General features: G+C 36.3%; 1 protein-coding gene across 1 annotated transcript; it reads left to right on the forward strand.

Moving 5' to 3' along the window:
- The first annotated feature begins 29,681 nt into the window (after positions 1-29,681).
- LOC141547565 (glycine N-acyltransferase-like protein 2) lies at positions 29,682-59,475 on the forward strand. The gene is made up of 6 exons (XM_074275951.1): positions 29,682-29,711; positions 46,658-46,711; positions 54,638-54,745; positions 56,210-56,336; positions 57,921-58,080; positions 59,064-59,475. The coding sequence occupies exons 1-6, from the start codon at positions 29,682-29,684 to the stop codon at positions 59,473-59,475; spliced, it is 891 nt and encodes a 296-aa protein (XP_074132052.1).
- Positions 59,476-70,175: the final 10,700 nt, after the last annotated feature.

Below are 70,175 nucleotides of genomic sequence, written 5' to 3' on the forward strand. Positions count from 1 at the left end.
TTCTTTAGCTTATGGCATGCAACTCTAGGGTTTCAGTCAAGCATCAAAAGAGATTCAAAACCCAGTACAAATACTGGCTTTCCTTGTCACCTCCATGAGACTATATAGTGTCACCATACAGATAATAAGATAAAACAATGTAGAACACAGGATAACAATTTTGCAATCTGATTGTTTGATCACTTAAATGGCAGGACTTTCCTTGAATCCGCAACAGAATGGTAGAACTTGGAATTTTTTCAGAAAAGGCAAAGGTGACCTGCTAAAAATTTGCTCAAGGCAGATGCTGCTAGAGAGAGCCAGGCTACATCTTAATCTAGGTTGTCTACATTAATATAACTGAATAAACTAGATATGAGTTCTTAGGCCATATATTACATGCAACCATGTCATAGTCAACTGCTGAAATGCATTCATTAGGCTGGAAAACATTAGATTTTTGCATTAGGAATACAGGATTCTGGCAGAGATAGGAATCTTAGGGAACATCCTGTCCATCCCTTTATTTACAGAAGAAATGGATCCAAAGAGTACAATGTCTCAGGCAAAGCACCTAAATTCAAAAGTGAAAAAGCCAGGATACAAATCTCTTAGTCTTTTAACTATAACAGAGGAGCTTTCATCAATATAAGATACTTTTTCAACATTAAAAAATGTTCCCCTTTGTTTTAAACAATAATAGTAGAAAATAATTTCCATTCTGAACCACAAAATGACCCTTTATGAAAGCATTCTAGCGAATCCTTCTAGTTAAGTGCAAGAAGGAAGTTTGTCTTTCCTTATGCAAACTTGCGGTTTTCTCTTCACATAAATTATGAACTATATACTCAGAGCTGCTCTGAATTTTATCTTAATTGCCAGCATATTCAGAACTACATTCAATTCCCAATGACAGTAATGGACTCTTCTCAAATCCTAAGTAACAAATATTTCTCTGGCTTTAATTGATTATATTCTGTTTATTTACATGTATACTCTTTTATTTAAGTTTGTGATTCATCTTTGTCGAGTTGCTTTATAATATCTCACTCTGTTTTTTATAAAACTTATTTTATGCAGTTTTTCATAATTATCATTTCATTTAATGCTATGCATGAGATACAGCAAAGCCTTCATTCTAAACTCTGCTAATATATTGTAGTGTCTGTCTAAGAGATATTCATGAGATGTAGAAATTTTAAAAAATAAGTTTTGTTTGAATTTCAAAAACAAATCAATCACCTTTTAATCACCGATCATTTGTCTTTTTACTTATGGACAAATAAAATATATTAATGCTTGGCATTTGGAGGGTTTTGTTTTTTTATTTTTTCACCTAATATTCATTCATCGCATTATAACAAGGACCATGATATCTAGTCACTCAAAACAGATTTTTTTGATTGGGACCAATATTTCAATTTTCCAATAGTTTCTCACTCTCTACTGGTGAGTTGGTTCAAGATTTCTTTCCTCAATAGCTCAGTAAGATCACCCTTGCAGAATTTGAGCATTGGAAGGGTTCTCAAACACAATCTAGTTCAATGGATAGTGAAACAATAATCCTTCCTAAACCAGATGCAGCAACTAATCATCCATACTTAGCTTGACAAATCTAATGCGAAATATATGACTTCCCAAAACAACCTATCTTTCCTTTGCACAGCTCAGTTTTGAGGAAGACTTTCTTTATATCAAGCCTATGTCTGCTAGTCTGAAACTTGAGTCAGTCATTCCTGGTTCTGCCTTCTATCCTACTATGGGACATCCTTCCCATTATTTGAAGAATGCCATCTTGGATCCTTTTAGTTCAATTCTATCAACCCATGCGGGAGTTTACACCACATCTTTATGTTCACTTTCTGTTGTATCATTGCCAGCTCCTTAATATACTTCCTAAAATATGTTGCCCAGACCTCAATGCTCCAAAAAGTTTGGCCAGAGTAGAGGATGGTGGCTTCTAATTGTCTGGTTCAGAATATCACTCCTTTCTTTGTCTGCTATATCAGTTTTGACTCTTACTGAGATGAAAATTTTCTTAAAACCCACTGGTCTTATTCACAAGAAGTTCTGCCTTGATCATAGTTGCCAAACCCACTGCTAGCAAGTCTCATGCTGCCTCAATATATTCAATTGTACCCTGAAAGAGATTAAAATGTAAGTGAGAAATATTTAACAAAATAAATAATAAGAAAACGAAGCACTAAAAGCACTATTCATACAAAAGATATTCATATATAGCACATGATAAAGATGACCATGCTTAGAGGCTTTATACAGCGTCAATGCAACTCATACAATCTGCTGTTGTGTATGTATAACTCAAATACCATCTTCACACCTTGCACATGTTATTTTAGTCCTGTCAAAAATTAAGGAGTTCCACTTCTGGGAATTGTTGTCACGTTTAATTGTTCTGTTTCTGCATTTTTTTTTTGCTGAGGCTATTGGGGTTAAGTGACTTGCCCAGGGTCACACGGCTAGGAAGTGTTAAGTGTCTGAGGCCAGATTTGAACTCAGGTCCTCCTCACTTCAGAGCTGGTGCTCTATCCACTGCACCACCTAGCTGCCCGTGTTTCTGTATTTTCTATAAGGAATATCTTAGGGTACATTGACTGACAGGAAACATCCATGTATAATTAGAGATTAACTTTTTTTTTTGTCCCCAACTAATTTTTATCTCCATGAGATCTTCAGTAGATAATTAGCAGCCAGAAAGTTGAATGCCTCCAGATTTAACTTTTCTTAAATCTGTTCAACTTCCTTCTTGATCCCCGTGCTAAAGAATTCCTATAACCTGGATGGCTTTGTACATTACTTCCTAGTGTCTTTAGATTCAGTGCATTTTTGAACCTTGACCAAAGTCATTTCACATTGATTTTCCCCTTGAAGATCTCTTCTTGGATTGGAGATTTTAGATGCCCAATTCCTTGCCTCCATTCCTCTTCACTTGATAATTCAACTACTTCCCTCACAAGCAGCAAATAATTGCAATGTATCCTCTGTCCACCACTTCATACGTCCAGCAGATTTCCTAGTCGTTCAGTTCCCTTCTGTGGTTTGCTATTTATTTGATCAACAATTCTTGCTATTATTACCAAGAATATAACTGGAACCTATATCCCGTCAAGATTTTCTAGCAGTGAAGATGAATTTGTGGATGTTATTTGTTCTGATCTATTTTTTCCAAAGATCTCTCAACTTCTCTCATTCTATGAAATTTCCATTCTATGAAATTTCAAGTCACAGTGTAATGGGAAGCGAATGGTTTTCTCACATATTATCAAATATGCTTTAGATTAACAATCTAATGAATATTAATTCACCAATAATACAAAATTTTAAAAATGAATTACATCAATTCATAGGCTTCTAATAATAATATTACAAGATTGCTAATATTCCTATTTTATAGAAAAAATGAGATTCTGAGAGGTTGTGAGTTGCTTAGATAATCGTTATCAAGTTTCTGAGTCATGATATAACTTTATCAACTTTATAAATAAGGGAAGAAGGAGACATGCTTAACATAGCAATAGTTCTGAAAGAGAATCAAAATGTTGGTATTCTAGGATCTCTGTATGTCAACATTGTGATATGGTAGCACCAAATACTGCAATAACTTGGCTACATTAAGAGAGGTAGAGATTTTAGGAAGGAGGCTGGGTGGTACAGAGGTGCATTCACTTTGTACTTCCATTGTACTTTCATTGTACTTCAGTACTCTCATTGTACTTTCCCCTGTCTTTATCAGACCACATTTGGAGTCTTGTGTTGAGTTCTGGGCATCAGGACCTCAAAGAATTGATAAGCTACTGAGTATCCAGAGGAGAGCAGCCTGCATAGTGAAGAGACTTGAGTCTATGATATCTCAGGATCAGTTGAAGGAACTGGGGAGACAACCTGGAAAACAGAAGACAGCGGGGGTAAGGAAGAGGTGCAATAGTCTTCAGATATTTGAAGAATTTATCATGTGGAAGAAGGATAAGGATTCTTCCATTTGATTTTTTTCATCTAGGAAAGTTTTGAAAGTAGAAAGCATTGAGTCTACTTTACATTTCTATTAAGAATACTTTTTGTATAATCTCAAAAAAATGGAGGTGAATGTAATAGATAATTAGTGAATGATCAGATAACTATTTTAGAACTGAAGTAATAGGTAGAGTTTCTAGAATTTTGACCCTTAGATTTTTCCTATCTTACCTTCCAACTGTAAAATTTTCACTAGCTTGAAAACTGCTCCATTGTTCCCCATCTTCTGCTAAGGCATGAAAACTCTCCCTCTAACCCTACCTTGCTTGCTAATGAGTCTGCCAATTTCTTCTCTCGTCTTATTTTCTCTTTTGTCCTGACCTGTCCTATCTTTTCTTCTCCATTTTTCTTCTTTTCTTTTCCTTTCACTTCATCCCATTCTCTTAGCTTTTTTTTCTCTGCTCTCATTTCTTAGAACATTTAAAAATAAAGTATCCTTGAACCATGTATCATATATGACTATATCTTAGTTAAGTAAAGAAATGAAATCACTATGTTGAAAAATTTCACATTTTTGTAGTTAGAAATAATGGATTCTAGGGGTTTTAATTTTATATATGATTGATTTTATTCTGTTTTTATCTTCATGATGTTACATTTAGTATTATTATAAGACACTTAAAAACCTTATACAACTCTTTATTATTTATAATGTCAAATATTGTTAAGTATGCATATCAATGATATATATGATATGGATAAATGATATATATGATACAATATATATAATATTGAAATTTAAATGATAAATAATTTTATCCTAATTTCAGTAATAAATCATAATCACCACATAGTTACTAAACACTTGCCTTATTCATATGGAAAAATGAAATGTTTCATTTTTATTTTATTCTTTCAGCTAATATTCATTCATGATATTGCAGCAAAGAACATCATAGCTACTTGCTTTTAAAAAGTTTTATCGTTGGGTCCAATATTTCAGTTTGCTACTAGTGGCTCATCTCCACTATCAAGTTGGTTCATGATTTCTTCTATCAATATCTCTTTAAGATCACACTTCCAGAGTCTGAGCATTGAAAGGATTCTCAGAGATCATCTTGCTTAATGGCTGGCTAAGTAAGAATTCTCTCAAAAAAATAGATTTAGTAATTAATCCTACAACCTCTGCTTATCAATTCTAATGAGAAATATCTTACCTCCCAAGACAGTCTAATTCTCTTTTACACAGTTCAATTGTAAAGAAGGTTTTCTTTATGTCAAGCCTAAGCCTACCACTTTGGAACTTAGGTCTATTTTTTTGTTTGTTTGTTTTTGTTTTTTGTTTTTGTTTTTGTTTTTTTTTTGGTTCTATCCTCTGTCACTTTGGAACAAGAGAGATACATGTAATTCTTCAAAATGATATCCTTCCCATTATTGGAAGGATGAATTCATGACTCTTTTTAGCCTTCATTTCCAAGGACAATCTCTTTTCAATTCCTTCAATCCATGCAAAGGTTTTATCACCAATTCATTGTGTTTATTTTCCATTGGACCCTTCCCAGTTCATTGAAAAAACTTCCTACAATGGGTTGCCCAAAACTAAGCACAATGCTTCAGTCTGGCTAGAAGAGAAAGCAGTGGGCCTTCACCTCTCTGGTAAAAAATAGTATTCCTTTCTTGACCTGCTACCAATTTTAACTCTTCTTGAGGCAACAGTCCATGTAAAATCCCTGGTATTCTTCACAAAAAGTATTGTCTAGATCAGAACTATCAAACACTCTTCTAGGATGCTGCCAAAACATTCAAATGTATCCTGGAACAGATTAAAATGTAACTCAGAAATATTTAATAAAAGAAATAAAATATAAATCACATCACATTTTAAAACTTTCAACATAGGGAATCTTATCTATAATTTAGAGGCCACCATTTTTATTTGAGTGTGATACTACTGGCAGAGACCATTTTATATTAGTAAAGCAGAATATGTCTTATATGTAGTATGTTAAATATGCCTTTTTTCTACATCATTAATTTTAAATAAGTAAAACTAAATCAGTACGGGCCAAGGACTGATAAAATGTCCTTTACAATTGACCTGGAATCAGAATTTGATGACTTATGTTTATATCCTGTTACAATTCTTTCCTCATTGTCAGCCTTCTAGAATTAATATTTCCTTCTCTGGGCAAATGAGGGTTTTGGACACAATGATCTACAAAAGCATTTCTAGCTCTAACATTCTTAATAATATTGAACAATAAACAAGAAAAGTTCATGAACAACTAGGAGCCAGTTGTATTTTCATTCACATATAGTTTCCATCTCCCTGAGATTTCTAGTGGGTGAGTAGCAAAAAATTTGAATGCCTCCAGATTTGACTTAACAATTAAAAGTCTGCTAAATTTCCTCTTTGACGCTAATGTCAAATAATGCTTATTGGTAGGGCAAAAATGGATGACATACTCTATTATCTGCCAGTGTTCTCACAACAATCCTGATCCAAAGCACTTTCACAGTGATTATTACCTGAAAATCTCTTCATAGATACTTATCACAGATGGAAATGTTTTATGATGCCTTGGCTTTTCATTCTTTCAATCCTCTTCATTTGATAATCCATGTATTTCTCTCACAGGCATGAAGAAATTGCAAAATATCTATCTAAGACATTTGCCACTATGTACTACTCTCTCATAGACAAGTAGATTTCCTGGCTTTTCAGTTCCCTGATGTGGTTTTCTACTTGATCAACCAATAACATTTTCTTTAATATAATTTAATTCTCCACCTTTATTATATACTTTTACTTATGCATTAAAACCCTGTGCCTATCAAGGGATTGCTCAGACGCTAATGATCTCTTTATAAGTCTGAGAATGGGATCAACATATTCTATTTTCATTAACTGGAATTGTGCCTGGACTCCTCAATGGCCATAAAGCCAAGTTTCACTTCTGGCCTTTGTCTTGGAATATTTTCAAAGCCATGCCCACTTAATTAACCATACATGTTTGTTCTAAAGAAACATATTTACATATTTACAAGGACTTATTTTTGGCTTAGAAATGAACATACATATTATATGTATTCAACTACAAACACTTGAATCAACAGAGAAATTTTTATCTCGGCTACACACAAGCATACCAAAAAATCCACTCAGTGGATTCACCATGAGATGATGGGAAGGAGAAGAGGGTGAACATCATGAAGAACTCCCATCACATTGTAACCGCCTTTACTTGAGTCTTTTTGAAATATTGATGATTACTGTGAATGTAGAAATTTGTCATGTGTCATGCACTGGGCTAGATGCCATGGGAGATACAAAGCTAAAGATCAGACTACCTTCATTATGATGAAATCGTTATGTGGAGGAGCTGGGGTATGTATGTACTCAAGGAAAGAACCCCCAAGTTAAAAATAAATTATTAAGAAAAGTGAGGTGAAGATTAGTTCCAAGTGTAGGGACAAAAAGATGCTTTCTTAAGGAGTGTCATTGAAATGGGTTTTGAAGGATGGAGAGGCTATCAACAGATGGAGGCAGCTAGGAGGTTATCAATTTAGGGAATATGAAGAGCATGGGACATTCCATCTAGCCCAGTGCATGACACTCTTACTGAGATGAAATCCTCTTGAAACCCTTGTTGTCTTCTTCAAAAAAAGTATTGTCTAGACTAGAGCTGCCAAACATACTGCTAACAGGTCTCATGCTGCCACAAGATATTCAGTTGTACCCTGAAACCGATTAAAATGGAATTAGAGAATATTTAACAAAATAAATAGTAAGAAAATGAAACATAAATCACATTACATTAAAAAAAACTCCATATGAAGTTCACAGGAAGTTTTAGCTAAGATTTATTGGTCACCAGTTCTACCTGAGTGTGGCAGAACTGGCATTGATATATATATATATATATTTTAATTAGTGAAGCTGATTAAATATGACATATATGCTTTTATCCATATCACTGATTTAAAATAAGCAAAGCTATATGTCTGCAGGCTAAGGACTGCTAAGATTTCCTTTACAGTTGACTTGGACTCAGAATAAGTTGACATGTATTTGCATCCTGTAACGGCTCTTTTCTCATTTTATAATTTCTGTGAAGACAATTTCCTTCTTTGGGTTACTGAGAGTTTTGCACACAGTGATTTACAAATTCTTGTCTAGCTCTAACATTCTACAATACTGTGGAACAATGTACAATTGTTCTTTGGGTCTGACCATTAGATAGTTTTCCAAGATAAAATTGTACTATTGTTTAAGTAACATTTCTATATGTGATCCGTGAGAATAAATTCAAATATTCTGCCAAATGATTTACAAAATAATCTAAACGCTTTAAAACTCTATTATTGTTGGGGCAGCTAGATGACACAGTGGACAGAGCACCAGCACCAGCACTGAAGTCAGGAGGACTTGAGTTCAAATGTGGCCTCAAACACTTAACACTTCCTAGCTGTGTGACCCTGGGCAAGTCACTGAACCCCAATTACCTCAACAACAAAAATCACTTCTATTATATTTGTTTACTAATTTTCTATGATTTGTTCTCAATGAAATTATGATATCTTTAGAACTGTTTCCTTTTTTAGATAATTGTTAATCATTCTTTTTGTGATATTCTAGAATTTTTTATAGAATTGTCAATTTCTTTTATCAATTTTATGTAGACCCTATTCTTTTCTCTTTTTTTTCAAAAAATAGAATTTTTGAAAAAATTATTATTAATAAATGCTTCTTTCTAGTTCTATCACTATTATTTGCTTCTCTGCAATTTTTTCAAAGGCCATTGCTGATATAGTAAGCATCATCTTTCATAAATTTTCATATTTCATATGAAAAATCTTCTTTCATAAAAGATTTGTTAGTATATAAACTAAACTCAGGACTTTGTTTTTTATTTATAAATTTTTTGACAATATATATGCATGAATAATTCTTTTTTGATATAACATTATCCCTTGTATTCATTTTTCCACATTATCCCCTCCCTCCCTCCATTCCCTCCCCCCGATGACAGGCAATCCCATACATTTTACATGTGTTACAATATAACCCAGATACAATATATGTGTGTAAATACCATTTTCTTGTTGCACGTTAAGTATTAGATTCCGAAGGTATAAGCAACCCAGATAGATAGACAGTAATGCTAACAATTTACATTCATTTCCCAGTTAAACTCAGGACTTTGGAAAGGTTTATCCAAAAGTTTATCATGAGAAATTTCAGCCCATGTACTTCCCTCACAGGCATGAAGAAATTGCAATATATCATCTGTCCAAGACATCTTCCACTTCATATTATTTATTTATAGACAAGTAGATTTCCTAACCTTTTAGTTCCCTGATCAATACTTGCTATTATTGCCAAGAGTAGAACAGAACTTTCTGTCCTATCTGAAGTTTCTGGCAGTGAACATGTATATTGAAGTATTGTTTATTCTGATCTCTTTTTTCAAAAATTTCTTAATTACTCTTACTTCTCTGACAAACTCATTTACAACAGTTATTCCACCATTCTATGGCATTTTAAGTCATGTTCTAATGTAGAATTCATTTTTCTCATGTCATAAAATATGATTTAGGTTAAAATAGTTTTCAATAATATAAACTAAGTTTTGCAAATACTTAAAATATTTTAATTCATGTGATTCTAACAACAACTCAGGATGTTTCTGTTTTATAAAATAAAAAAAACAAGATTCTGAGAAAATGTGAGTTGCTTGGGGTAATACAGCTAGTCTATTTCTGAAGTATTATTTAAACCAAGATTTTCTTGACTAGAGTGTGAAAGTACAGGAGTATTCTACCCGATATTCCACACCATATCTCAAAACTTGTGATGAATCTAAGACTTATATGAGAAATGCCATGTAGTGCCTGTACCTTTATTATATACTCTTATTTAAACATTAAAAGCCCATGGATACTAAAGAATTGTTCAGGCTCTGATGATCTCTTTACAGTTCTGAGAATAGGGCCAACATGTACTTTATTTCCATTAGCTGGAATTCTGCCTGAACTTCCCATCTGCCATGAAACCAAGGATTTTGGCTTCTGCTGATCTTTGTCTTGGATCATTTGCAAAACCATACCCACTAACTTAACTATACATATTAATTTAAAAGTAAGAGTTATTTAATATAGCATACAAGGATTTTTTTAGCTCAGTAATGAACATGACCATGTTACATGTAATAATCTGTAAGCATTTGAACCAGTAAGGAAAACTTTATCTCAGTTATCAGCAAATTCAAAGTGAAATTAATGTAGCTCTTTATCTGCAGTGAGAGCTGCTAAGAACAGCCTCCAATGTAAATATATGACTTAGCATTCCCCAGTATAAAAATGAGGCCATGTCTATATTATTAGAATTTTGAACACTATATCCTGAGTATGCAAAGACCACAAATATTTCTATTAAAAGGATTTCAATGCATGGCAATCCACATCTGCCCTGAATCCTGTAGGAGTGTCTGGAGTCAAGGTGAGAAGTGGTTACCTTCTGAATTCCTCAAAGAATCATCTGGATGGCCTCTCATGCAATCTTACTGAGTGAGGGGCTCCAGAGAGTCAATAGCATGGTTTTATTTACCCTTTATAGAATCTTTTACTTGTTTTAGAATGTAAGATCCTTTTGAGTTGAATTATTTCCTTCAGTAGGACTATATTTCCAGTGCTCAACACTAGTCTTGCTACAGAGTAAATGCTAAATAAATGACTATTGTTTGATCGAGGCTACATAATACCCTACTGACTCATACGTTGCAAAATGGACAGCAATGACTTGACAAAGGGCTGAGACATTCCTACCCTTGCTTTTCTTTGACAAAAATCTAATAATATTTGTATCTTGAACTTCTCTGACCAGACAGCCCTTAGTGGAGATTATAAAAAGAATTAAACCAACTTGTTGAATGCTTGAAAGGATTCTAGGTCTGGAGTCAGATGAACTAGATTTAAATTTGGGGTAAGTCATTTACTGAGTAGAGGATTTGAGGTAAGTTAATTTACTTTTCTGGATAATAGTTCCTCTTTTGTAAAAAGAAGAGTCAAGAAAACACAACATATATTTATTAGTTTATATGTCTGCCATAGACACTTCCACTGACAATGATAAAAGCTGATGTAACAGGCTACTTGATTATTCTGGGTGTGGTATCCCATCAAATTAATTGTATTCAATTCATCATTTTTTTATTTTAAAAAGAGCCAACTATACAAAAGGCAATAAATGCAGCAATAAAAAATAATCTGTCCCCACTTTCAAGAAACTTTTCCTTGTGAGAGATAGCATATTCAAAAATTTTGAGAAGGAAATGGAAGAAAAGAGAAACATAGCGATAGATAGTGAAATAGAGAATATTTAGGAGAGATAAAGAGAAGGGAAGGCCCAATGCACAATCCAGAGAGAGGGGACACAGAGAGCTCACCCTGAAATATTTATAAATTTTATGAGAAACTCAGAAAATTTAAGTGGAATCTCAACTGGGATTGGTTTTTTTAAAAGTATTGTTTTAAGAAGAAAATAACAAAATTGCTTTGAGAAATTGCTTTGAATTCTGCCCTCTTGGCCCAAATAGAATAATCATAAATGTGGTTTCCTGAGCTATCAAAGCCTATCCTTCAAGGATAATTTATATTTCATTCAAATATGAAGAAGTTTGGTTCTGAAAGGAGCAAACAATACTTTGGGGCAACTAAAAAGAATGAAACTCAGATATTACCTTCTTTGTTCGTGAATAGGGTATCAGAATGAAGTTTTTTTTAAAACTCTGACTTAGCAAAACCTATCAATCTATATATATTCAGATATTCTATGAGCCATTTGGTTAAAAGTGGACAGAAAATAAACTGTGTAATAAATATAATAGTTTAAATCTTTGTAACTTCTTTGCTAATGTAAACTGTTTAATGATTTGAAGGCAATTGATATTTATTAAAATTTTTATTTATTAAAAACAAATAAAAATATGAACACAGAGAAACAAAACATTAGAAACTTATCAGAAAAATAATTTCTCTTTGAAAACTATCACAGAATTAATGTGTATTGTGGTCCCTCAACTCATTTCCATGTAATTATTTTAAGAGTTAAGATTCAAAAAAAATGAAAATGTCCATATAAACTTAGGAATTATATAAGAATTTTTGGCTTCATAATGGACATTTGGTGCATTTTGATTGTTAAGTAAAAGACAAGACTTTGAGTGCCAGACAACTCTTATTTAATCTTTTAATTGAATGAGTTAAGGGTGAAGACAGTTTGAAGAAGTCTGACTAGTGTGGAACAAGAGAGTGAAGAATGAGTACTAGGGAGAAAAAACAGTTCTCGCAAAGCTATGTATAGAAACTAATAATAGAAGCAGTTAGTTAATGAGAACTAAAAAAAACCAGTTATTCCTCTTCAGCATCATCTCTAATTTGAGACCTCTCAGAAGAGTAAGGCTCTCTATAGCACTCTCTGACTTGCAGAGGAAAAGCAGAAAGATTAAGAGTTTTTACCATATTATCACTCCTTGCAGATGATGTGATGGTATACTTAGAAAACCCTAGAGAATCAACTGAAAAACTACATGAGAAATTAAAAACTTTAGCGAAGTTACAGGAAACAAATAAATTACATAAATAATTGGCATTTCTTTATATTACCAACAAAGCTCAGAGATAGTGAGAGAAATTCCATTTAAAATAAAATAAAATACTTGGGAATCTATTTCAATTGAGAAATTCAAGAATGATATGAGCACAATTATGAAACAAGAAGTCAAGTCTGATCTAAAGAATTGAAAAGAAATATTGACTGCTTGTGCATAGGCAGAGTAATATAAATAAAAATGGCAATTATGTTTAAATTAATTCACTTATTCAAGACCATACCAATTAAATTACCAAAAAACATTTTATAAAGCTAGAAAAAAGAACAACAAAATTCATCTAGAAGAACAAAAGTTCAAGTATATCAAGGAAATTAATGAATAAAATACAAAAAAAGTAATCTAACAGTAGCATAACTCAAACAATATATTATAAAGTGATAATCAGCAAGACAGTATAGTACTAGATAAGAAATAGAGTGAAGGATCAATGGAATAGGTTACTTATAGAAGACACATTTGTAGATGACCATAATAACCTAGTGTTTGATAAACCCAAAGACCCAGACCTCTTGGATAGCAAATAACTATTTCACAAAAAAAAACTATTTGGAAACATGTAAAATAATATGGCAGAAATAAGGTATAGACAAACATGTCACAGCATATCCCAAGATAAAATAAAAATGGGTATATGATTTAGAAATAAAGGGTGATAACATAAGTAAAATAGAAGAGCAAGATCACTTAGCCTGTTAGATCTATGGAAAAGGAAAGAATTTGTGATAAAGAGTACTACAGACTATAAAATAGACAATTTTGAGTAAAATAAACTAAAAAAGATTTGGCTTCAATAAAACCAGCGCATCCATAATTAGAAGGAAAACAGAAAGTTAGAAAACAATATTTAGAGCAAATTTCTCTGATAAAGGCCTGATTTCTCAATATGCAGAGAATTAAGTCAAATTTAAAAGAATATAAACCTTTGGTCAATTGATAAGTGGTCAAAGGATATGAACAGAAAGATTTCAGATGAATAAATCAGCTATCTAACTATATCAGGAAATGCTCCCAATTACTTTTGATTAGAGAAACCAATGTTAAAATATTTCTGAATTAAAGTTAAAATATTTATCCTATTCACACCTATAAATAGGCTATTATGACAGGGGGGGAAAAAAGCATGAATAATGTTGGAGTGGATATGGAGAAATTGGGACACTAGTAAACTGTGGAATTTTGAGCTCATCTCTCCATCTGGAGGCTAATTTGGGACTGTGCTTAAAGGGCAACCATACCTTGCATATCCTTTAAGCCAGCAATACCATAAGTAGGTCTATATCCCCAGCAGCTTTTTTTGGATTTCTACAAATTTCTACCAATGGATTTTGATAAACGATGAACTAATAAGCAAAAAGAAGGGATATAGTTGCAAGGAAGTTGCTATCACCAGTGACAGATTTTGCAAATTGTGACTAGAACATTACAAAGACTCAATTAGCAATCATTTATTAAACATTTACTCTATACCAGGAATGGTATTGAACAGAGAGTACAAGCAAAAAGATTGAAACAAACTCGATTAACAATGATCTTATATTCAAACATATAAGATTCTATGGAAGGTAAGATTGTGAATAACTCTGATTGGATGAAGGATTTCTCAGTATTGAGTTATATGATCCCTGTTCCCAGAACTGGGACCCTGGAGAAATCATTTAATCTCTGGAGGGATGAACTTTGAATCCTGAGATACAGGAAGTTGTAGGAAGTGACGTGACCTGTGGGAGGCAGCCAACATTGGTGACCATTGGTCAAGGATGGTTATGTCCTTTTAGTCTATCCAATGAGAAGACTAAGGTCTTTTGCTTTTAAACCCTGGACAAACCGGAAACTGTCCAAGTTCCAGTAGCACACAGTAGAGTTGGGATGGCTCCCAGGTGTGTCTGGACCTTTCCCTGCAGAGTTTAAATAAATGCTTTCTCTTTGTACCTGATGATGTCTCTGATTAGTTCATTGGGAACGGGGTCTCGCCCTCGATCTGTCCCACACAGTTTGTGGGGGCTCAGCCTGAGATCTGGCTTCCTAGAGAGATGGCTGAGATTCTGATACAAGGTAGGTGCCAGGTTGGGTTTTCCCACCCACCTTGAGATCAGACTCTCAGCCTCCCTCTCTGTGAAGAATGAGCCTAGGGAGAGGAGACACTCAGATACAAACAGAAGGCACACAAGTCTTGGAAGATGAAAGCACCCAGGTGAGAGAGAGCCAGGTAACTTATACATGAGTGATCCTAGAGGCATTGTCTGTTAATGTGCCCTTGAACTATCCTTGTGGGCCCTGGGATCATCAAGCCTTGGGTGATCCAGATTAAGGGGTTCTGTTAACGGCACAGGATTGGGGCATTCTATGGTTGGCTATGAAGGTGGGCAACTCCTTCCAACCCTGATCTGACAAGCTACCCTGGAGGGGTCGCTGTGCCTTTGCTGGAGATCAGTGGGGTGAGATTGGATGCCCTGAGGGGGGTCCAACTCAAATTTTCGGAGTAAGAAGGGAAAAAAAAGGTATTTCTGTTGTATATGGGGAAGGGATGGTCTCTTCCATGTAATTTTTGTCTGTGTTTGTCTTTGTGCAGAATGTCTGTGTCATGTTTGTTCTGTGAGCTAGAATCTGTTAGAAAGGTCTGACTTTCTAGTAGGCTCCAATTCTGGCCAAAGTTGGAGCTTTCGGAGCAGTCCATCGGCAAAAATGGTTGGGGAATTTGGCAGTTGGTCATTTCAAAATTCCAAGACAATTCAATAAATTGGGGAGGATTGTGCAGAGAGTGAAGATGGTAGTTTGTTTTTATTATTATTATTATTATACATATGCAGTTTATTTATGGGTCAGCTAAGTGCCACAGAAGATAGAGCTCTAGGACTAGACTCCAGGGCTAAAATCCAGATGGCTCACTTTCCTAAGTTCAAATCTGGGCTCAGATATTTATTTATTTATTTTTGTATACATTTTTTAATTATAGATTTTTATTTATAAGATATATGCATGGGTGATTTTTCAGCATTGACCCTTGCAAAACTTTCTATTCCAACTTTTCCCCTCCTTCCCTCCACCCCCTCCCCCAGATGGCAAGTAGTCCCATACATGTTAAATATGTTATAGTATTATTAAATACAATATATGTATACATGTCCATACAGTTATTTTGCTGCACAAGAAAAATCAGACTTAGAAATAAGGTAAAAATAACTAGAGAAGGAAATCAAAAATGTAAGCGCACAAAAACAGAGGGATTGGAAACGCTATGTTGTGGTCCACACTCATTTCCCATAGTTCTTTCATTGGGTGTCACTGGTTCTCTTCATTATTGAACAAATGGAACTGATTTGGTTCATCTCATTGTTGGAGAGGGCCACGTCCATCAGAACTGATCATCATACAGTATTGTTTTTGAAGTGTAGTGATCTCCTGGTCCTGCTCATTTCACTCACTGTCAGTTCATGTCAGTCTCTCCAGACTTCTTTGAAATCACCCTGCTGGTCATTTCTTACAGAACAATAATATTCCATATCATTCATATACCACAACTTATTCAGCCATTCTCCAATTGATGGGCATCCACTCAGCTTCCAGTTTCTGGCCACTACAAAAAGGGCTGCCACAAACATTCTTGCCCATATAGGTCCCTTTCCCTTATTTAATATTTCTTTGGAGTATAAGCCCACTAGTAACACTGCTGGATCAAAGGGTATGCACAGTTTGATAACTTTTTGAGCATAGTTCCAAATCGCTCTTCAGAATGGTTGGATGCATTCACAATTCTACCAACAATGTATCAGTGTCCCAGTTTTCCCACATCCCCTCCAACATTCAGCATTAGAAGATGGTAGTTTCTTTTCCTTCCTTGTTCCTGACTGCAGCTGGGACTTGTGGGGCCAGAGGGAGAGAAAGAAACTATGCTATTTAGTGAAATTCATTTTTTGAAATATGATACAATGCCAGAGAAACTGAGCAAGACAGAGATTAGAGAGCTTTCAATACAGAATTTATTAAATGGAGAGATTTACTGGGACTAATGAATCCATGGTTGGTCCCAAGGCTGAATGAGACTATTGTCCCAAAGAAGCCAGCATCAATGTCAGCTACACAAGATTCTTTATAAGGTAACAAGAACAATGACCTAATGGGGGAAGGCACCTAGGATGACATAATGGGAGATACTGGAGAGGCTCCCCATATTCTAATGATATCTGAAATGGATAAAGACCTTTATCCCATCAAACATTAAGAGGCAGAGTAACTGAATAGGACAATTAGGGAAACTGGGTCAGGACATTAAAAGAGAACTGTGGCACAACAATGATAGCAAAAGCAATTTTATATTATTGGGAATTTAAATCTGTATTTGATTGGATTTTTAAGTTAAAATATAGGTTATTAAAATGAAACGCCAATAGCTTACCTTAGAGGAGGTCATGGTTGTATCTCCCTACTTAGCTGGTATGTTGCTTTCTAGAAGTATTGAGTAATTTGTAAACTATGAGCTATGCCTTAAAATTTTGTCAGCTCTGTTGGGTATATGTATAAGTTTTATGAAATTTGGTTCAGAGTTCTTTGCGAATCTTGAAGTTTAAAGTTTAAAAAAAAGTGATTTAAAGACAAGAGACAAAAGAGCTTGATTTGCAAAAGCAATTAGTAGTTTAAATGGAGCATCTAGTTAGAAGGGTTATTGGTTTGGGAGTGTTTAAAGTATGTCAGAGAAGGTTTGAGCAAGTAGGAATTGGGAGGAGAGAGATAGAGATGGGACCAGAAGAGAAGGTGTGAGAGTGATGAGAATTAAGAAAGGAGGAACTCCTTTTGGTTCAGCGCAAGGATAGTCCTGTGACAGCACAGAGTCCCCTGTAAATGAATTTACAGGCCTGAAAACCTAGATTGATAAAAAGATTTATTGTGGGGATTTGGACGTAAAGTTTAGTTAGTAAAGTTGAGGGTAGAGATAAAAGGACACCGGATTAGGTCTGGTGGGCAGAAACCCTTGGCATGACTGACATAAGGATGCCATGCTTAGGGCTTCTGCAAATCATAGACTCCAAAGAAGCCCCTTTTATAATGGGGGCTCCTGGTGATCTTGAAGGTGTGTGGAGTCCCAGGTTCCTGGAGGGCTTTCAGCCAGGGTCAGCATTGAATAGAATTCAATGGGTTTAAACTGTGGGGTTGGGAAAACCCAAATTAGTTCAGATCCAGTGGGGGCTGGGAAAATCCAAGTAAGCTCAGATCCGGTGGGGACTGGGGAAAGCCTGGATATCATTGGAATTCAAAGGGGTGCTTTTTGACTAGGATTTGTGAATCAAAATATCCTATCAGCCAGGGTGGAGTTTGGAAATCAGAAAGGAATCTTAAAGGGACCTCAACCCCCATCAAGAGGAGGAGGAAGAGAAAGGAAAATGGTTTGCCAGAAATAAGGGACAAAAAGGCATAAACCCCTAGTGGATTTGCCATTTGCCATGGGAAAGGCCCCATGAGGTTGGGGCCTGTCTTGAACTGGCAGATTGGATCCTGGGGGAAATAGCACCCTAAAAAGGTTAGCTGTGAGAAGTTAGGGTCAGTAAGCATGGCGGAGTGGGGGAAGGGCAATCACGTGGAAAGGGGCCTTGTCAGGTGATAATCTAATCCCCCTAATCTCCCTCTCCCCTTAAATAAGTGTCTTTTTTTTTTTTTTTTAAACAAACTGCAGCTCCTTGCTGGTTCAAACATTAATTGCTTCTACTGTTTAAAGGAGCAACCTACATTTACATGATGTTAATAACTGAATGTTTTTATTTTTCAAGTTTATTGCTGCTCTAAGAGGTTTGTTGGAACTGTAAGTTTTTTTTTTTTTACTAAAGTATCCTGTTTTCAGCAGATTATTTAATGTTTATTTAAGTGCATAATGGTCTCCTTGTTTAAGGAATATGATTTAAAAAAAAACCTATAGCAAAATTTTAACCTGACCCGATAATTTGATAGGGTTATTTTCAAAAGTTTAATATTTTTTTAAGAATGAAGAGAGTATTAATGTTAAATCTGAAAGGTTCTTTTATGTGGAAATAGAGTATGTAATAGTTTTTGCTTTTGTCCCTTTGAAAATGTTTCTGTTGTGGACAATATGCATTTTAGAATTTTTCTATATATTGGGTATTTTCAAAGCAAAGTGTAATGTTGAACTTAGAACCGTCTACTTAGATATGAAAGATAAGCTGTATAAACTGTGAACTTTCTAGGATGAATCTCTTACTGGGATCCTTGAGCTAGATTCATCTGAAGCTTTGATTAATGATAATTCCTGTAGGAGATAAAATCTTTTGGGACTGCAGCTAATATTTATTTGGAGTTTTGAATTCAGGTATGATTGTCTAGATAGATTGTCAAGCTTGTGCTCCAACATCTGAAAGGAGTATGTCACAAGCTACTCAGAAGAACCTGTTACAGGTGGAAGGTAATATTTGGGAACGAATTAGAAGGATCATCCTTGGGGTCTCTGGAACCCCAGTCTAGACCCCTTATTTATCAAAGATCTATACTGTCTTCAAATGCATTTTTCATGTTTTGCATGATCATGGGGGGCTATATGAAAAGAGAATTTCTCACCCAAATAATTCCCCATTAAGTAGGCAGAGAAAATTATTATTGCCAGCTATCCTTGGACCTGTTGTTTCTTAAATGAAGGGGAATTCACTCCAGGTGAAGGGAAGCAGGCTTACTGATCAGCTGCCTATGTTGCTGATCCTTTGCCCCTGACTATGGCAATTTTAATTCCCCAACTCCTGCATTTCAAACTGCTTTGTTTTGATAACACCTGTACTAATTGGGTAAAAGCCTTTCCTTGTAAGACTCTAGTGTTTTTGTGGGAGAGGTCATACTCACTGAAGGGCACATGTTTTACCCATGGCACCTTCTTTGAGGAAGTAAAAGCAAGAATTTGGAAAAACATTCTTTGGTATTTATCCTAGGAAAGCTGCTGGGATGAGAGGCATTTTTGATAGCCTCATTCCCCCCCCCCCCCCCAGCCCTTTTCTGGGTGGGGTTCCTGGTTACAGTCTCTAGTAACCTCTATATTAATTCTACCTTTGTTTATTCTTTCTTTTTTACTCATATTTAGTTCTTGTATTTAATCTATTTGTGAGGTTTGCTTCTTTCAGATTCTGAGCCATGAAATTCCAACCACTTGGTCAACCCAAAATCACCTGAGACCTGATTCTGACATTCAATATCAGATGCTGCTGCTGCTGCTGCTGCTGCTGCTGCTGCTGCTGCTGCTGCTGCTGCTGCTGCTGCTGCTGCTGCTGCTTCGAGCACCCTGCCTACAGCTCACTTTTCAGTCCAGACCCCACTGGGTATGCCAGCTCCACACCCCTTGTCAGCCTGAAACAGCTCTAGAAGATGAGACCTTCGTCCCTTTGTCCCAAATGAGTCTGGATCTGGACTGCTTGTGGTGGGATGTATATATTGGGGTGAGAAATCTTCAAACTGATGAAAAAGAGGGGGGACTGAATGGGACTGATTGGATGAAGTATTTCTCAGTATTGAGTCACATGAGCCCTGTTCCCAGAACTGGGACCCTGGAGAGATCATTTGATCTCTGGAGGGATGAACTTTGAACCCTGAGATATAGGAAGTTGCAGGAAATGACCTGTGGGAGACAGCCAACATTGGGGACCATTGGTCAAGAATGGTTACCTCTTTTTAGTCTATCCAATGAAAAGGCTCAGGTCTTTTGCTTTTAAACCCTGGATAAGGCCAGACCTGGTCAGGTTCCAGGAGTACATGGGAGAGTTGGAATGGCCCCCAGGTGTTTCTGGACCTCTCCCAGCAGGGTTTAAATAAATGCTTTCTCTTTGTACCTGATGAGATCTCTGATTAGTTAATTAGGAACAGGGGTCTTGCACCAGACCTGTATCAATCACAAGCCATGAGAAGCCACCAAGATGAATCTCGACATTTTGGGGTGTAAAATATTAGAGCTGGTGCAAATGATTTGGCAGACCCTGAGTGGCCGTTGCCATATCTGAAGAGTTTAAGACATATCAGAAATGTCCAAAATTCTACTTCATTTGATTTAATAGACATTAATTGTGAGCCTCCTAATGTGCCATGTACTGGAAAGGGAGGAAAGGATACAGTGATAAAAAAAATACTCCTTGACCTCAAGTTGTTTACAGAATATTTGGGGCATGGAAAAAGGAAGCCCTTTCAACTCAAGCTCATTATCTGGGCAGTACCAACAGTAGCAAAGTTTCCCAACAAATGCACCAAAAATACCCTTGTGTAGTGTTCTTTGCATTGTCCCAGTCACAAATGACATCTGGGAATAATGACAGTGTGATAAAAGAACCTGAACGTATTTACTGTCCTTCCTCATACAAGAATATTTCTCAGTAGGGCATGGATTGAAGAAATGGCTTCTTACCAGGGATATCAGAGAAAAATCTCTTGATTCAATACTGTGAATCCTGCCCAGACAGATAGACCACCATTCATTTAATGAGAACCAGATTCCCTTTCTTCCAAATTGATTTTTTTTTGTAAGAAATGTTCCAAGGCATTAAATCACTTCTACATCTAACTCATTACAGAGCTACCTATATTACATATATACTATATGTACACACATATTCTGTAACATATGTGTGTATGTATATATATATCTCTATGACTAACTTTGGAAATATACATGGATCGGGGCAGCTAGGTGGTGCAGTGGATAGAGCACCAGCCTTGAATTCAGGAGGGCCCGAGTTCAAATCCAGTCTCAGACACTTAACACTTCCTAGCTGTGTGACCCTGGGCAAGTCACTTAACCCCAGCCTAAAAAAAAGAAAAAGAAATATACATGGATGCACATACATTTATTTTATACACACACACACACACACACACACACACACACAATGACATATACATATGTATATATAATTCATTAAGTTCTTACTACGTATCAGACACTATGAAAGTACGGATACAAAGAAATAAAAAGAGAGACACTATTTGGCCTTCAGAATTCATAGTTCTTCAGTCCTCTAGTTTTAAGGCACAGACCAACAACTTATCTTGAAGCAAGGATAATCATTCTCCTGGAAAAACCAATATGTCAATTCGAGCTGTGAGAAGAAGATTGCCTCTGAGAAAGGAGTTGATTTCTCTGTGTATGTTTCTCTGTATCTCTTTCTCTGTCTCTGTCTCTGTGTATATGTATGTGTCTCTTACTCTACTTCTATTTATTGCAAATATATGTGTGTATATGTATGTATTTGTGCATACACACAAAGAATATCTTGTGCGTTCTCAGGAAACCAATCATTTAAAAATTATTAGCTTTGCTTTTCTTTGGCTTTCAGACTCAAATAGAACAGACAATTTTGTCATGTTTTCACTGTATGAATAAGTCCAACATTAACAGCAAGATTATTCAGTGAACAATTATGAACGACTTGTTTCTTCTCAGTGATTCAGTGATCCAAGGCAATCCCAATAAACTTTGGATAGAAAATATGATCTGCATACAGAAAGACAGCTATAGAGACTGAATGCAAATCAACACACGCCATTTTCACTTTTTTCCCCTCTTTTCTGTTTTTCCCCTTTGATTCTGATTTTTCTCTCCCAACATGATGCATAAAGAAATGTGTATTTAAAAAGTTACTACACATGGATAATCAGTAAATAAATACATGTTTAAAAAGAAAATTTTAAAGCATTTTGAAACAACGTTTCTTCATATCACAATAATATTCCATTGTAATCATCTACCACTACTTGTTCTGCCATCACCCAATTCATGAGTGGATTCTCAATTTTCAATTCTTAAGCACAGAAAAAAAGAACTGCCAAATATATAGAGGTTACTTTTTTTAATCATGGAAATCTTGATCTTCCATACAGGAAATGATGGATGACAAGGATTATTACATAAATACCTATAACATCTTCTCCAAAGATCTTCAGAAGTTACCAGAGATTCTAGAATCTGATAATATCATCAACTGGAGACAGTCTCACAATCCAAGGTAATAGGTTGGGGTGAAAGGAAAATGATTTCATTTGAGCCTCACTCAATATAGTGAGTAACGTTCTCCTAGGATTGTGAAGAAGGCTAAAGGTGAGATTAAGTGACTTTGCCCAGTACTACCCAAATAATGACCTTCAAAAGCAGGATTTGAGGCAAAATCATTCTGGTCCAAGGCTAGTCTTCTATACTTTGTTTCGCACTTCCATTGTGCTTACTCTCTATATGGTACCATATTAAGTTTGGATGCATGTTAGGATTACTAAGTGAGAACTCAGGTTGTCTGGATAGTGACAAGGTGAGAATTCAGGTTGGACAATTACAAGGTGAGAACTCAGGTTGACTTGATGGAAGGAGCAGGCTCATTGGCTGAGGTGGTTCTTCCCAGAAGCCCTTGCATTATCCCACGCCCATTCTCTGGGAGAATAAAAGAGAGGACTCCCAGAGATAAAAAAAAGAGACTCTGCATTGCATCAGGCTTGACGGGGCTCTCTGCAGGAAGGGATCTGCTGTGTCTTCTACTCAAATCTCTCCGACAGATTCTTCTTCCTGTAACGAACCGTTGTCTCCAGGCAGTTGCTGTTAACTCTTGTCCAGAGAAGTGACTTCCCTTCCTATCTTGTGTGAGGCTTAACTACCAATCAACTACAACCTCTATATGACATTTTAAGGGGAGACAGTGCTTTAAATTCACCACGCCAGCTTACAAAAGAAGCACAAAAGGCTTTGAGAGAAGTTGAACTGGCTTTATCCAATGTGGTTGAAAGAGTCACTCAAAAACCCTTGGAAATATCAGTTTTTGCTACAAAAGAGGCACCCACAGCAGTCCTTCATCAAGGAGACAGTGTGATTGAGTGGGTGAACCTCCCAGCACAACCAGAACAAAGCCTTATTCCTTACCCAGTGCTTGTGGCTAGGATTTTATTAAAGGCTATTAAGAGAGTAACACAATTATCTGGGATAAGTCCTGAAAAAATATACACATTCTATACTAACGCACAGATTAATGTATGCTGTGAGACCATCCCAGAATGGCAAATTTTATTGGCCACCGCTCCAAATTTTGCACATGGATCTGCATTAAAGATTACCTGGCTACTACATAATTGGCGATGGATTTTTGAAGAAAAGGTTTCTAAGGTTCCTCTTAAAGGACCAACAATCTTTACAGATGCCTCCAAAGAAAATATTTGTGCCATATACTCTCATGATTTAACCATAAAGAGAGTAATCAGGACTCCTTTTCAATCCACTCAACAGAATGAATTATTTGCTATTATGCTAGCTCTCACTTATTACCCAGGAGACGTAAATATAATTACTGATTCAGCCTATTCAGTAGGTGTAGTACAAAGAATTGCCACAGCCCAAATAAAATTTGCAGCCTCCAATATTTATCAGCTCTTTAAGGAACTTCAAGAGCAAGTGAGAAAACATCCAGGCAAGATTTATATCTTGCATGTCCACTCACATAGTGGACTTCCAGGTCCCATTTTTGATGGAAATTCAAAGGCAGATAGCCTTCTAACCATGTTAGCCAGTAGTCCTTTATTTCAGGAAGCACAAGAATCTCATTCTAAATATCATCAGGCTGCTCGAGCTTTACGTTTACAATTTGGAATCACAAGAGAGGAAACTAGGAGCATAGTAAAAAGCTGTACAGCTTGTCTTCCTTTCCACGCTCCTACACTCCCTCCAGGGAAGAATCCTCGTGGTTTGAGACCCAATGAAATCTGGCAAATGGATGTGACCCATTATAAATCTTTTGGTCGTCTATCTTTTATTCATGTCGTGGTAGACACCTTTTCAGGATTCACATTTGCAATGCCAGCAGCAAAAGAGACAGCCCGAGTGGTCACTGAATTCCTTATACAAGCTTTTGCAATTATGGGTGTGCCACAAGCAATAAAAACAGACAATGGACCTGCATATACATCCAAACATTTTACACACTTTTGTGCACAGTATAAGATTTTACATACCACGGGCATACCCTTTAATCCTCAAGGGCAGGCAATAGTAGAGAGAAGAAACAGAGATATTAAGACACTCCTCCAAAAACAAAAGAAAGGGGGAGCCACAGGTAGCCCTAGGGAACTTCTAAATTTAGTTCTCTATACCATTAATTTTTTAATTTTTGACAAAGATGCACTGGCTCCAGCAGACAGGTTTTATAACCCACCAGAAGGGCAGTGTCCAGTGAGAGCATCTCCACTGTCCTTAGATAATCGCCAGGTGATGTGGAGAGATCCAGAAAGTGGTGAATGGAAGGGACCAGATAGGTTAACTGCCTGGGGGAGAGGGTTTGCTTGTATTTCTTCAGCAGGAGAAGGAATCAGATGGGTGCCAATGAGTCATATTCGCCTTGTCCATCAGAGAGAGACAGAAAAAGAGAAAGACCTCAAAATAAAGGAGAAGATCTAAGAAACATCTGACACTGAAAGAGCATGGATAATAAGAAGACTGTTAAAGAACTTTAAAAACCAGCAGGAATCATTGGACTTCCTAACACAAGATGAGACTAATGGACAATGGACTTATGGACATTTATAAATTTTCAATTTATGATTATGTTATATACTTCTAGCATGTGTTACGTTACTATGTTACTATGTGCTTATGTAATTTATGTAATTATCTGTAATACTTCCCATATTGATGGATTTATGTTTCAAGGTCATTTATGTAATTATCTGTAATACTTCCCATATTGATGGATTTATGTTTCAAGGTCATGACTGTCCTATGTTCTAAATCAAAAGAAAGGGGGAGATGTTAGGATTACTAAGTGAGAACTCGGGTTGTCTGGATAGTGACAAGGTGAGAATTCAGGTTGGACAATTACAAGGTGAGAACTCAGGTTGACTTGATGGAAGGAGCAGGCTCATTTGCTGAGGTGGTTCTTCCCAGAAGCCCTTGCATTATCCCACGCCCATTCTCTGGGAGGATAAAAGAGACAGCATTGGGCCCAGAGAGCAGATCGGCCTGGAGAAGGATAAGAGCTGGAGGAGATTCAGAGCCAGGATTCAAGAAGAAGACTCTGCATTACATCAGGCCTGACGGGGCTCTCTGCAGGAAGGGAAGTCACTTCTCTGGACAAGAGTTAACAACAACTGCCTGGAGACAACGGTTCGTTACAGGAAGAAGAATCTGTCGGAGAGATTTGAGTAGAAGACACAGCAGATGCACAATAGATATAATATGATTTGCCCTCCGAGAGAATTTACACTGCCGTGAAGATGACAGAAGTATATACATCAAGTCTGTTGTATGAATGTAAGCATGATAATGGTGATGGAGAGTTAAAATGTTATAGTCAATTTGAGATAGGGAAACCGTGGCTGAGAAAAGATAAAGTGACCTGGCCAAGACCACACAACTTAGGAGACACAGAGTAGGATTTGAACTTGGACCTCTGGACTCCAGGTCCATCATGTTTTCACATATAGCACTTCTATCTTTTTTAGGTATACTTTATTTTTATTAAAAAAATATTTTTATTTTTATTAAAATTTATAAAAATTTTATTAATTAATTAATTTTTGTTTTAATAAATTTTTTTTAATTTTAATTATAATTTTTGACAGTACATATGCATGGGTAATTTTTTACAACATTATCCCTTGGACTCACTTCTGTTCCAAATTTTCCCTCCTTCTCTCCACCCCCTCCCCTAGATGGCAGGCATGCTAAATATATTATAGCATATCCTAGATACAATATATGTGTGTGCAGAACCAAATTTCTTGTTGCACAGGAAGAATTGGATTCAGAAGGTAAAGATAACCTGGGACAAAAAACCAAAATGCAAACAGTTTATACTCATTTCCCAGTGTTCCTTCTCTGGGTGTAGCTGATTCTGTCCATCATTCATCAATTGGAACTAAATTAGATCTTCTCTTTGTCGAAGATATCCACTTATATCAGAATACATCCTCATACAGTATTGTTGTTGAAGTGTTCAGTGATCTTCTGGTTCTGCTCATTTCACTCAGCATCAGTTCATGTAAGTCTCTCCAAGCCTCTCTGTATTCCTCCTGCTGGTCATTTCTTACAGAACAATAATATTCCATAACCTTCATATACCACAATTTACCCAACCATTCTCCAATGGATGGACATCCATTCATCTTCCAGTTTCTAGCCACTATGAAAAGGGCTGCCACAAACATTTTGGCACATACAGGCCCCTTTCCCCTCTTTAGTATTTCCGTGGGATATAAGCCCAGTAGTAGCACTGCTGGGTCAAAGGCTATACACAGTTTGATAACTTTTTGGACATAATTCCAGATCAGCACTTCTATCTTTAAAAAAAAAATTAAAGGTTTTTAATTTTCAAAACATGTACATGGATAATTTTCAACATTCACTTTTGCAAAACCTTGTGTTCCAAATTTTTCCCTCTTTACCCCTCACTCCTCCCCTAGATGGAAAGTAATCCAATATATGTTAAACATGTGCAATTTTTCTATATATTTCCATATTTATTGTGCTGCACAAGAAAAATCAGATCAAAAAGAAAATAAAAACAATGAGAAGGAAACAAAATGCAAGCAAACAACAGCAAAAAAGAGTGAAAATACTATGTTGTGATCCACACTCAGCTCCCAATCTTCTCTCTGGGTGCAGATGGCTCTCTCCATCATAAGACCATTGAGACTGACTTGAATCACTTCAATGTTTAAGAGACTCTCATCCATCAAATTGATCATGGTACAATCATGTTGTTGTCATGTACAATGATCGTCTGGTTCTGCTCATTTCACTCAGCATCAGTTCATGTAAGTCTCTCCAGGTCTCTATGAAATCATCCCGCTCCTAGTTTCTTGTAGAACAATAATATTCCCCGAGACTCATATAGCATAACTTATTCAGCTATTGCCCAACTGATGGGCAGCCACTCAGTTTCCAGTTTCTGCCACTACAAAAAGGAGTATCAGAAACTTTTTTGCACATGTGGGTCCCTTTTCCTCCTTTATGATCTCTCTGGGATATAAGGCCAATAGAAACACTTCTGGATCCAAGGGTATTCACAGTTTGATAGTCCTTTGGCCATAGTTCCAAATTACTTTTTTCAAAATGGTTGAATCAGTTCACAACTGCACAATGTTTCAATGTCCCAGTTTTCCCACATCCCCTCCAACATTCATCATTATCTTTTTCTGTCATCCTAGCCAATCTGACAGGTGTGTCATCATATCTTAGAGTTGTGTTAATTTGCACTTCTCTGACCAATAGTGATTTAGAGCACCTTTTAATATGATTAGAAATGGTTTCAATTTCTTCATCTGAAAATTGTCTGTTCATATCCTTTTACCATTTATCAAGTCGAGAATGACAGCACTTCTGTCTTAAGAAGGTCCTGATGTGTAAATGACATTGTGTTGTAGGAAGAACCCCAGACCCAGAAAAGAATGAATAAGTTTCCATCCAGGCACTATTTCTTCTTTATGTGTGACTTTGGGATAATTCAATTCTTTCTCCTGAAGATGAAGGGATTAACATGTATGATCTCTCAGATCCCTCCCACCCAATTTTGCTCCTATTCTCCTTGCTTAAGACAGATACAAATGAAATTCTTAGGGAAGTTGAAGAGAGATTTAGTTTTTGACTAAAGAAAGGGTTGGAGATGACCAAATATTCCCTGAATCAGGACTGGGCCCTGAAGACTGAGTCAACAGAGAGAAAACATTTCTGAAACTAATTTTGTCCCTTGTCTCTCATCTGCCTCTGCTCAGTCAGAAGTGGGTAAAGGCAGCGAGATGCTGGAGGATCATTGCGCTTTTTCAGGAAACAGGGAGTACCATCTGGTGAGTAGAGTACTGGATATGAATTTAGGAAAGCCAAGGCTCACATACTGTTTCAGGCACTGACTACATCATATAGTCATCATACTATACATACTATATACATATATATATATATAATGTATGTGTGTATGTATATATATACATGTATATATATATTTATATATATAGTATGTATGTGTGTATGTGTGTGTATATATATATATATATATATATATATATATATATATATATATATATATATATATATATATATATATAGTCATACTTTTTTCCTCTTGTGCTCAATTTTCTCATCTGCACAACTACAGATTTTGGAATCTCAGTTTTAAATCTTTGAGCTACTGCTGGAGCTAGGTGCCACAGTACATAGACTTTGTGTCAGAAAAACTTGAGTTTGATTCCTGACTCAGACACTACTGGATGGTTGACTCTAAGTAAATCACTTAGCTTCTCTGGGCCTCAGTTTCTCCCTGTGTAAAATGAGGGGATTCACTTAATAGTCTCTAAAGTCTGTTCCAACTTTAAATAAATGACTCAATAATCCTCAGTGGAGACAGTTAAGCCATATGAATACTGTTTTCCTTTTTCCAGGTTGCCAAAATGGTTTAAATGAAAAGATAAGAGATGTTGTGACTTCCAAGTCAATACAGATGGCTTATTCCAAGAGGTTTCTCTATGTAACAGATGTTCTGAAATCTAATACCTCTAAGGAAAGCAAGCTGATAGATCACATGAAGCATCCAGTACAGAAAATAAGAAGTTCAGAAGGTAGGAAATTATTAATCGATAATAACAACCAACAAGCATTCAGGAAGTACCCATTATATGGCAAGTTTTGTTCTAAGAGCTGGATATATAAACACAAAGTCAGTCAGTTTCTTTGCTCAAGAAACTTTTACTGTATAATGGAGTTAACATACATTCACATCTCAATTCAGTGTATGCATACACACACATTATATATGATTAAAAAAACAATTGAGATATTAGGAGATCGGGTAGCAATGGAGGGTACAATACAAGGGACTCAGGAGAGGTTTTATATAGAAAGCCATTCTTTAACTTAATTTTTAAGATTACTAGGGATTGTAAGAAGCAATGATGACTATATTTTGCTATGCTCTATTTTAAGTGACTGCTCAGAGAACTTTGTAAGGAAACTAGGATATTTTAGAATGGTTAACTATGAAGTCATTAAAATGACATGTGCTTTTTAATAATGTCATTAAAAAAAAAGAAGAACCCAAAGTGACCAGGAAGTCCACAGCAGACATGAGGGACCATCATTACAAAGACACGAAGGTATGAAATGAAGAAACATGGAGGAGGAAGAGGAAGAAGTCTAGACTATAGCATGCATAAAGAAGAATAGTGTATAATTAAACCGGAAGAGGAAGCTAGAGTTGTAAAGGGTGTTAAATGAGAAAGAATGAAGTTTGAATTTGTTCCTTGGTGGAATAGAGAGCCACTGGGATATCTTGAGTTGAGGAGTCAGGTCTATATTTTACAAAAATAACTTTTACAGTTTTGGAATCTCAGTTTTAAATCTTTGAGCTCCTGCTGGAGCTAGGTGCCACAGTACATAGACTTTGTGTCAGAAAAACTTGAGTTTGATTCCTGACTCAGACACTACTGGATGGTTGACTCTAAGTAAATCACTTAGCTTCTCTGGGCCTCAGTTTCTCCCTGTGTAAAATGAGTATGACTATGGAGTAGAGTGAGAAGCCAATGGAGTTAGGAAGAACAAATAGGAATCTGCTGCAGTGAGAGGAGAAGAGAATTTTTGTCAGGATCGTATGGGTAGGGAGAAAAAGCCACATGCAAAAAGCCAAGGACTTACTTTTCTAATATGAGCCTCGTGATAAACAAGAGAGAGCTGCCAGAAATAGCCACCCATGACTTTAATGATGAAGTCCTCAGATCCTACATAAAAAATATCCGAGATCACTTTAATGCTTGCAGAGAGACTTACACATGTTATCTCCATTGATCCTCACAATTCTAGGGATTAGGTGTAATGTTCTTGGTTCGGTTTTCTGGAGTTCTCTGGAGTTTCTTCTGGAGTTCTGGAGTTCTGGAGTTCTTCGTTTCAGTTCAGTAATCACCATAAGGACAGCCAAGTCCAAATCCTTTATTATCTCTTTCAAAGTCTTGTCTCCTTTCCTGGGGCCCAGTTAGCTTTCTTCAAGGCCTTCCAGAATCTTGGTTTTTCAGTGGAGAAGTGAAGGAGGAGAGCCTGCCACCAAGTAGTGTGGGATGGGATGAATGAATCTGAGTCCAAGGGCTTGTGCTTCAGCCTCCAGTCCACATGAGTTAGAGAAGCTCTCTCTCTGAGCCTCTCAGTCCCTCAGGAAAGCCACCAAGAGCCTGACTGAAGATCCAACGAATCTCTCTCCTGGGCTCTGAGAGTGTGAGCGCCCGCCTGTCTTCTCTGCCCTCTGAATGAATCTAACTGAGGCTCCCAGCCTATATGCGCTACACTGAGTATAAACCAATCATTATGTCACTAGGAAACCATTATTTGTTGTAAGATTAAATCAATCATACTGAATTTAGAGAGCTATTAAGCACCATGCTAAACTAGATAACCATTGTATCATCAATTCAAGTTCAGAGTTCTGGTCCATAACAATTAGGTATTATTATTAGAGAGGAAACTGGGGTAGCCACAAGTTAAATTTAACCTGTGGCTAAATGACTTGCTCAGGGTTACATGGCTAGTACATACCTGAGGCCAGATTTGAATTTAGGTCTTCCTGACTCCAGACCTAATACTCTATCCACTGAGCAACAGACAGAAAAACATGTTCTATAAGAAAATATGAGTCCCCTATAAAAAGACAGGAACTCAATTGATCAGTAATGAACAGAACCAGCTACACCCAGCTAAAAAAAACACTGGGAAATGAGTGTGGACACAACACAGCATTTGCGCTCTCTCTGTTATTGTTTGCCGGAATTTTTGTTTTTGATCCCAGGTTATTTTTACCTTCTTTCTAAATCTGATTTTTCTTGTACAGCAAGAATCGAGAATGTTCTATACCCTGCCTGAATATCGAGACAGGGGCATTGCAAAGCAGCTGCTGACTGCTTTTATACAACATCTTTGGCAGAATAATATGCCATGTTATTGCCATGTGGAGGAGATAAAGGGGCTTGGCCACAAAATACTTAAATCATTTGGTTTGCATGTGGCTAATTGTGGTTGGCATGAATGGAAATGTGTACCAGCTGTCACATTTCAAACCCAATTAAACTAATTTCTAAACTCTCTTCCCAATTCTTGTGATAGTCATAAGAGACATCATCCATCACTGTCATCTACCAATTACTTAGAGTCCACAACTTATTTTCTTTCAACATATCTCAACTATATGAAGATTACAAGGAAAATATAAATCTTAGAATCAGAAAGGCCTGAGTTCAAGTTTCACTTAAGAGTTACAAATATTTTGGTAACTATATTACTATTTAACTGGTTCTTTTATAATTCTGTTTTTATTTTTCATTTGTGTATTTAAACATATTGATTCTGAGAAAGATTCCTTAGATTTCACCAGATAGTTGTCCTAAGGGATGTTTATTCAAAAAGGTTAAGAACAGCTGGCCTATACGCAAACTGGCCCTCAGTCCACATGTGTTTGTTCTCTGATCTTTTAAGAAGCTCATCACAATAGGCTTATAATAAAATCTCATCCTGATACCTTTGAGGCGCTAAGCCAAAATAAAGATACTGTTTCTTTGGGTACAGTTATAGTTGACTGTTCTAATTATAATTCCTTGCATTAACAAAAATCACTACTGCCTCCTCATCTATTCTGTTTGTAATTGAAAATACACACTCAATAACAATCAAGAACAATTATATTTGTCTAGAGAAAGTGAGTTTTAAAACAATACAGAAAATAGCAACTTATCCAGCTTAAAATCAACTTAAGACGTAGACATTTCCTCAGTCACCTGTTCTAAGCCAGGAAAAGATCACTATTAATCAGTGCTCTTACATTCTAGTCATTGTTGTCCTTTGCATCCCAGTGATAAATAAAATAATTAGTAGCACTTGTGGACCATGGTCTAACTCAAACTCGTTCTCCCCATTCTTCCCATCTCTACCTCTGTCATTTCCTTCCCCTGTGTCTCTCACGGAGTTGGGAGCTTGGCTCTTAACACATGTCTGCATTGCCTCCCAGGGATCTTATAATTGGTCTTATATTTGAAGGCTGACCAAAATCATCTTTACATTGATTATACTCTGAAAGTCTACACTAGGATACAGAACACAGATGGGAAATTCTGGAAATCTTAATTCTTGATTCTTCATTCTTTCAGTCTTTTTTATTTGACAATACAAGCACTTCCCTCCAAGGCACCAAGGGATCGCAATGTAGACTTTTGCCATTTTATAATGCTATTTTATATACTAGTCGATTTCCTAATTTTTCAGTTCTCTCGTGTTGTTTGACATTTGATTAATCAGGAGTTTCAATACTTGTTATTGCTGACAAAAATGTAACAGGACTCTGTGTCCCATCTAGGGTTTTTGGCATGGATATGGCAATGATGTTTGTTCTGACCGATTTCCCACTATACATATCTCAACTTCTCTCACTGTTCACTATACTCATTTTGAATCTCTGAATCTCTTATATCCAATGACATTCTGAGTCACAGTTCAACAGGAAGCGAAGATTTTCTCTCACATGTCAACAGATAATGTGTTGATTAAAAATAGTTATCGATTAAATAAAACTTTAATTTTTTCAAAACACTTGAATGAATTATCTCACATTATCTTACCAATAACTCAGTACCTCAGATTACTATTATTACAATTATTTCACAAAAGAAAAAACAGATTCAAAGAGGTTGTAAATTGCCTAAATACCTCAGTACCTCAGATTACTATTATTACAATTACTTCACAAAAGAAAAAACGGATTCAAAGAGGTTGTGAGTTGCCTAAGTACCTCAGTACCTCAGATTACTATTATTATAATTACTTCACAAAAGAAAAAATGGATTCAAAGAGGTTGTGAGTTGCCTAAGTACCTCAGTACCTCAGATTACTATTATTATAATTATTTCACAAAAGAAAAAATGGATTCAAAGAGGTTGTGAGTTGCCTAAATACCTCAGTACCTCAGATTAGTATTATTATAATTACTTCACAAAAGAAAAAAATGGATTCAAAGAGGTTGTGAGTTGCCTAAGTACCTCAGTACCTCAGATTAGTATTATTATAATTACTTCACAAAAGAAAAAACAGATTCAAAGAGGTTGTGAGTTGCCTAAGGTACTTCAGTTAACCAATTTCTGAGGCAGGATTTGAACAAAGCTCTTTCTTACTGGAGTGGTAAAATACAGTACTCTTAAGCATTATTACTCACAGTGTGCAAAACTTGTGGCATTATTCTCAGAGTTACTGCAGTGCTCCTGGAGGGGAAAAAAAAACTTTATCTTGGGTCCATGTATATGATATTCTCATTAGTATCAACAATTTCATTTAGCCAGTTGCCATTAAAGTCTTCTGAATGGGGAACTGCTTTTTTTCTGATAGTTATATAAAATTGCATTTCTCTGTTCCTGACAAAATGTGTATTATTTTGAGTTATTTGTTGTCAAAATTTTGATCCTCATCAGGGATCAGGACTGGAGAATCCACCTCTGAAAATTTCTCCCCCCACAATACTTGGCCAATGATTAATTTCATTTATTTTGGGTTGGATGTGATTATATACACTACAAGTGCATAACTACCCGGGACCCTTGAATCAGACCCTAATGATCCCCTTATAGTAAAGAGAAGTGAGGAAATCCACCCTCTATTTCCATCAGCTGGGATTGTGCCTGGACTCCCCATTTACCAGGAAAGCACCATTCCACGCAACTTTTGACCTGTATCTTACAACACATTTAAAAACATACTCCATAAATAGCCATATAGTTTTGTACTAGGAAAAGAAGTACGAAATATATCGTCATTACGGAGCTTCTTTTTTAGATCAATAATGAACACAACTATGTTCTATGTGGTGAACTACAAACACTTGAAACAACATGGAATTCTTCATGTCCATAACATGCAAGCACATCAGAGATGAAATGAATATATTGTTTTATCATCAGAAGTAAGAAGTTCTGAGAACTGCCTCTGCTGCCAATATATGGGCCAGCATCCTTAAATGCAAAAAATAAAGCTGTGTCTCTGTAATAAAAATAGAATCCTTAAAAATAAAATCCAAGTATAGAAAGTCCACAAATATTTCTACAAAGAGAATTACAGTGGGTGGCAATCAATACCTATCCTTGATTCTGGGCAGCTAGTCTGGAGTCAAGGTGAGATATAATTATCTCCTGAATTCTTAACAAAAAGAGGAGAGAGGAAGAGGAAGAGGAGATATGTCAGAGAGGGGAGTAGAGAGAGAGAGAGAGAGAGATAGAAAAGGTAAGAGAAAAAAAAAGCAAAGATAATAATATAGAGGAAGGGAAAGAAAAGAAGAGGAGAGGATAGAGGAAGAGAGGAAAGACAGGATAAGAGATAAAAGGATAAAAGGAAGGAAAAGAAGAAGAAAAGAGAAGAAATGGGAAATACACAGGTTAGTAAGGAGGGAAGGTCTAGAGGGAGACTGCCCTTGGCTCAGCAGAAGTGGGGAAACTAAGGAGCAGAGTCTTCCAGCTTGTGACCCCTTTTGCAGATGGAGGGCAAGATCCTACCAGAAGGAAAGGCAAGGGACTAAAATTGAGCTTTACCTGCTGCTGCAGATCTAAAATAGTCCTATGCTCAGTCACGAGTTTTGTCTAAGCTCCACCTTTTTGGAGATAAGACAAAATCTACTTTGGAAATGTAGAGGTGACAATGAGAGATAAAAAGGAGATCAGATGGAGTGTCCTTTAGGCATGGCTTTCAGCCACAGCAAAGGCACAGAGATGCCGATGGATTGTCATATGTATAGAACAGGAGAGCCAGTTTTCCTAATCAGGAGGATTCAGCAATGGTAGTAAGAAGTAAGAAGGCTGGAAGAGTCAGGTTGAGATCAAATTATGAAGGACTTGGTTGTCAAATTGATATTCCTATAGCCTCATTCTGATCGTGTCACTCCTTTCCACAAAAAAACTACAGAAACTTTCTATTGTCTTTAGGATCAAATTCTGTTCCATATTTAAAGTTCTTTGCAACCTGGTTCTCATCAAAGAAGACCACCAGCTTTGGGGTCACATGACCTAGTTCTTAGAGAACCCGTCTATTTATTATCACTGTGATCTTGAAAATGTCATTTAGTTTTCCTGGAACTTTATTTCCTCATTGGTTTAAAAAAAAGAAAAAACAATTCACTGTTGGACTATATATTGCCACAAATCCTTCCAACTCGGAATCTATGATGATATTTACCTTTAGAAATAGTATATACATTCAAGTCCCTGTTATACATTCTATGGTTCCCTCAAATTGAATGGTTTTCTGTTCCTCACAATACTGCTTCTCCCTGGCCATTGTCCAAGCTCAGTGTAGACTCCTTCCTCATTTCTTTCTTAGAATCCCTGATTTCCATAAGGCTCAGCTTAAGCTCCAGTTCAGCTCAACCTAAAAGAGGCTTTTCCTCATCTGCTATCCAAAAGTACTTTCTCCCTCTAGAACCTCTTAATTATGTTCATTGTATACATTTAGCATTTACGTATAAGTGTACACCTTGTTTCAACTGAAAGCATGCAAGATCTTTGAGGAGATGAATATCTTTATTTTTGGTTTTTATGTTCACTATTAGGAAATATTGCCTGTCATATTGAGGTACATAATAAATATCGGCTTATCTATAGAATCATCTACTGGTTGGTGGAATTGACAGCATGTGTCATTGATTGGCTGTGGAGAGCTCCAGGACAATAGGGTAGAATGATTATGGGAGAGCTTTTTCTGTTCCTGAGTTTCCCTATACATGATGTGTTACTAGCAAAATACTAGGGAGGTATGTTCACTGGTCTGTTCTGGAAGCTGCCTGATGTCTTTGATTTAAAAGGCACCAAAGGATTGGACAGTGACTTTAGTCACAAATCCAACGATACACGAACCCTTGGAAACATTTTCTGAGCCCTTCCCTATTCTCCCAGTTGTGCCTGAGTCAGAGGTTGAGAGTTTCCATCATGGACCATTGGCAAATTGATTCATTGCTTTAAGAAAGATAATAATTTCCTCATCTATAAAGTGGAGGTACAAATACTTGAACTTTCTGTTTGTTGTGAGGAGTACCTGAGACAGTGGATGTAAAAATACTTTGCTAAGCTATAAAATGCTATATAATGAATGATATTATTTTTATTGGGTTTGTATAGCCATTTTATATGTTTCTAGATGTATAAGGGATCTTACAGGTCATTGAATATATCATATTTAATTTATTAGAAAAATGAGAGTTCTAAAATTTGTCCTGAAACATACACTGATGTCATGAGAACTTTGAATATTTTTATTTTCAATCTAGTGTTCTTATTGCTTCACAATGCTTTCATAGATGTACTTAGTTTGAAGGTTTCCTAGCCTTTACCTTATTGCTATAGGTGGAAGTTCTGTCTTCTCTGTCTGGTGTCTGAGAAAACAGCCATTCCTTCACTGCAAATCCTTCTAAACACTGGCTCCTCCAGGTAAATGGATCAAGGACAATCCTGATTCTTTCCCACTCCTTCATTACTGGACTTGTAAATATTGAACTTCTCTCAAGGACTAAATTTGGAGGTGTTCCTTCCACCTCAAGATCCAATTAATATTCTTACATTTGGACAGAGAGAAAAAGGAGGAGGAGACTCTCAGTTCCATCCCAGGGCATCCATTTCTGATTTTGCAATTTATGAGTAAAGGATTATATAGATTTCATAAGTCAATAATACTTTGATCAAATATTTACTGCATATCAGAATAGTGTTGAGCTCTGGCAAAACAAGCTCCAGAATGAAACAATAATACTCAGAAGGATCTTACATTCCCCTATAAATAAAAAAAAATTGTACCCAAGACATATAAAGACTATAGTGTAGGCACTTTGATGCCCACCAGTCAGAAGCCATGTGAGACCACCCAGATCATTCTTTGAGGAATTCAGAAGATAACCATACTTCACACTTCTAGGGGATTTAGGACAGGTATTAATTACCATCTGTTATAATCCTCTTGGATTACCTCAAGGAAATATTTCTGGACTTTCTATATTTACAGTTTTTTAAAGATTCTGAGAATAGAGACATAGCCTCATTTTTATATTGCCTTATGCTGGCCCTAATATTTGCAGCAGTGACTGTTCTCAGTAGCCTTTACTGATTATGACAAAAAAGCTACATTGATCTCATTATTAGTCAGCTTGCATGTTGTTGAAAGAAAGATTTCTCTGTTGGCTCAACTGCTTGTAGTTCAATATACACAACATGGCTATGTTCCAAACTCAGCTAAAAAAAGAGATTTATAAATTACATTAAATATTTTCCATAGAATAAAAAGGTATGTTATTTAGTGTTATACTTCATATCCTCTCAACCCATAAAATGTGGCTCTCATTTTATTTTTCTAACTTTTATTTTCAAAAATTGTTCAATTATGCATAAGTCTGAAAAATATGTTCCACATTCTTTAAATTTTCTTGAAGTATGTCTCTTTATATTTAGGCTATGTGTTCATTCTGATTTTATATTGGTTTATGCCCAATTTCTGCCACTATGCTTTTTCATGTTTTTTTGTTTTGTTTTGTTTTTTTTGTTTTTTTTACTTTTTTGGAGGGGAGGGTTTAATTTATTTTATTTGAAAAAACAGAGTAAGAAAAAAAGAAAAACAGAAAAGAAATACAAAGCAAAACAAAGCAAAAATAAAGCAAAATGAAGTCATGTGCCCAGCAGAACATCAGGGAAGATTCAAAATATATAACAACTAATTATTAAATCAAGAAAAAATATATATTAGTAGAAAAAATTATATTCACAAATGTCCATTTTTCTTTACTTCCTTGTAAATTGTTCTTGAATCTATAGCTTAATAACCGGTAGCGCACTCAAGAACAGCCACGTGTAATCTTAAAAGCCTTTCCCGAGTGAACACCTGGTCAGAAGACCCACGTGTTCACTACCAAAACCCTTACCTCTTTTGGCTATCCATCTTGGCTTGGCCACCCAGGCTGGGAAGCCAGGGTGAAGAACGCCAGGTTAAAGAGAGTACATATAATAATATATAAGTACATAGTTGCCCATATTTGGATGAAATAGGAGGGGAAGGCAATGCCCTTTGCTTGAACTTCAGAGTCCTTCAGGCCTACTCGAACTCTGAAGTAGATGAAGCCTTACTCGATTTTCACCAACTGTCTTGAAAGATCTCACCTCATCTCATTCAGTCCCTCCTCTTACTTTGTACACTGAGATCTCTTCAAAGTTTTGTAACATAATTTCACATTCCCTATGAATTCCTCACTTCCTTCTGGTTCCTGTTGGCCTTGGGCCACCGGCTCCACCCTTGCCCTTTTAACAGCATCCATTTAACAGACCCTTCAGCTTTCTCTTCCAACCTGATCATTCCAGATGATGAGTTTTGGACAATTCTGGTTATTAATCTGATCAAACAGGGGATGCAGATAGGGAATAATATAACACCACTAAAAGCTATGAGGCCAAACCAAAGGAGCTGCTTCCACCAGCTTCCCAAACCAGGACCATCAAGAAGTATTGAACAGTGAGGTCCAAGTCTGTACAGGAACAGGAGCAAGTTTCCTAATGTTCTTAGTGATTTCCTATACATTGTTATCAATCTTTATACAATGTGTGGATAAATTTAGTTTAGCACAAACTCCCCCTTCCTCAGCCAACAAATAATCCAGCACAAGTCTATGTTGTAAAACAGCCTCTCTGGTTTGAGTAGCTTCATCAGCCAAAAGATCTAGTGCCTCAGCTGTCTGATTGGTGATAATTATTATTTTTACTTTATTTTATTTTTTCTTTATTCTTTTTTTACTTTATTCTTTTTATTCCTTTCATCTCCTCCACCACTCCCAAGCAAGCTACAGTTAAGAAAATATATATTTACATATACATGTGTAGTTATACACATACATACACACTCACATACATATACCTCCCACATCTTTCCTATCCCTGATGCCTCTTTAATTAAATTCTGCTCCATAACTTGCCTTGCTATTACTTAACTACCTCCATCCAAGAGTTCTTCCCTTGCCTTCTTCCCTTACCCTTTGCTTCTCTCCCACCCATCCCTCCTCTCTTACTTCTTTATAGATTTTGTAGGGTGCTAATCCCTTCATGATATATTCATATAGTGTTGCTTATTGAACCCAATCCTGATGTGACTAACTTTTCAGAATCTATGAGCCCTCCTCGCCCCTCTAATGCCTCTGTGTCTTATTTTCCTCTATATCTCATTTTATAATAATATTACTATTTTTACCTTAACACTGCCAATCTTTCTTTTGAGCTACCCTATTGTTGATATGAATCTTAAACATACTGTATAATTACGTACATATATAAAAATTAAATAATGTGTGCATGTTTAAACAATTTGTACATGTTAAGTTCCTTAAAATTGGTCTTTCATATTGGTTTTTATGTTAGGTTTCAGGTTTAATTGATTGAAAGTTCTGAAAATGTACAAGTTCATTGGATGTTCAATTTTTCTTTCAAAATTATAAATAATTTTGCTGGATATGATATTTTTGGATGCAGGCCAATTGTCAGTACATATGATTCCAGGATCTGTGATCTTTTATCGTTGCTGCTGATAAGTCTTGTGCAATTCTAATTGTACCTCCAGGATATATGAATTGTTCTTTTCTTGTTTCTTACAAAATTTTCTCTTTGATATGGAAATTTCCAAATTTGGGGATAATATTCCATGTGTTTTCCACAAAGGATCTCTTTGAAGTAGCAATTGATAGATTTTTTTTCTATTTCAACTTTCTTCTCATATTCTATCACTTCAGGACAATTATCTTGGATTATTTCCTGCATTATTTTATCAAGATGCTCTTTGTGGTCACAACTTTCTGTCAGTCCAATTATTCTTATATTTTCTCTTCTTCATCTGTTCTCCAGATCTGTCATTTTTCTTATAAGATGTTTCAGATTCTGTCCTATTTTCTCATTCTTTATAATCTGTTTTCTTATTTCTTGGTCTCTTATAGCTTCACTGATTTCCCCTTGTCCAATTCTAATTTTCAAAGAATTATTTTCATTTTTAAAACTCTGCACCTCTTTTTCTAGTGGTTAACTTTTTTCATAATCTTCTTGTTTTCTTTGGATGACTTTTTTTTTCTTTTTAGTTTTTCCTCAGTGTCTCTCAATTAATTTTTAGATTCTTTTTTGAGTCCTTCTATAAACTCTCTCTGAGCAGGGAGTCATTTCAGTAGAAGCTTTTTTTTTTTTAAATTACTAAAGTATTCTCTTCTGACAATGTATCCCGGTCTATGCTACCATATGTTTCAATGGGGGTTCTTTCTTCTAAACCAAGAGATCCACCCTCCTGCACAGACAGTAACATCCTTGCTCCCCTCCCTCTACACTCTTTGGGTGGTAGATCCGTCTGACCCAGGGCCACATTCAGCAGCACAGCTGAATCTGGCACTTCCAATCAGCACTGAGGTTCACTCTGCCCATTGTCTGAGCCAGGGAGTTCGGGAACCTTTGCTATCAAAGTGTGCCAGGCCGGGGCAAGAAGGAACCAACACAGGCAAGATAAATGCAGAAGCAATGGGACAGGGACACTGCTAGGTTTGGGCACTTACAGAAGGTGGAGCTCTTTATTTAGTTTCAGGGCAGAAAAGAGAACTGAAAAAGAAAGGCAGACGCACCATTCCCCTCAGTCAGGACTAGAACTAATTATACAATAAGCACTTATAAATAAAAAAAATAATAATAAGAGGAGACAGAAGGAGAAAGAACACAGCCACAGAAAGTTACTATGGTAATAGAGATCAAGGTTTGTCTTGAGAAGATACTGCAGTAAAAATGTTTTTCTACCTCAAAGAATAATATAAAATGGTCACCTGTCTAAAAAGAACTCATAGAAAAACATAATACTTTAAAAATTAAATGAGAGAGATTGAGGGAATTTTTTAAAGAACCCTCCAAGAACTGGAAACTGAGTGGATGACCATCCGTTGGGGAATGGCTGAATAAGTTATGGTATATAAATGTTATAAAATATTATTGTTCTTTAAGAAATGATCAGCAGAATGATTTTAGAAAGGCCTGGAGAGATTTACAGGAACTGATGCTGAGTGAAATAAGCAGAACCAGGAGATCATTATATACAGTATCAACATGATCAACTCTGATGAACTTGGCTTTTTTCAGCAATGAGAAAATTCAGATCAATTCTAACAGACTTGTCTATTAGAAGAGAGAGCCATCTGGATCCAGAGAGTATAGTGGGGATTGAATGTGGATCACAACATATTTTCACCTTTTTGTTGTATGTTCGCTTTTTTTTCTTTTACATTTTCTTTCTTTTTTGATCTGTTTTTTCTTGTGCTGCATGATAGCTGTGTAAATATTGCACATGTTTAATATATATATTGGATTAATTTCTGTCTAGGGAAGGGGGTACAGGAAGGGAGGGGAAATTTTTATAAGGTTTTGCAAGAGTGAATGTTGAAAACTATCTTTGCATGTATTTTGAAAATTAAAAAATGCTTATTAAAAATGAATCATCCAAGAAAGACAAGACTATAGAAATATTCAATCAGCTACAAAATAAAATTCAGAATCTTAAGGAAGAAAATGACTCTTCAAACTGGATATGGGCTTTGCTTTCAAAGCCAAAGTTATTAGAGATCAAGAAATTTTTTAAAAATTATGAAGAATGAAAAAATAGGAAAAATGCGATACATCTCATAAGAAAAATTGAATGTGGAGAACAAATTAAGAAGAGAAAAATGCAAAAATTACTTAAAAACTACAATAAAAATAATTAAAGAAAATTGTCTTGAAGTGATAGAATAAGCAGGGAAAATAAAAATAGGGGAAAAAATCTGCCAATTATCGCCTTAGAGTTATGAGGAAAACCTATTGGGACTTCGTAGGCAAATTTCAAAACTCCAGGTCAAAGAGAGAACTTCCCAGCCCTGATCCCTGATGAGGATCAAGGTTTGACAGAATAATATGTGATCTGTCAGGAACAGAGAAATATAACTCTATGTACCTATCACAAAAAGCAGTTCCCCATTCAGAAGACTTTAATGGCATCTGGCTAAATAAAGTTGGAGATATTGATAAAAATATTATTTAAGGGGACCCAGAATAGTTTTTCCATAGGAGCATTTTATTATCATTGAAAATAATGCCACAAGTTCGGGACACTATGAGTAATAATGCTTAGAGTATTGTTCTTTGTTTTTAATTATTTTATTTATAAATTTTTTGACAGTATATATGCATGAGTAATTTTTTATAACATTATCCCTTGTATTCATTTTTCGAAATTATCCCCTCCCTCTCGCTACTCCCTCCTCTAGAAGACAGGCAATCCCATACATTTTACGTATGTTAAAATATAACCTAGGTACAATATATGTGTGTAAATCCCATTTTCTTGTTGCACATTAAGTATTAGCTTCCGAAGGTATAAGTAACCTGGGTAGATAGACAGTAGTGCTAACAGTTTACATTCACTTCCCAGTGTTCCTTCTCTGGGTGTAGTTATTTCTGTCCATCATTGATCAGCTGGAAGTGAGTTGGATCTTCTTTATGTTGAAGATTTCCACTTCCATCAGAATACATCCTCATACAACCTTGAAGTGTACAGCGATCTTCTGGTTCTATTCATTTCACTCAGCGTTAGAGTATTGTTCTTTAGCATTCTAGTGAGGAAGAGGTTGGTTCAATCCTGCCTCAGAAATTAGTTAACTATAGTCCCAAGGCAACTCACAACATCTTTGAATCTCTGTTTTTTTCTTCTGTAAAGTAAATATAATAAGTGTAATCTGAGTTATGAGCAAGATAATGTGAGTTCATTATTTTAAAATGCTTAAGAAAAAAATTAAAGTTTTATTTAATTGGTAATTATTATTAATCAACAATTGATTATCAAACATTGATTAATCAAAAATTGATTAATAAAACACCTTATTTGCTGACCTTCCTATTGAACTGTGACTCAAAATGTCATTGGATATAAGAGATCCAGAAATTCAAAATGAATATAGTACACAACTATGAGAAGTTGAGATATGAATGGTGGGAAATCGGTCAGAACAAACATCATTGCCATATCCATGCTCACTGCCAAAAACTCTAGGTGGGACACAGAGTCCTGTTACATTTTTGTCAACAATAACAAGTATTGAAACTTTTGATTAATCAAATGGCAAACAACATGAGGGAACTGAAAGACTAGAAAATGGACTAGTGTATAAAATGGCAGTATAAAATGGCAAAAGTCTACATTGTGATCCCTTGGTGTCAATGAGAGAAGTACTTGGCTTATTAAAAAATAGAGTGAAAGAATAAAGAGTCAAGAAGTAAGATTCCCCAAATTTCCCATCTGTGTTCTGTATCCTAGTATAGACTTTCAGGGTATAATTAATGTAACAATGATTTTGGTCAGCCTTCAAACATAAGACCAAATAAAAGATCTGTGGGAGGCAATGAAGAGATGCCAACTGTGTTTAGTCAGACTGTAGGCAATCTTTGGGGAAGGGGTTAAGTTGGGAATTTAACAGATTTCACAGAACTTACATCTGGAGCCTTTAACTTTCTGCCTGTTAGTCACACACCGGAGATCTTAGGAGAATGGAAACTCTATACAATGGGAAAATCTTCCCCCATTTGTTGATGGACCTTGGGGTCTGCCTGTTGTGAAGTGTGAACTGAGAAAACTAATCCCCCCCCAAAAAAAGAAAACTGATTCTCCACAGAAAATATGGATAAATAAGATCTGGAAATGGCAGAAATTCACAGTAAAAGTGGATCTTTTGGATTAATATACATTTATAAAGATCAATATATGCCAGGCAATGTGCTAAGGACTAGATGAACTAAAGTAATTGTTAAAGGGATTAATGACTTAAAGGATTTGGCTTCCTTATTAGTAAAATGAAGCAGTTAGACTAGTTGACTATTGAGGTCCCTTCCACCTTTTTTGATCATGATCCTGTAACCAGCTCTACAATAGAGGTATATGTTCCCAAGTTACTTCACCTAACAATTGAAAACTCCAATGACTTTTCCATGAACAATGGGAAGAATGGTGTAGAGTACAACTGAGAGCTACTAGAATTACCACCCACCAGGGAGATTCAACAGGACAACAATGACTAGAATATAAGATCAATGATTGCTGGTGATCATTTCCCTACTAATAACAGGTAGCTGAGGAAAACCCCCTCCTCCACCTTCCCTTTTTGTCTAAAAGGATGATATCTAAATCTTAAATTGATTTTAGCCGTTTTAAGCTTCTATGTTCTGTATATTTCTTTAATTGCAGAGTAAATGAGGAGGAAGTCGTGGCTTTTGTTAATGCAAACAATTATGATTCGAACACTAGTCATATATCATTTTACTGGGAGACAGAATCTTTATCTTGGCTTAATGACTCAAAGGTGTCAGGATGACATTTTATGATAAGCCTATTATGATAAGCTTCTTAAAAGATCACAGAAGAGAACTCTTGTGGAGTGAGGGCCAATTTGCTTTTAGGCCCTCTGTTCTTAATCTTTTTGTATTAGGATCCCTTTGGATTATCTGTGAAATCTAGGGAATCTTTCTCAGAATCATAGTCTTAAATATACACAAAAAAATAACAGGATTACAAAAGAAACAATTAAATAGTAATATAGTTTCCAAAATATTTTTAAACAATAAGCTGGAAGTTCCCAAGTTAAGAACCTGGAGGAGTTACACTACATCAAGGACCGAAAGAAAACTAAATAAGCACAGTCAGACTTGCTTGGACTTGGAGAGAGAAATGCAAGAAAATCTAGTGAGTAAAGCCTCTCCAGAGCTAGGCCCTGCCCCAGTGCAATGGGACTAATGCTTAGCCAAGTCAAGCCCCCAAGTGAAGCAAGACTCTAGGTCTCATAAATTCAAATCCTTATTTTCAGTGCCAGTCTAGGAATGCAGAGTGTATTCCTGCTTCTCTCCTAAGTATATGGGAAAATCACTAAGGATTGTGTGTGTGTGTGTGTGTGTGTGTGTGTGTGTGTGTGTGTGTGTGTGTGTCTTAAACTTGGACAATCATTCATCATTGTGTTTGGCCCAATGATAACATATACCAACTATTATACTGATGTGGAGCTAATTAAATGGGGATTCCCTTATTGAGACCTTTGACCACAACCCAAAAAAAGAAGGGACAGGAAGTAAAGGAAATGTCCAAAAGGAAGTTCCCTCAGATAACCCAGGGAGAGAAGATACATGACATAGGATGGGTGAAATCTTCTTCAGACAAAATATACCAGTAATATTTGTTGGTTACAATTGTAAGAAAAACACCAAGTGTGAAGATCCTTTCCCTTCTTATCCCCAAGAATCATGAAGGGATGCTTCTCCCTCCCCTTACTTTAACACACCTGACAAGTGATATCCAGATTCTATAAAAAGGTATCCAAAGAAAGGAAATCCATTAGCTCTAAAAGCAACACCTTAGCTTGGTACAGTTTGAATACTTTGGATAATTTTCTGATGTCAGTTTACCTAAATTTACCTCTTTGTAAATTCCACCCATTACTTTTGACCCTCTGGAGCCAAATGGAACAAAATTTATCTCTCTTTCACAAGATAAATCCTTCAAATATGTGAAGATAGTCACTGAATTCAATTCTCTAGCTTAAGTTTCCCCAGTTCTTTCAAGTGATGCTCAGATGACATGGACTCAAGACTTCGCCGTACTGGCTGCCCTCATCTGGACTCAGTTTATCAGTTCTCTCAGATCCTGGTTCCCAGAACTAAGCCCAGAACTCCAGATAAAAGTGGAAAACTTATTATCGTCCCCACCTCCCCATTCCTAGACGTTGAATCCTTCCTAGCTTAGACAACATCACAAAGCTGACATACTGAGATTCTAGCTCCTGAATACTCTCAGATTTCTTACAGAAACACGGCTCTCTAAACATGTTTCCTTCTTCTTTTGCTCAAGGTTGATTTTATTTTCTGCTTCATCTTTTTGGGTCCTAAGTCCCTAGAATGATTCCTTTGTTCGTGGTCTTTTTTTTTTCTTGAGAATCAAAGGGAGGGCTTCATATAAGATAATTCAATGACATGAGTCCAAGATGCTGCAGACTCTGCACCGAGCTCTGAGTAAAAGCATCCCAGAGGTGATGAAGGTGAGCTGGGGAGAGAGTCATGGAAGAGAAAAGGAGAAGTGAAGCTCTACTGTGATTCCCTTTGGGGATGCAGAATTTCAGCAAAGAAACTCAAGGAGGTGGGAGGTCCAAGGAGAAATGATCCTGTGATCAATTTACTACACATTTCTAAACCTTCATCTCTTCATTTGTGAAGTGGGTACTCCTAGTGTCCATCTCCTACAATCATTGTTGCTATTCCCCTAGACTCTAAATCATGAAGACACACACATACACACACACAGAGAAGAGAGGCACACATTCAGAAAGAGAGAGATCCATAAATGGATGTCCAAAAAAGTCTTAGCTGGAAAATAGCTTAAACCTCTTCTGTATCAACACTGAAAGATGTTTGCTTTCTCTTTTCCCTTTTGATATAATTTTTGGCAACATGACAGATATGGAAATATTTTTTAAAGTACTGTATATGTATTATCTTTATCAAATTGTCTGCTAACTTGGGGAGAGGGAGATAAAAGAGGGAAAGAGAAAAAAAAGTTGGAACACAAAATCTTGCAAAAATAAACTATCTTTACATATATTTGGAAAAATAAAATACAATTGAGGAAAAACTAACTAAATTCCATCTGGATATTAAAAAAATGATATCATGTGCTTGATGATCTTAGGAAAATATGGATAGACTTGTATGAAATAATGAAGAGCAAAATAAGCAGAACCAAGAGATTGTCATGCCATAAGAGCAACATCATTTTAAGAAGAACTTTGAGGAATTAAATCATTTTGATTATTATAAATGCCATATTAACTACAAAGGAAATCTAAAAGAAGACACTATCTGAATCCACAGAAAAAGTGATAAATAAAAGTATGATTTTATACACATATGTATATCTAATTGTATCCATCTCCAAGGCAGGGGGAAGGGTTGAAAAAGGGAAAAAAAACACAGAAATTTACATAGTAAGTTTAGTATACTTTAAAAAGGTTCTACAAGTTTGATAAGTATTAGATTTGCTATTTCATGTACAATAATCTTTTTTTATTAACCATGTTTTAGAAATGCTTGTTTTATTACATAAATTAAAATTAAACTTTAAATTTTTAAAAAGAATGTAAGAGTCCTGAAGTCAGGAGGACCTGTGTAAAGGGCCGAAACTCTTGAGTCAATGCACTGAGGTCGGACAATCGAGCATTTGAGACTTTTCAATTGGACAATACTCTATAAGAATATGCTGGAAAATGGCCCTTCCCACTATCCTGTGCAGGCCCAATCGTTTGGTGTATACAGAGAATTGTGGGAGGGACTAGGAGGTGGAGAGAGACGAGCCAGACTCACTCTGGGTGGGAGACGAGGAGGTGAGGTCACAGTCCATTCCCCTTGACTTCTACCACCAAAGACTTTTGCTTATCCTGACTCCGACTAATTCTAAGGTATTCTGGGTGCTAATGAGGTCATCACAGACCTGAGTTCAAATTTGACCTGAGACACTTAACCCTTCCTAGCTGTGTGACCCTGGGCAAGTCACTTCAATTGCCTCAGCCAAAATAAATAAATAAATAAATAAATAAATAAATAAATAAATAAATAAATAAATAAATGAGCAAACAGATAAAGAAATAAATAAATAAGAATGTAAGAGGGACTAAGTATTGGATACAAGTTAAAAATCAAGTTTCCAATTCTCAAAAATAAATAAATAAATAAATAAATAAATAGATAGATAAATAAATAAATAAATGAATGAATAGATAAATAAATAAATAAAAAGATAAAAATCCTCAAATACTTGATGCAAAAAGACAAAATTAATGCTTTGGATTCAATCACTCTCTCCTAGGGCTACCTTGTTTTATTTTATACTGTACTATTGAGGTAGGAGATACTTAATATTTCTTTAAAATCTTCTAAACAAAAATTATTTCTTTGCATTTTCCGCCAGATTCTGTCAATGGATTTAGTGGAAGGATATGTAGTACCATGCAGAAAGAAGAAATATTGCCAGAAAATTTCCATCACTAGTGACAGATTTTGCAACTCATATGTAGATCTTTATATTGACTAAGTCAATCAACAACCTTTTGTTAAGTGTTTATTCTGTACCAGAAATGCTAATGGACCCTAGGATATACTATAAAATACTATAAAATATTTAATATGTATGGGAATGCCTGCAATCTAGGGGAGGGGGTGGAGGGAAGGAGGGGAAAAATTTGGAACAGAAGGGAGTGCAACGGATAATGTTGTAAAAAAAATTACCTATGAATATGTACTGTCAAAGAAAATGTTGTAATTATAAAAATTAATAAAAAAAAGAAAAAAATAATAAAATAAATAAAAGCAAAAAAAAAAAAAAAAAAGAAAAGAAAAGAAAAGAAAAGAAATGCTAATGGACACTGATGATACAAGCAAACTCTGTCCAAAAGGACCTAACATTTCAATATAAATAAAAGATTTTATGCAAGGAATATAAAGATTATTTTATATATGATCTCTAGGTCCTTCAAATCAGAAGCTAGAAGAAGGCACCAAAAGGATTCTTCATTTTGCAAATCACTTGACTGGCCCTGAATGGTAAATGCATCATATGAGTAGTTGAAGATAGACCAGAGCTGTCCAAAACTCCATTCCTCTTAATTCATTAGGTATTTATGGTAAGCCTACTGTGTGCTATATCCTAGAATGGGAGGTAGGGATACTGTGATAGGAGGAAAATAATCCCTGACCTCAAGTTGTTTACAGGCTATTTCATGCATGGAAACAACATTTATATATAGAAAAGGAAACATTTCCAACTTCAGCTAATTACCTGTGAAGCAGTACCTGTAAAACCTAATTAAGGAACTTAGAAAGAGGTATCCTTAGCATACTACTGCCCCTTGCATTATCTTCGGTCAGAGAGGATGTCTTCTGGGAATAAGGGAAGAATCTGTCCCTGAATCCCCATCCTTTCTCTTTATATGAGAATATTTCTCAATGGGGCATCAATTAAGGAAATGACATCTTACCAGGGATATGTGGCAAGACTTCTCTGATTCAACACTACAGAACTTGACAAGAGAGAGAAATCATCATCCATTTAATGAGGATTAAACTCCCTTCCTTCCATTTTTTTTTTCTTCTAGGAAATTTTCCAAAGTAGATTGTTATTAAATTATGTGTACATTCCAAAGAGGTGGAGCTTAAAGGAAACATGTGACCGAGCATAGAATTATTTTAGACCTGCAGCATTAGGTAGAGCCTCTAGAATTTTGGCCCCTAGCCTTTCCTTCTTCTGGGATCTTGTCTTACATCTGCAAAAAGTTCACAGACTTTTAGATTTTGCTTTTTTGTTCTTCCTCTTTGGTGGAGCCAAAGGAGGTCTCCCTCTAAACCTTTCTTATTTACTAACCTTTTTCTCCTCTTTTCTCTTTTCCTCTTCTATTTTATCCATTCATCTCTTGTTTTGATCTGCCCTGCCCTCTCTTCAGTCTCTTCTCTTCTTCTTTTCCTTTATCTTTCCTTTTCTTCTTTTTTCCCTTTTCTCTCTATCTTTTTTCTTTTCTTCTTCCTTTTCTCTCTACCCGCACTCTGTGACTTCTGCTTTCTCCTTCTATCACTCTTCAACTTGTTTTAGGAATTCAGAAGAAACCATACATCATCTCGACTCCAGACAAGCTGCCCTGGACTAAGAACAGGTATTGATTGCCATCCACTGTCATTTTCTTTGTAGAAATATTTGTAGATTTTCTATATTTAGATTTCATTTTTAAGGCTTCTATTTTGGTTACACATAGTTTCATTTTTTCAATAGGGGAAACTGGCCTTATATTGGCAGCAGGGGCCAATCAGGTATTAGCTTAAGTGTTTGTAGTTCAACACATATAATACAGCTATGTTCATTACTGAGATATTTTTTTAAAAAGCTCATTATTGACTATTAATTACTTCTTTTTCTTGAACAAGGTAGTAGAGTGATTTAGTGGCTCTGGTTTTATAGGTGTTAAAATAAAGGCCAAAAGATGCAAGGATTCCAGGCGCAATCTCAACAGATGGATGTAGAAGGTGGGTTTTGAATCCAGTTAACAATATTGTAAGAAGTTCTTCAGAGCCTGAGAAGGCCTTGGTATCCATGGACTTACAATATGTACAGTCACATCCACCTCAAAATCCGTGAGACTAACCACTGGACAGAGGGTTATGAGAGAAGAATTTCTCAGGGGCTTGATTGTTGATCAGATTAAATATTTTAACAGAAAGTTACTTAGAAAACTAAGGAACTAAGAAATGTGAGTCTGTGAGTACCACAAAAAGCACTTCCCCATTCAGAAGCTTTAATGGAAGTTGACTAAATAGGTTGGAGATACTGATAAAAAGATAATATAGACAAAATCGGTATGAATAGTTTTTTGTTTTTTGTTTTTTGTTTTTTCCCACAGAAGTATTAGAATATCCTTAGGTATAATGCCAGAGTTTGGGATATAGTAAAAAAAAATAGTACTAGAATACTGCAGCACTCAAGTTAGGAACAACTGGACACAAACCCTACCTTAGAAGTTGGTTAGCTAAATTACCTTAGGTAAATCACATCAATGAGCCCCAAGATAACTTCTTTCCCATAGATAATATGGAGACAAAACCTTTATAGATGGCAGCAAGTAGAAGTAGAACTCAACCTAGGGAACATTATAAAAGTACCTAATATGTACCAGGCATTGTGTCAAGTTCTAGAGGGACAAAAGAACTTAGCCTTCTTTGCTTCTTTATTAGTAAAATGAGGGAGTTAAATTAGTTGATTCTTAAGGTCCCTTATTCTTTTTTGACCATGCTCCTGTAATCAGGTCTGCAACAGAGGGAAATTTTGACTGACAATAAACAACTCTAGTTTTCAAAGAGATTCAGAATGCCCCAAGTATTCAGAACTTGAACTCTCCACAGGCAAAAACAAAGTTCCGAAGCCAAATTGAGTCATAACATTTGTAGTCTTCTCATCCAAGGAAGAGACTGAGTCCTTGTAAACCAATAGTTGGAAAGACAAGTTCCCAATTCCTCGAGAGACATAGAGGAAGAAAATGACCAAAAAATACAACTGATCAGAAGACAAATGGGAAGAATAGATTTGAGGGCACTCATGGTCCATCAGAACTTCAAATGTTTTATCCACCAGTGGGATGCAACAGGACAACCAACAGGGACAAAGATCATCGATTTTTAGTGATCTTTTCATGACAGAGATCAGATAGTTGAGGAAAACCCTCCTCCTTTTCCCTCCCTGAAATGCCTGATGTTTATTTTATTTATTTATTTATTTGTTTATTTATTTATTTTCTTGCCCAGGGTCACACAGCTAGGAAATGTTAAGTGCTTTAGACCAGATTTGAACTCGGGTCCTCCTGAATTCAGGACTGGTGCTCTATCCACTGCACCACCTAGCTGCCCCCATGCCTGATGTTTAAATCTTCAGTTTATTTTAAGCCATTCATTTGCTATTTTCTATGTTGTTGTAAAATCAAGTTTCTTCAGACAAATATGACTAATCTTGACAGCTATTAAGGATATGTCTTTATTTACAAAGAGAGAAAATGGGGAGGCAGGAGTGACTATTGTTATTTTAAAGAATTATAATTAGAACTGAAGTCAACACTAACTCTATACATAGAACCAGAATCTTCATCTCGGCTTAGTGACTCAAGGTGTCATGATGACACTTTATTATTAGCCTATGATAATAAGCTTTTCAAAAGTTCAGAGAAGAAAAACCAAGTGTACTAAAGACTACTTTCTTCTAAGCCAGGTGTTCACAACCTTTTTTTTTTTTAAATTTTTTTTTTGTTCACAATCTTTTTATATCAGGATCTCTTTGGATAGCTACCGAAAACTAAGGAATCTTTCTCAGGATCATATTTTAATACACAAAATAAAAAACAAAGAGCATTACAAAAGAAACATTTAAAAATGTAACAGTTACAAAAATATTTTTCAAAAGAATAAATTCACAGATCTCAAGTAAAGAATACCCAAGATTGACATTTATCAATTATTGTACTGAGGTGTAACCAATCAAATAAAAATTTCTTAGTAACACCTTAGTCCCCATCCCCAAAGAAGAGAAGATGGGAAGGGAAGGACCAAAGGAAAAGTCCTCAACCAGGCCAGGGGGAGAAGAAATATGTGGTCTATTGAGAGGATAAGAAGTCTTCTTCAGACAAATAAAAATAATCCAGGCATACTTGTTGCATATAATGGTAAGAAAAGTAGCAAGTGTGAAGATAGTTCCTTTTCTTTCTTGTCCTCATGAAAAAAATTACATGTCATGAGAGAATGGTTCTCCCTCCCCTTACTTTAACATAACTTACAAGTGGTCATCAAGATTCTGGGAGAAAGTGTCCACAGAGGGAAAGCCCATCAGTTCTAAAGGCAAGAGCTTTGATTTTTTTACCATTTGAATATTTTGGACATTTTACTAATGTCCAGTTGAAATGTATTCCTTAGGAACTTCCATTCCCCCATTACTCTTGATCATCTGGAGCCAAATGGAACACAACTTCTCCCTCCTTCACATGACAAATCTCTCAAATAATGAATACGACTACACTTCTTCCCTCCCCACTGACTTCTCTTCTCCAGGTTCAGTTTCCCCAGTTGCTTCATTCTGCACTGTGCTGGCAGCCTTCTTTTGGACACTCATCAGTTCTCTCAGGTCCTGGTGCCCAAGACTGAACACAACGCTCCAGACAAGGTCTGAGAAGGATAGAGGACAATGGGTTGATCATTCTCCCTCATACTTAATTCCTGGAAGCTTCATCATTCTTAATGAAGTCAAGGTGTCATCCATTACCTTTGGGGATTACCACAACACAATGGTGACATGCTGAGATTCCAGCACCCCCAAACTCCCAAATTTCTCTTAAAAGTACTACTATCTAACCATATTTCCATTTTCTTTTTATTCACAAGGTTGATTTGTCTTCTGTTTTACCTTTTTGGTCCTAGGTCCCTTGAATTCTTTTCTCCACATCATTTGTTTGGGTTTTATTCTTGAGAGGCAGAGAAAGGGTTCTTATAAGATGATTCGATTACAAGAGGTCAAGATGCTGCAGACTCTGCACCAATCCCTGACCCAAAGAATCCCAGAGGCAATGAAGGTGAGAGTCTTGGGAGACCAAAGGAAAAGTGAAGCTCTACTTTGGGTGGTAGAGGAGAAGCTCAGCAATGAAACTGGTGGAGCTGGGAGGTCACCAGAGGGGAAATGCATTGCACTATGATCAGTATATTACACTTTTCCAAAATTCCCTTTCTTAATTTGTAAAGTGTCTATCTCCTCAAATCATTGTTATTATTCTCCTAAATTCAAGATCATGAAGAAAAAGAGAGATACAATTACAGAGACCTATAGAGAGCAGACCCAGAAACCCAACAGAGACAGACAAATAGACAGAAAGAGATTTTCTTAAAGATTTACTATATTCTAGGAACTGTTCTGGGAATTCAAATATAAGGGGGGAAAAGATCCTTGCCCAAAGAGTTTATATTCTATGGAGAGAAGACCATACATGAAAGACAGTTGGTGGGAGAAGGGGTTCCCACATAAATATGAGCTAGAAAAGACTGGAGAAGCATAAGTAGACCGACGAGGTGTCTAAAGCACTTCCTGAAATGGTGATTCTAGCCTGGAACTGGCAAGTTGGAACATCTCCAAGTGAGATAACTCATCCCTTCCTAAATTTCCTTAGTAAAGAATCAGCATTGGATGGAAATGGGCAAAAAAGGAGTGTAGAGACAGAAAATGAAAAGAGAGGGAAAATATCACTTTCAAGGACACTTGATGTGCACTGGAGCACTGGATGGCATTCCTGGAAGAGTTCATACTTAGAGAATCTTCCCTTCTCTTTATCCCCACGTCCCTTTTCCACTTGAGCTTGCTGCCTTCCATTTCTAGACTCATCTGCTTTTGTCTTCTGCTTTAGGTATATGGCTCCATTTTTAACATCATTCGTGGAAACCCTTTCAACCTGGAGGTGCTGGTGGACTCCTGGCCAAGCTATCAGACTGTCATTACCCGGCCTCAGAAGCAGGTGTGTCCAGTGAGTACTAAAGTATTAGAAAAGGGCCATTAAGACCAAGACATTTCTATGAGCAGCGACAGAAAGTTTCCTTCTACCACCTACAGAGTGATCCCAAATTTGTAAGGCAATTAGATCACCATAGAAGTTCACCTTTACGTTTGAGTTTTGTTTGGTCATGGTCTCTCACTCTCTCCTCTTCCTTTACACAGCTTAAACTCATAAAATTTCTCACTGTTGTGTCAGTGGATCTGCTATTCTCCTTAAGAGAAATAGTTTCATCTTTCCTGCCACCCTGGATTTGAATAATTACTGCAAATTATCTTTCCTGATTCTATAACTATGGGGATATTTTTAAAAATTATCTTCTTTTTCTTGATAAATTTTGTTCTATCATATCTATATATATATATGTATATATATATATATATATATATATGATTTAGTATAGAAGAAGGGATGTATATATCCCTTCTCCTTCTATACTAAATAATCCATTCATTGAATATAAGATTTAATTTTTAAATTTTTATTAAAGCTTTTCATTTTCAAAACATATGCATGGATAATTTTTCACCATTGACCCTTGCAAAATCTTGTGTTCCAATATTTCTCTCCTTTCCCCCCCTCCCTTTTGTAGATGGCAAGTAATCCAATATAGCTTAAATGTGGTAAAAAAATATGTTAAATCCAATATAGGCATACATATTTATACAATTATCTTACTGTACAAGAAAAATTAAATCAAAAAGGAAAAAATGAGAAAGAAAATAGAATGCAAGCAAGCAACAACAGAGTAAAAATGTTGTGTTGTGATTCACCCTCAGTTTCCACAGTCCCTATATGTGTGACTCTTAACTAATTGTACTGTCTTTTCCTGTCTTTCAACTGACATTCATTGTACTTGTGGGAGAGTGTGCCTAAAGTTTTTTCCCATTAACATTTTATTAAATATTTCTCTTATTAAGCTAATTGTGTCAACTAGATAAATACTAAGGGATGGCAGCTTACAGGTTACAGCAATGTCCTGTTTAGTGTGAACAACCCTGAAGTGATCACAATATTCATAATCATCCAGAAGATTTCCATTGCCTGGAAACAATGACCATATTACACATAACTATTTTTTTCAAATATTGTGAATTCAAATACATATAATGATCCAGAGAATCTATTCTTTACACTAATTAGAACCAATTATATACTTTCATGATTAAAGCATACTATCTTTTTTTGATTAAATAACTCATGTAGAATAAACATTGTTTAGTTAAAATCAGTGTATATTAATATATGCGTGCATGTGTGTATATATATATGTATATCTTCCTGTATATATATATATATGTGTGTGTGTGTGTGTGTGTGTGTGTGTGTGTGTGTGTAGATAGATAGATAGATAGATAGATAGATAGATAGATGGATATATATTTTTAAAAATCTCTTTGCCTCCCCCAATTTGGATCTTTCATGCAGGAAATAATGGATGACAAAGATTACTACATAAACTCTTACCACATCTTCTCCAAGGACCTTGAGAAGTTGCCAGAAATCCTAGAATCTGATAGTGTCATCAACTGGAAACAAAGCCTCACAATCCAAGGTAACAGATTCAAAAGTATAGGAAAAATGCTTTCATGTGAGCCTTCCAAAACCACAGTGAGGAAGGCACTCCTAGGACTGTGAAGGAGGAAAACTCAGATTCAGAGGAACTGACTTTGCCCAAAAACTACACAATTAATGAGTTTCAGAAACAGGATTTGAAGGCAAAAATCTTTTTATCTCTAAGACCAGTGCTCCATCCCCTTGTTTCATGCTTCTATTATGATCACTTTCTATGATAGGTTTGGAGACTACCAACGTGAATATAGTATGATGTGTGTTTTAAAGGAATTTACAAAGTGGTTGAGATACTTGTATACTTTCTCTTATATAAATGAAAACATGATAAGAGAGATGGGAAATAAAGGTGTTATTACCCTTCTAAGATGAGGAAACTAAGATTCAGAGAGATAAAGTGACCTGACCAAGACCACACGGCTGATAAAATACAAAGCTGGGATTTGAACCTGGATTGTGGGCTCTGAGGTCCTCCTTTTTCACATATAGCACGTCTATCTTGACAAAAGATCCTGGTGTGCAAATGGCTTTGGGTTGAAGGAAGAGTCCTGGACTCAGAGTAAAGATATATGAGTTTTAGTCCTGGCACTATTTTTTCCTCAACGCATGGTGTGGGGATAATTCATTTCTTTTTCTGGAGGGAAGATGAGGGGAGTGACATGGATGATCTCTCAGGTCCCTTCCAGTCCCCACATGCCATTATTCTCTTTCCTTGGGAAAGGTATAAAATCCTATGAGAAACTAAAGAGATTTTTCTTGGTTTCTGAATGGGAGAAATGGATGAGAACCATTGAATATTCCCTGTATCTGAGCTGGGAACTGAAGACTGAGTCAGCAGATAGAGGTGTTGGACATATTTTTGAAGTTACTTTTGTTCCTTACCCCTTGTGTGCCTTAACTCAGTCAAAGATGAAAAAAAAAAAAACGGGCAGATGCTGGGGAGCAATGGCAAATCCAGTTTGCTATACACTAAAGTAAGTCATGGTGCCCCTGATTAGTAAACCATTCATAAAGACGGAAAGAACTAGAAGAGTTGTTAGATACCATTTAGTCCAAATAAATAATTAAATGAGAAAAATCAACAGAATGCTTCTCGTGGTTCTAGGTATATAGTAGATAATTAGTAAATACTTGTTCCCTTGCCCTTCTCTTATTTTACATATGAAGAAACTGAGTCACAGAGAGGGAAAGGCAGAAAGCCAATGCCCTTTAATAGTTTTTTCAGTAAAAACCCTTTCAATAAAGGGGCAGTACCATCTAGTAAATAGGGTATTGAACATGAAGTCAGCAAAACTAAGACTCCCATGCTTTCTTAGACACTAGTTAAATAATATGATTCTCTTATCCTCAGTTTCTATTTCTGCAAAGCTATAGGGCTTTGAAATCCCACTTACCAGATGGGTGACTCCAAACAGGTCATTTAGTCTCCCTGGGTCTCAGTTTCTTTTTGTGTAAAATGAGAGGGTGCACTTAATGGGCTCTGAAGGCTGTACCCAAATCAATGATGTTCTGATTCTCTGCTAAGACACTTAAATCATGTGCATAAATCATGTCCTCCTTTCTCCAGGTTGCCAAAATGGGTTAAATGAAAAGATAAGAGATGCTGTGGCTTCCAAAGCAATACAGGTGGATTACTCCAAGAGGTTTCTCTACATAACAAATAATGCTATGAAATCGAATACCTCCAAGCATGAAGCATCCACTACAGAAAATGTGAAGTTCAGAAGGTAGGAAATTATCCGTTAATAATGGACAACCAAGAAGCATTTAGCAAGCATCTACTATTTAAATTTGGGTTACAAATCCACATGAGGTCTTGTGACTGAATGTGGGGATTTGTTATCAGTAAATGTTTGATTTCTATTCCTATTTTATAAACCTCTATTACTGGAGTGACAAAAATTTCCTAGGTAAAAAGGGTCACAATTAGAAAAAAAATTTAAGAAGCCCTGGACTATTTGACCTGCTCTATTAATCAGTGCCTGAGCTCAAGGAACTTAATACTCTATAGAAAATTACATATATATGTGTGTGTGTGTGTGTGTGCCTGTGTGTGTGTGTGTGTGTGAGTGTGTGTGTACGTATACATATATATATATATATCACAGACATTAGATAGATATAGATATATAGATATAAACAGATAAGTGATGATTTGGGATGGGAGAATACAGAGACTAGTAAATCATGAAGACCATACATCATGTGGTAAACTACTTTGGTTGAGTTAGGACCCAATGGTTAATGTAAAAGTCCTTTGAAATAGTTAAAGTCAATATGGAATAAAGAAATTTGTCTATTGTCTAACCAATATTGAGTCATTTGTAAAGTACTGTAATGCTACATGCTATAGAAGATACAAAAAGATGAGATTGCCTTCCCCTTATGCTATGGATACTCCTGTGTTACTGATAAAGTATATAAACAAGGAGGAAAAGTCTACAAATTAAGGAACAGATCGAAGAAAAGTTAGGGAACGATGAGCTCCAATTGGAGGGACTTTGGGAGATGTCACTGGGGAACACTCTAAAAACTGTAATGGACTTTGAAGGTAAATTATCAACAGATGGAGGCAAGAGTTAGCCAGAACTTAGAGGTGGAATTTAGAGAGATTGTCAACTTAGGGAATATGTCTAAAGACCTAAAAGTGAGAATGTTCAGGACCTTTTTGTGAAACAAACACGAGATCAAGCAATGTTTTCCTTTGCAGCACAAATGACAACTTTAAATTTTCTCTGCTGGATATTTGCCATGCTGAACTTGTGAACAACAACTGGAAATTTGGGCAGAATGAGAGAAGTCTGAGATTTGTCCAACGCTGTCTCCAAAACTTCCCTGGATTCTGTCTAGTAGATCCAGAAGGGAAGCCCATCTCTTGGATTATGATGGAACAAACCAATGAAATGAGAATGGGCCACACCCTACCCGAATATCAAAACAGGGGCATTGCAAAGCAGATGATGAGTGCTTCTATGCAATATCTGCAGAAGAATGACATACCATTTTTTACCCATGTGGAAGAGATGAATGAGTACAGCCACAAATTAGCAAAGGCCATTGATCTCCATGTTGCTGATTGTGGTTGGCATGAATGGAAATGTGTGCCAGCTGAACTTCTCTAACCCGGACTTTTCCAACCTCACTATTTTCATCATTTGACCTTAGGGGACATTATCCCTCAGTGTCAGCTAACAATTATGTAGAGGTTCGCAATTTATTCTCTTTCAGTAGATATCAGTAAGTGAAATTATTGGGAAAATGTTGATCTTAGAATCAGAAAGGCCTAGGTTCAAATCTCACTTGTTTCTGATAAGATATGTGATCCTTGTCAAGTCTTTTCAGCCTTCCTAGGTCCCAGTTCTTAAACCTATAAACTATAAACTAAGGTACTTGGATTGTAGTGTGATTTCTAGAGCTCCCACCCTGGGGAGCCAAAATGTACCAACCCAGGAGGATGGTCAAACATGGAGTCCATTTATTTCAAGTTCTCTCAGCCCTAAATACCTTAGTACAATTACATCACAGCAGCACACTGAGCATGTGCGAACTCTGGTATGATTACATCACTATAGCACACTGAGCATGTGTTAACTCTGGTATGGTTACATCACTACAGCACACTGAGCATGTGCTAACAATAAGCACCCTGTTATTAATATGTAAATGCCTCTTATACTGCAAATATCTCCATTTCAAGTAGAACACAAGTTGTCACCCCCCCCAACCCAACTTCTCATGAAGGCCGAGAGCCCTTAGGGGAGATGGCAAGACATTATTAGCAGGTTCCCTCTGGGATGAAAGATCTTATACCTTACCCAAAGTTCCCACTTCAAAATCTTAATTCTACAACTCAATTACTAATTGTATCGATTCATGGGCTCTATTGTGCATATAAGTTATATTCATGTGATGTTGAATAAAGAATTTTGATTTGAATTTTAAGAAACAAATCACAATTTTCACTTAGTCACTGATCATTGCCATTGCACATATGGAAAAATAAAATATTTTCCAATGTGAATAGATATTGTATCACCCCCAAAGAGATGGAGCTTAGAGGATACAGGTGACTGAGTATAATACTATTGTAACCCTCCAGCAGTGGGTAAAGCCTCTAGAATTTTAGCCTTTAATCTTTCCTTTTCGTGGGATTTTCCCTTCCATCTGCAAAAGGTTTACAAGTTTGAAGACTCTGCTCCTTTGTTAAGAAACATGTCCGTCTAGACTTTACTTACTTGCTAACCTAAGTCTGCCTGTATTTTCCTCTCTTTTCCTTTCCTCCTTTTTTCTCTCCTTTCATCTCTTGTCCTGTCCTGTTTTCTTTCTTCTCTCCTTTTCTTTTCCTTTCTCTATATTCCATTCTCTGCTTTTCATCTCTCTTTCCTTTTCTCTCTCTCTGTACTCCTCTATTTTGGACCTAGCCCTTTCAACTCCCTCTTCCTTTTGCAAGGAATTCAGAAGATAACCATACCTCAACTTCACTCCAGACAATCCCCACAGGATTGAAAGCCGGCATTGATTGCCATAGACTGTAATCTCTTTATAGAAATATTTATGGACTTTCTATAATTAGGCTTTATTTCTAAAAATTGATTCTATTTTTTATTACACAGACACAACTTCATTTTTGCCTTTGAGATGCTGACCCATATAATGGCAGAAAGGGTGTTCTCAGCAACTCTTACTGCTGATGATAAAAATCTCTATTAATTTCATCGTTGTTATGCTTACATGTTACCAAGATAAAGATTTCCCCGTTGGCTCAAATATTTAATATATGATATGCATATATATTTGGATAACAAACATGCAATATCTGCAGAAGAATGATGTGCCATTTTATATCCACGTGGATGAGATAAACGAGCAGCCCAAAAAAGTAACAAAATGAGTTGGTTTCCATGTTGTTGATTGTGGTTAACATGAATGGAAATGAGTGCCAGCTGAGCTTCTTTAACTGCCATTTTTCTGACCCAGCTAACCTAATTCATAAACTCTATCCCTAACTCTTGGGGTAGCCTTGGAAAACATTATCCATCACAATTATTTCGAGGTTCACAATTTGTTCTCTCTCAATAGGTATCAGTAGTTGAAAATTAAAATTACTAGGAAAATGTTAGCCTTAGAATCAGAAAGGCCTTTTATCTCACTTTTTTTCTAATAAGATGTATTACCCTAGGCAAGTACCTTCAGCCTCCATGTTCCCAGTTGCTAAAGCTGTAAAATAAGGAATTTAGACTCATTAACTGGCAAAGCTCCTCTACTCCTCCAAGTCTAAAGGACTGGAAGTGTGGAATTAGTGGCAGGAGGTGGAGACAGCTGACTAACTTGATATATTCCCATAATCAAATTCCCTAAATGGGAAAAGTCCAAAAAGTCATAGCTCTAAGCTGAAAGACCTCTTAAATGTCTTCTATATTACCCTTGGAAGATGAAAAATAGTTCTACATACGTACCTGATAAAAGGACACCGAGTACCACCCAGAACAAATGCAAACATCTGGACATCAAATGATAACCGAAACAGAGCTCAAACTCCAAAATGATAACACCGGACCAAATTCTCTTCAAAGCAAACCCAGGAGGACACAAAGCCCTCCCAAGGAAGCACTGCTAGCATCTCCAAATGGCACCACCGCCGCCAAGCCCAAGCAGGACTACCACCCGAGGACGGCGAGCACAGGCTCAGGGTCCCGGCGTTCCAAGCCCTTCTTTCCAAACAGGCTCCCAATGACAAAGAGCAAACCTCCTACCCCCACCCCTCTCCCGAGCATATATATATATATATATATATATATATATATATATATAAAGCAAGTTGCTTCTAATCAGAGTTTGACTCTTTGGGGTTGTGATATCACTTTATACTTTATTATTGTATATTTCTTTTTATTATTAATTATTAATATATATTAATTATTATTAATAATTATTATTACTTATTATCAACATATTATATATAAACCTATATATGCTTTATTATATATACTTCCAATAAATATTATTTATATCCATAGTTCTATTTATGGACAGCTAGGTATAATAGATAGAGCCTCAGACCTGGATCAGGAAGACTCATCTTCCCAAGTTCAAATCTAGCAGTCATACCCTGGGTAAGTGATTGAATCTTTTTTGCTTCTATTTTCTCGCCTATAAAATGAGCTAGAGAAGGAAAGGGTGAACCACTCTGGTATCTTTGCCAAGAATCACCCAAATGATGTCACAAGGTTTTAGAGACAATGGAAACACATGAACAACATTGTTCAATTTGACAAGAAATTCAGGGAGTCTTGGACATTTTGATATCATTACCCTTCAATACTCAAACGCCAAAGGGGATTAACATGGGGACTTCTGTTGCCTCTATTTTACCCAGGTGAGCCCATCAGGGTGCAGATTCTGCTTAAAATGGAACTTCTGAAAGGTGTCAGACTAGAGATTTTTCCACGGTCAAGATGTTCCGCTGGAAAGACACCTAAATTTAAAAGTGAAAAGTGAGGATTCACATCTGTCTTCTTAATATAAAGTGAGGGCCAGGGGGGGCTTTCTTCAAAATGGTACTACATCTACATCAAAAAATCGGCTGTCTACTGAAAAGTCACAGTAGAAAAATGTTCCATTCTGTGCCACACAACCACCCTTATACAAAGACATATATACTGAAATATCTGATTTAAGTGCCAAGGGTATGTTTGCCTTTCCCTATTCAAACTTGCAGTTTTGTTTGAATAAATCATGAACTATATAATCAAAATTGCTCCGATTTTCCCCTTAGCTAGAAGGATATTCAGAATCAAATTAAGTATCCAATGATAGTAAGTAACTCATCTCAGCTCTTTGTAATATGCAATTATCTGCTTCTTTAAATTGTTTATATTTTGTTTATATTGCCTAGTATAATCTTTCACTTAATTGTATGATTCATCTTTGCTTAAATGCTTTAATGGAGACCTCTCTCCATTCTTTACAAAACTGATTATTAATTAATTCTATTAACTTTAATTAAAATTCTTAGAACTCAAGCTAAAAGCTGGGGGGTATCAACAGGGTAAGATGTACCAGGTAGATATCTGGATGAAATATAAAAATGATCTGAGGCCAAATGAATTTTAATTCAGAAATCAGGAAAGTTCAGTCCCCATTAGGTGCTAAAGTTGAGTAGATTAATTTCATCAAGGAAGGATCTCGCCTTCCTCTGTCATTTTGATGAGGTTTAGATTTGGGGTACCCAAATGAAATTAGGGTTTAATTGAGGTCTAGTGGCAGGTTTGGGGCAGAGGGAGTCCAATAGAGCTCCCCTGCAACCCCTCAGGATTCAGTGCAAGGGTAGGAGTTAAATGAGGTCTAATGGCGGCACAAGCAGTGCTCTGTAAAGGCATTTACAGACCCAAAAACCTAGACTGATAAAAGGCATTTACAGACCCGAAAACCTAGATTGATAAAAGGCATTTACAGACCCGAAAACCTAGATTGATAAAAGAGGTTTATTATGGGGATTGGAAGTAAGGTTAAATCTGGTTAAGCAAACAGGTGAAGGTAGAGATAAGAGGGCACTGGAAACAGTGTTCCAGTGGGCAGAGATCCTTGGTGTGCCAGGCATAGGGCTGGCAGGTCTGGAACCTCTGCAAAGAGAGGACTCCAGCTTGGCTCTTTTTATAATGAGAGATTTAGCTAAAGGGGCCTGTGAGTGGAGTCCCAAGTTGGCTCAGATCCCAAGGGGGCTGGGAGAGCCCAAATTGGCTCAGTCCTGGTGGGGGCTGGAACAAGCCTAGATCTCCTACTGGAATTCAAAGGGGTGCTTTTGACCAGGATTTGTGAATCTAATGTCCTAGCTTCTTCCGCCAGGAGGGGTTGGGAGTGATCTGAACCACAAATCAATCAAAGGATTGAAAGGATCACAGATCAGTTTCTTAAAGGGGCCACAACCCACTTCATTCTCCCCCACGGTATCTTGAGTTACAGTACTGTTCCAGATGAAGAAAGCACCAGATATCTGGGGTAAATGACTAGAGAAAGGGAAGCAAATTGGTATGTGATGTATTTTCATTACTCTGTGTTGCAGGATTGTCTCATTCTTTGGTGTTTAGGACAGCACATGTGACATAGTAGGCTTGTTGATAAATAGATTGATTAGTTTTCACAAGTAGTTTTTGACCCACTGTGACAGCAGCAATTGGGATTAATGAAGAGACAGAGAGAGACAAAGAAAGCTTCTGGATTATATTCTCAGCTGTGACTTACTTGATGAGAATTTTATTGAACATTTACTAGGTGTCAGGCACTGTGTTAGGGCTGGAGATACAAAAAAGGCAAAAAATAATCCCTGACCTCAAAGAGCTCACAGTCTAATAAGGGAGATAAGATGCATACAACTTTGCGCTAATAAAAAACACAAGTACTTTACATGTGTGACTTTGTAGAAGCATTTTACCTCTGAGCTTCAGTTGCCACATCTGTATAATGGGAATAACCATAGCTATATTGTCTGAACCTTAAAACACTATATAACTATGATTCTTTGTAGGAACAATAATAACGTATTGGTCCAGAGGCCCAAAAGTCCCCGTGAGAAGGAGATGGGGAATATCTGGTGTGGCAAGAAAGGCACTGAATTTGACATCTGAAGACATTGTACCTCAATCGTGGTTTCATCATTTACTGAAGGTGTAATCTTGGGTAAGTAATATTATTTCTCTGATCTTCAGGTACTGAACCTCCCCTTTAAAACAAAGGAGAGGGACCAACAGGAGGAATACAGAGAGGCTTGGAGAGACTTTCATCAACTGATGCTGAGTGAAACGAGCTGAACTAGGGGATCATTATACACTGCAACAATGATACTGTATGAGGATGTATTCTGATGGAAGTGGATATCTTCGACATAGAGAAGAGCTAATCCAATTCCAATTGATCAATGATGGACAGAATCAGCTACACCCAGAGAAGGAACATGGGGAAATGAATGTAAACTGTTATTTTTACTTTCTGAATCCAATTCTTCCTGTACAACAACAACAACAACAAAATTCGGTTCTGCACATATATATTGTACCTAGGATATACTATAAGATATTTAATATGTATGGGAATGCCTGCCATCTAGGGGAGGGGGTGGAGAGAAAGAGGGGAAAAATTCGGAACAGAAGGGAGTACAAGGGATAATGTTGTAAAATATACCTATGCATGTGTACTGTCAAAAATGTTATAATTATAAAGTTAATTTAAAAAAAAACAAAGGAGAGGGTAACAAATCTCTGCTGTCTTGTGAAAAGTAAGCTTCTTTAAAGCTCTATACCTTCTTTCTATACTGAGAAATTGCCCATCAATTGGAAAGTGCCTGAACAAATCGTAGCAGAGGAATGGGATGAAACACTAAGAAAGGAAGAAGAAGATATCAGAAAATATTGGGAAGAATCAAGCAGTACAAAATGAAGTGAGCACAAGCACAAGAAAAATGTATACAATAGCAATCACACAATTGTAGAGATGATAACTTTGAAAGACGGTCATTCTGATCAACACAACAAGCAAACATAAGGTCAGAGGGCCCATGATCAAAAAGGCTACCATCCTCCACAAAGAGAACTGACAGGCAGATTGAAGCTTATTTTCTTTTTCTTTCCCCTTTTTTCTAACTAATGGCATGACTAATGCAGAAAATTGTCTTATATGATTAGACATATTCGTAATGGGTTTTGCTTTTCTTGATTTCTCAGAAAGTGGGGAAGGAAAGGGAAAGAGAAAATTGGTATTGAAAAAAATATATAATTGATGGAGGCTGTTTTGAAACAGCTTATTTTTCTCCATTCTATAAAAGCACTGCATAAGTCTTTAGTTTCTGAAAAGACGTTCTCTACCTCAGATGCTTTGCACAATTATCCCTTTGCAACAAGACATTTTAATGCATAAAACCAATTTCTTATATTGGGATCACTCAAGTGCTTTCTGAAAGCATTCTAATTCTGGTTCCATAGCCAAATAGAGAGGCCCCTCTTTGGCAAAAGCTAAACAGACCAGAACCTCTTCCAGAATACTGTGCATGTTCCAAAGTCCCAATGGGGGGGCAGCCCTTTTTTTTGTTTGTTTGTTTGTTTTTTTGTTTTTGTCGTGGCAAGAAAATGGAAACTTGAGTGGTTTGAGAATGAATGAATAAGTTATGGTTTATGGATTTATGGAATATTATTGTTCTTTAAGAAATGACCAGCAGGATGATTTCAGAAAGGCCTGATGTTGAATGAAATGAGCAGAACCAGAAGATCATTGTATATGGCAACAAGAGGATTATACAGTGTTCAATTCTGATGGACGTGGCTCTTTTCAACACCAAGATGATTCAGGCCAGTTCCAATGGTCTTATGATGAAGAGAGCCATCTACACCCAGAGACAGCACTGTGGGAACTGAGTGTGGATCACAACATAGTATTTGTTGTTGTTTATTTGTATTTTGTTTTCTTTCTCATTTTTTTTCTTTTTTGAATTGATTTTTCTTGTGCAGCATGATAATTGTAGAAATATTTATAGAAGAATTATACATGTTTAATATATATTGGATTACTTGCCATCTGGGGAGAGGGTGGGAAAAAGGGGGGGAAAGGGGAACACAAGGTTTTGCAAAGGTCAATGATGAAAAATTATCCATGTATATGTTTTGAAAATAAAAAGCTTTAATTAAAAAAAAAAGTCGACATGGGAATTGCACAGCTAAAGTCCTTATGCAAAAGATGGTCTCCTTGGCCAGTACTTATATACATATACACATAAATTTAGAAAGCACAAAAGAGCAATCACTAGGGGGAAAACAAGCTGATCAGCATAAACATTGAAACACAAAAGCCATAACTTTTTGCTAAAGGAGCAAGAGAGTTTCCTGCTTCGGTACCTAGAGAAAGCAAATTAAGTATTACCTTTTCCTTGGCAGGGGTGTAGAGCGAGGAGAGAGGGATAACCTTTCCGAAGCAATGTCATATCCAACTAGACACTACCTTCAAAAATCTGAAAATGTTTCTGCTGTTATCAGTTCTCTAGTTGAGAAGAGCAGGACATGCTCCATCATCCTTCCTCAAGATGAAAATCAGTCTGCCCACTCTCATTCTCCTCAACCTTCTTCCCAGAAATCTCCATAAACTAATTGTAGTCCCATATGTACATAGTCTCTGAATCTTTCCTAAAATATCTATCATTGGGGCAGCTAGGGGGCGCAGTGGATAGAGCACCATCCATCCCTGAATTCAGGAGGACCCGAGTTCAAATCTGGTCTCAGACACTTAACACTTCCTAGCTGTGTGACCCTGGGCAAGTCACTTAACCCCAGCTTCAGGGGGGGAAAAAATATCTATCATTATGCATTCTTAGAACTTCCCTAAAGTGGCTCCATTTGTTTACACTGCTGATTGTTTGATGAAGAGTTATACCTTAAAAGTCAGTGCTTTGGTATTTATATGACCCAATGACCCAACATAAATGTGTATTCTAATACACAAAGATTAGTGCTGTGTAAAAAATGTTATATCCTTGAAATGGCGGAAAAAGAAAATGACATCACGATCGGATTTCAAGATATTCTCTGCTATGATTATAGATGACATATCTCTTTAATCAGAAACCCTTAAAAACCCCTTATGGGCTTTAATTCATGATCAATCCAACAGTCAATAAATATTTCTTAAGCACTTAGTAATTTCTGGGCATGTGCTAAATTCTGAATGAACAACAATGAATGGAAAAACGAAAAACAAGCAAACAAAAAAACCAGTCCCTGCCCTAAAGATCTTATATTTTACTAGGAGAGAAAACATGTTTGTTTGTTCTTTTAAACCTACAAGATACAGAATATATAGAAGATAATTTTTGAGGGGAAACCAAAAAAAAGTTGCATTTGATCTGAGTATTAAAGGGATCCAGGAATTGTAAGAAACAGAAACAAGGAAGGAAAGCATGAATTTATTTCCTTAAAGTTTGACCTCTGTGTAGAAATCCTGACTGATTTGATTAGAAAATCATCAACATTTTCCTTCTCTTGAAGCATACGTCTTCCAGGTACGATTGGCAGTTCTTCATTTTCAACAGAAATAATTGCCTAAAAACCAATCCCTGTGTATTTATTCCAACATCCCTGCCCATGAGGTACTGAATCAATCATTCTTCTGCAAGGGAATGTATAATTTGCCTTTCATTCTGAAAAGGCACCATTATACCTCAGACATAGCTGTGGAGTCACTGATGATACTAGTGAGGATTAACGGGGGAATTACATAGCTATTCATCACCAATATCCTCCAGACTGAATATGAAAATCAAGAAGTTGAACTAAACGAAGTCAAACTGAACTTTAAAATTCTGCGTTCTAGGGTTCTTTCAAATTCTTTTATTGTTCAGTTTTTTTGTTTGTTTGTTTGTTTTCAGTTGTGCCATTTCCTTTTCCAGCTCCTTTGACAGATGAAGAATTGAGGCAACCAAGATTAAGTGACTTGCTCAGTCACAGCTAGGAAGTATCTGAGATTTGAACTCAGGATGATGATTTTGCATTAAAGTGCCTTTAAATTCTGATATTCTATGTTATGGAGCCATAGCTAGAAGGAATCTCAACTTCTTCATTTTCCAGAGTAGCAAATTGAGACCCAGAGAGAGTAAATGAATTCTTAGGGTCACAGAGCTCAGGAGCACAGCACCAGAAGGGGGTTTTCAACACAGATACTCCTGATTGTGTTCTATTTAGAAATCACTAGGTTAGCTTTCACAGAAAAATCTATCTGAAAACCTACTGAGAGGGATTTGACAGTGGACTGAGAGAACATTATAGGTCAGGACAGTGAGCATTTCTCCATTTACCACTCCAGTGTTGTAGATTGTATTTACCTTAAGCTGTGGGTATTATAACAATGGTGTTGTCATTCTAACACTAATCTAAGTTTTATAAGAGAAGGACAATGAGTTTAAGATTTCTGTTCGTTCAATTATTCCTTCAGTTTATGTAAGAAACTTTCATAAAGATAATAGTCCAGAAGCCAACTCTCTACTTGAGAAAGTAGAAATGTGGCTATGGGCTCTTTGGGTTTCTAGATCAATTTTGTTCCAACAAAACATATACGTACATACCTACAACCTCCATCCCACCTATAGAACCATACAAAATATATACCTGTAAGAGACATATCACACACACAAAACACCACCCCCTCACTGACACAAAATATACAGCTCCAGACAACATATATATGTAACACATATTTTGCACACACAAGGATATGTAAATCTCAAAGCTTAAATGAAACAATACCAAATAGGAATTGGAAAGATAAAGATGCCTTATGTGTGTTATTTACCTATTCTTATTTGAAGGGAAGAATATATACACCAGTCATGGGTTAAAGGGAAGTGATCATTCTCCCTCACCCCATAAAACTGATCAGTTGCCAAATCTAACTATATCTACCCAGCATCTTTTTCCTCAGACATCTTTTCTCTACTCACAAAGCCCTCAATACCTCTCACCTAGATCACTGGAACGACCCTTAATAGATCTCCCTGCTTCAAGTTTGTACATTCATCAGACAGCTGCCAAAGTAATTTTCCTTAAAAATAGCTCTAACCCCATGATTCCCAACTCGGTCAAATCCAACGATTTCCTATTGCCTCTAGAATAAACTATAAACTCTTCTGTTTACTTTTTCAAGACCTGTAAAACCTGTTATGCTGTTGTTTTTTTTGTTTTTTTGTTTGTTTGTTTTGAGTTTTGTGATTGGGTTTTCTTGGCAGAGATACTGAAAGTAGCTTGCCATTTCTTTCTCCAATTCACTTGACAGATAAGAAAACTGAGACAAA

This window comes from Sminthopsis crassicaudata, chromosome 6 (assembly GCF_048593235.1).
Source record: "Sminthopsis crassicaudata isolate SCR6 chromosome 6, ASM4859323v1, whole genome shotgun sequence".
NCBI classification, from domain to species: domain Eukaryota; kingdom Metazoa; phylum Chordata; class Mammalia; order Dasyuromorphia; family Dasyuridae; genus Sminthopsis; species Sminthopsis crassicaudata.

Excerpts from the sequence above, each read along its gene's own strand:
- LOC141547565 (XM_074275951.1), top strand. The coding sequence starts at position 29,682 with ATGAGGGACCATCATTACAAAGACACGAAG. Across the intron at positions 54,746-56,209 it reads TTACCCGGCCTCAGAAGCAG|GAAATAATGGATGACAAAGA; the intron begins GTGTGTCCAGTG and ends TCTTTCATGCAG. Across the intron at positions 56,337-57,920 it reads ACAAAGCCTCACAATCCAAG|GTTGCCAAAATGGGTTAAAT; the intron begins GTAACAGATTCA and ends TCCTTTCTCCAG.